This window comes from Adiantum capillus-veneris, chromosome 8, assembly GCF_014529385.1.
Source record: "Adiantum capillus-veneris isolate H3 chromosome 8, ASM1452938v2, whole genome shotgun sequence".
Lineage (NCBI taxonomy): Eukaryota > Viridiplantae > Streptophyta > Polypodiopsida > Polypodiales > Pteridaceae > Adiantum > Adiantum capillus-veneris.
Genome location: NC_140938.1, coordinates 99,871,598 through 99,943,686, shown reverse-complemented (window position 1 = coordinate 99,943,686; position 72,089 = coordinate 99,871,598). Strand labels below are relative to the sequence as shown.

Genomic DNA, 72,089 nt, shown 5'->3' with positions numbered 1-72,089 from the left:
GGCTCCAATGAGCCTAAGGGGAAGGACAATGTCCAAAATTCTCCTAAAGGCAATTCCAATAAAAACAAATCTAAGGAGAAGAGAGTTTACAAAGGCAAAAACAAACTCTCTCTTGAAGATCTTGAGTGTTATCAAAAGGATAACCGTTGTTTCAAATGCAGCGAGCAAGGGCATGCGAACCGTGCTTGCCCCCAAAAGAACACCTGCCATGAGCCTCCTAGAGCTACCTTGGTTGAAATCCAAGAAGAGGAAGCTCACCACAAAGGATCTCCTCTATGCCATGCTTGGGGAAAGGTAAGAGAACATGATGCTTTTATTCTCTTTGACCCTAGTTCTACTCACAATTTCATAACCACAGAGTTGGCCACCAAGCTAAGCATCCAAGCCTATGAGATGGGAGATTTCCTACCCGCAAATGGTGCTTTCAAGGGGCAATAAGCTTCAGTCAACTTAATTGGGAAATTGAGGCTTCATGTCCAAAGCTATGTAGACAAAGAGGACTTCTTTATCTCTCCTCTCAAGGACAAGGATGTAATCCTAGGGGCACCATGGTTTGATCGCATGGCTGCCAATGTTAAATTCCCTGAAAGGAAAATCTACGTTAAGTACAGGGAAAAAGATATGTACATAGATTCCAAAGAAATGGGTAACACCATACCCATTGTACATATGCAAGCTTTCAATAAGTCAATAAAGAGCTCTATTTCCGTGTACATGATTTTTATTAAAGATTCTCAAAATGAACCTAATGCTTTCGCAAAAAAAAAATATAAACAATCACAATGAATTAGAGCTATCCAATTTTCTCACGGTATTTCAAGATGTTTTTATTGATGAGATCCCTTGTGAATTACCTCCCAATAAACCTCCTTATAGAGTTTCTCAAGCTCAACAAGAGGAGATTATGCGGCAAGTGCATGAGCTAGTTGAGAAGGGCATGGTTAGGCCTGGCTAATCTCCATTTTGCTCACCCGTGTTATTAGTGCAAAAGAAAGACGACACATATCGTATGTGTGTAGACTATAGAGCACTAAATAGGATCACTATCAAAAATAGGCTTTCCCGTTTCACGGTAGAAGACCTATTTGATAAGCTACAAGGGTTGACCTACTTCAGTAGAATTGACCTAAAAAGAAGATACCATCAAATAAGGATAGTTGATCAAGATATTGTAAATACGGCATTTCGCACTACGTGTGGTCTTTACGAATACATTGTCATGCCTTTTGGCTTGACCAATGCACCAGCCACATTCAACCGCTTGATGAAGAAGCTATTTAGGCCTCACCGAACCTTTACTGGAGTGTTCTTTGATGATATTATCATCTACTCTAATTCACTAGACGAACACAAGCAACATCTCCAGGTAATATTTCAAGTCTTAAGAGAGAATAAACTTTATATTAATCAAAAGAAAAGTGAATTTTTCTTGGAAGAGATTCAATATTTAGGTCACATTATCTCTCAAGATGGCATCCAAATGGATCCATCAAAGCTATAGGTAATAAAAGGATGGCCTAATCCAAGGAATCTTCATGAACGAAGAAGCTTTATAGGTATGTGTGCATACTATAGACGCTTCATAGAAAATTTCTCACTAGTAGCAAGACCATTACATGACCTAACAAAGAAAAACTTTAGGTATACATGGTCTGCCAAGGAGAACAATGCTTTTGAAAAGCTTAAAGAAAATCTTATCTCTCAACCTGTGCTTACACTGTCGGATCTCTCAAAACCATTTGAGGTCCAATGTGATGCTTGTGGTGATTGCCTTGGAGCTGTTTTTCTCCAAGAAGGTCACACCATAGCCTATGAAAGTCGAAGGCTCAACCCTATTGAGGAAGCTCTAGGCATATATGAAAAGAAACTCCTTGCAGTTCTACATGCTCATGGAAGCACTATTTACTGGGAACTCCTGTCATTCTGTGGATGGATCACCAAAGCCTTAAGTACTTCATGACGCAGACCAAGCTCTCCGACAAACAAATGAGGTGGAAAAATTTTCTTTTGCAATTTCATTTTCATATTGCTCACATTGCTGGCAAGCATAATCAAGTAGCCGATACACTCTCAAGATGGCCAAGAGTGAGTGCGGTTTCCATATCAACTCACAATGATCTATCTTCTATGATAGGTGAGTATGCTATTGATCCTAATTTTAGAGATGTGATTTCAGCCCTTGCACTAGGGAAGAAAGAGGAACCATTTACTTTACAAGATGGTTATGTTCTCTATGGCAATAGACTATGCGTTACTAACTCACTCCGTGAGAAAGTAATGTATGAATCTCATGCTCCTCCTTATGCAGGTCATAGAGGGATTTAGTCTACCCTAAAAGGGATTGAAACATATTTCTATTGGCCTACCATGAAATCAAACATACAAGAGTATGTTTCTAAATGTGTGGTATGCCAAAAGACGAAGTTTGATAGAGGGAAGCAACCTGGTTTGCTTCAACCTTTGTCAATCCCTAATTCACCATAGGAGAGCATATCCATGGATTTTATCTTTGGATTGCCTAAGTTTATCCATGGGAATACGGGAGTATGGACGATAGTAGACAGGTTCAGTAAACAAGCTCATTTTATACCTGTCAAAAAGACTATCAAAGCCCATCAAATGGAAACCCTCTGCCTATCACACATCTTCAAGTGCCATGGCTTGCCGATGTCCATAGTGTTCGATAGAGATCCTAGAATGACCAGTAATTTCTGGAAGGGTCTCTTTGAAAATTTAGGGACAAGGCTAAACTTCTCTTCGGCCTATCACCCGTAAACGGATGGCCAAAATGAAATAGCTAACCTAACAATTCTTGATCTACTACCCCGGGGGCTTCACTCTATAGACAAAATGGAATGCCACCTGCAAGAGGAAAACTTCAATAAAACCCCTATATACGACTTATATTAGGGGATATGACCTCCCTTTCTATGCTTATACAACAATGAATGAAGAAAACTACCATACCCCTATCTTACATATAGAATTTAGGTCTCACATGATCTACCTCAGTAAAACTAGTCAAAGAGTGTGTAACATAGTGACTGGCAACGTACTAAGAAACCAACTCTGTTGATAACTAGATATATACTCATTGTGTCTTAGTTTGACTTTCAAACTATGTGCCCTATCAGCATTTGACCCATCTAAATTACTCAAAAAACATGGTTATAAAGTTGTGTGAGGTTCTCCGTGTAAATTTGCATCTATAAAAACTCTTTATAGCATTCATCCCTCAACAAATGAACTATAATAAAAAAAACAAGCAATTGATACAAAAAACTGTTAGTTCTTGTATCTATCTTTGTAGCTATTGACTCACAAGTTCGAGGGCAGACTCTTTTGGGAAGCCATGATTTTGAAACACAAAAACTTCCTCTCATTTTCCCTTTTCTTACTCCCCCCCTCCCCTAAATATGATACTCCCCTCCCTTATTTTTAAGCTTGGGAGATAAATTATTGGGGGCCTGCCCCTAACTTATACTCTTATGTAACTTGTAAAAAAACCCCCCTCCCCTGCACTTACGTGGTGTGGTAATTATTCCATGGTGCATTCCCCGGGAAGCCTACGTAACGGAAGTAGATTAAAGATCCCAATGGGAGAAGTGCTCACCCTTAGTGGAGTATGCCTACAATAAAATTGTACATACTTCCATGGGAAAAGCACCTTTAGATCTAATTGAGGGAAGATCCAAAAGTCCCTTGCTACTTAAAGTACACGGGAAGATCTTCGCTGCTGCACATGAGTATAGCCGAGACCTACAAGAATCTTTCCAAAAGATTAAGGATGCTAACTCTATCTCACAGTAAAGGCAAAAGGCTGCTTCTGATAAGCACAGAAGAACCCAAGCCTTTAAGAAAATGATTGGGTCTTACTTAAATTTCCCAAGGCTCAATTAAGGCACACGACGGGCAAGAATCCTACGGGACACCAAAAGTACTATGCTAAGCTAGCAAAAAGGTACTATGGTCCCTTATAGATTCTTCGCCCAATCAATGAAATGGCCTATCAACTCAAGTTGCCCAGCCATTGGCTCATACACAATGCTTTCCATGTGAGCCTACTAAAGCCTTACAAAGGAGAGCCACCTCAAGAACCAACTATTGAAGACCCACCGGAGATCAAGGACCAAGAAGAGGTACCCGAGTCCATTCTTCGACATGAAGACAAGGTATTAAGAGGCAATAAGACTATCCGATGATATCTTATTAAGTTTAAGAATCGTCCTTTTGAAGATGCTAGATGAATGCAAGGCATACAATTAAAGGATAACCTAAACCTTGTCAATGCTTACAATGCTTCCCTAGAGTAAGCAAATGTACAAATGTTCAACATGAACAATTATTTTGTCTTATAAGACTCTCTTTTTCTTTATTGTGCACAAATGTTAAGTAGTATGCATGCTTAGAATCAAGTTTGTGGAGACGACATCTTCCAAACACCGAGTAGAGCTGGTCACTCTATTATGGAAGATTGATAGGACTAATGTGCAACATGCTTGTGGCAGCTTAGGCTCTCAAGCGCCAAATGGATTAGTCATCCATTTTGGAACGATGTCGTAGGGTAAGATAGGGATCCTCTACCCGCTAGAAAAGGACTAATGAATAGGCTGTATCTTCTCTACCCCATAGTCGAGGACAACTATGATTTCAAGAGAGAGGTAATGACATAATAACTAATATCTAATTCTCCTAAATGATTTTCTCATGTTAAACTGATCATTTAATATGGGAAAGTAACAAGGGAGAAAAAGCTAGAATATTGGTTAAGCTGGCAAACCAACCACAATAGGGATCCAAAGGGGGGGCCATCTGCAAAAGAGAAATGTGCAGCAATGGGATTTAAAGACCCTAAGGTTCATTCTATTAAGACTTCCAAAATGCTAAGGTTCCAAAATTCAAAGGTTGTGTCCAATTGTCAAGCTTAGTGAAATTGGATGCTTTGTGAATGTGCCAAAAAGTCTTCAAGACTCCTACATAGGAGGGGGCGAGCCCTGTAAGTAGGGGATGAGAGAGAAACACACACACACACACACACACACACACACACACACACACACTCACAGGATCCCTTTACACAAAGGGAATAGGGGACATATGTCAGCTCCCTAGCCCAATTGCCCACAAGGTGCACTAAAATCCTATTGGATGGCCATAGAGGTGGACCAATGAGAATTAGGCTAGAGTAAATCTAGTTTAATTCACTTAAAAACACTTAATAATAGAACCAATAATAATTAAACTCTCTAGAAGACTATTGGCCAGTCTCCCAAGGGGTCCAATGAGCATTCAACAGCGCAATGGCTTGCCTGATTCCTATTAGATAGAAGACAAAGGGGTCCAATGAGAGATTAATTGATTTATTTAATTATCTAAAGCTCTTACAAAAGGGAAAAGGGGGACACATGACACAAGGCTATCACTTATGATTCTCAATTTTCATTGACTAAGCTTGGAGAGGTCCAATGGGACGCCAGCAAGAGGATTTAGCAAGAGGGGTCGACCAAGAGAGAGAGGGGGCTGATTTTTTCAAAGGCATTATCACACACACACTCACATCACACACACACTCTCACACAATCTCATGTGTGAAGCAAGAAGACTCTCTCTGCCTCTCTCCTTCTCAAGCTTTAATGGAAAGCTCATCATCTACTCCAAGCTTGTGAGAAGGGAGGCCTACACCAACAACTCTTGGCCTTGTGATGCAAATCCAACCAAGAGCCAAGCTTCAATGCATGCTAATATCCTCTACAATGCTAATTACTAAGCTATGATAAGATTTTATGAGTGATTATGTGAGGATATATACTTCTTTCACATAAGATACTCCTTCTTCCTCTCAATCTACTCTCATACCCTACTAGCTCTCACCATCTTCGAAGGTGTGTGAGGTCTTGCGTCTGAGACCGTGAGGGAATTGATGTTGAGTTTTATAAGTGTTTGCTTAGTGCTTGAAGCTTCCATCTTCATTGCACTAGCTAGTTATTGTAGGAACACAAAGAATTGTATTGTAAAATGTCTCCCTTGATGGGGGAAACCTATAATACAAAGCCTTTGGGAGGGGGGACCGGCTCCATGTAAATCCGGTCCTCAACTATTGTCAATAAATTAATTTCTCTCTCTTTTGAAGTATTGTTCATGCCTATCTTACTAGGTGTTATACTTTTTGTCGCTCTCTCCATCCAAGCACTCTTGCTATGCTCATTAGGAATCTATTCTATTGAAATGCTAACTATGTTTATGCTATTTTCTGCTACACACAAGCTATTAGGCCATTAAATGTTACAAGACATCTCACTCTAGGCATGGGGGATGATTGTACCCAATGCTCTCTCTCTCTCTCTCTCTCTCTCTCTCTCTCTCTCTCTCTCTCTCTCTCTCTCTCTCTCTCTCTCTCTCCATGGTACCTCGGTCTAGAGGGGCGTGTACACAAGTAGGAGGTGTGTCCTCATCATCACGATTTTCCTTGGTTGCAATAATCCTTTTTTCCTCAAAAATGTGCATGGTATGATTGGAGGTTTCCTTCTTTGCCTAGCACCAATAATGAGGGTCGCCTCTTGCTAGCACCTTTATATTGGAGGCCTTTAGCTTCCCTTGCACCCTCAAGCTCTCTCCTCGATCAATTGGCTTCGTAATATCAATTGGCGACTCTCAAGTGCTTGTGAATCATGCATGTCTTGAACCTTAATAGATCTAGTTGGCAAGCTCAACTAGAACCCTTCGGAGCACTCTAATCTTCATGCATTATTCCTCTTATATATCAACGTTCACATCGCCTTTAACACTCACTCTTTGTGTTCAATACATAGACTAGTATTGTTGTTATTGAGACTATAAGAGTCATAATTGGTTGAAAGGGCTTAACACTAGTTTGGTACCAAAACAGGACACTTTAAGTGTCCTTTTTTAACAAATTTAAATTAAATGCTACTTGCATTAGACAGTTTATTCCCTGGTAGAAAATTTTTGGTGTATCTTCCACAATTTTTCCATAGATAATTGAAAGTTTCATGTGCAAAAAAATTGGCTTTTGGAGTATATTAAATAATGGAAAGTTCCATGTGTTTGATATGGTCATTTCAAGCATATTGCTGTACATATACAAGGAAAAATATGTTTCTGATGTATTTGCGAGTTTTAGAAAGTGAAACATTGCTTGCCCTTTCCATTGAGCACTCAAGGTGGCAAGTAGAAGGGCTTTGGTATGCAACAATTATTGGATCATTTTAAATATTCAAAACTGCATAAGAGAAAGCTTTCATATTTTCATTCTTGAGACATAAGCATTCAAAACATCAAATAATATCAAACTTTCCATGTAGATCAACTAAATGTATCAAAGTACGTGGTACATACACAATTGGGGTGCATAAAACGTTGGTTTCAATGTTATTATGGAGAACTCAAGATTTTCTAGAGTTTTTGCACAATAAAGAATCAAGATACAGTTCAAGCAACGAGGTTTAATTGAGTTAGCGAGCCCAAAAAATACGTAGTTTCTTGGTTTAAACATATAAAGTCATTTGTAGTTGTCAAATTGCACTAGAATAGTACCAATTTCATGAGGGAACCTTTGGAAGACCAAAATTACGTAGTTAGTGTTATAGCAGAAGTGTGTGCAATGATGGGTGTTGTATGTCCTGCATACTAGTATGCCATGCATACATAGCAAAAAATAGAATAATAATCCATTGGCTTCAATGAAAGTCTCGACCATGTGAGCTTCTAGTATACGTGCCTTGCACGATCACATTGACATGGATACGTCACAGTGCCTCATTTCATAAACTATGAGCTTATATCCACGTAGTGCCAAAGATGCGTGCCATTATTGTTGATCTAAAGTCAAACAATAATACCTTTGCACATAAGAGAAACCTTGCTTTACATAAAGTCTAGCAAAGCACTTTGTGTTGCACCATAAAGAAATCTTTTTGAAATGGAAGGTAAATTGCAGACAAAACAAGCATAACTTGAAATTTACTAACCTTGTTGTCCCTCTGAGATGAGTGGTCATTGCGTGAATGTGGCTCATAGCCATGTATGCTGATATATTTAGAGCTATTGGATGTTTCTTGCATGCCCTCTTGGCTTGGTTCGTTCACTGCTTGAGCAAAGCAACATTTGCTTGTCAAGGTGGCATCGTAGAAAATCTTGTAAAAGTGAATAAGCTATAAATGAATTCGACTTCCTTTAGCTTTTCTATCTCTTCTTTGATCTTCCTGGCAAATGTTTCATTATAAGTATATGGCCTCTATCTACTTGGTTTTGCATCATCTCTCATAGGTATAGTATGCTGACAGATTTTTGGATCAACACCCTTGAGATCCTTATAAGACTAAGCAAAGATATCTCGGTATTCTTTCAGTAAGCTTTAAAAAAACTCTTCTTCTTCTTCTGTCAGGTCGTTTGCAATGTAGGCAGGTCTAGGCTCTCCTCTTGGTTTGGCCAGATCTATCTTTTTTGCGTTTTCAGATCCTTCGTAGGACTCGCCCTGTTTTCTTAATTCCCTGACAGGTTGTTCGACTATGATCTTTCAGTCTTGGAGAGTATATTTCAGTCTTGTAATGGGATGGAACACTCATTACATCTTTACCTTCCTCCTCAGTGGTTTCCATTTCAGTGGTATACATCTCCTTTAAATATTTCTTCAACTCTTGATACTTCTTTTTTTTGTTCAACTCGTGTCATGGTTGAATCCTTGTCCTAGTATTTAGGTTTTTCATGAATTTTCTTTCTTCTTTTTCTCAATGTTTTTGATATTTCTTGCTTTTCTTCTGAAGGATATCTACCCGTGATTTTGTCTTTGCCACAATCATGTGCATCTATCTGCATCAAAAACTGTGTTCTACTAGAGACGGATGGCATGGGTTTAGGTTTTAAGTTCCTGGTGTCTCTTTTTCTTCTAAACCATTTTTGTCTTCTCGGTTAGCTCTCACATGTTCTTTTTTCGACCCCGAATCATTTGAGGTGGCTGAATGTTCTTCTAACTTGTCTGTTGCATCATAGTAGTGTTCTGAAAAGACTTGTTGAACTTTCATTAAGTCCTTGGATTCTTGAATTGCATCTTCAATGTGAAAGATTGAGATCATTTTTATGCGAATTATGTCATAGCCTTCCTCATTGTAAAATCGAGTAGGCATAGACGTATTCACACATACATCCATTGTTGCTAAAATTTGATTCCACTCAAATGGCTCAAACAAATGCTCCGAAAAGGGTTCAGGTACATAAGCTTCATCTGTGCAATCCCTTTCTAAGATACATTCTTCTCATTTTAAGCTCCCATTTTCTGAAGCTCCACACATCTTTGTTCAACCAAGATGGAAGTTTAGTTTCAACCAAAGAGACTGAGTCAAATTCTTGTATGGGCGTTTTCATGACATCTCTATAAGTGTGATCTTTTAGATTAACCCTTGTTATTGATCCCACTTGCTTCAAGTACCGATAATTGTTTTCCCAATTCTGGATGAGTTGTACTTGTCACATGAAAGGTCTTCCCAGGATGATTTCATCATTGAGTTTCTTCCCAAAGTCCACTATTGCAAAAGTATGTTGACAATCAATTCCACAAGAGCTCACTATCACTTTTTCAAGCAGTCCTAAGGGTTTTTTGATGTGTCTATTAGCCAATTGCAATTTCATTTGAGTTTGTCTAATGGCTGGTTTCTCCATGATTCCCATACTGCTTTCGTGGCTATGGCTATGCCTGCCCTACTATCCAGTATTGCCATGGTTTCTATATCATTATATCTCACTGGAAGAATTGTGTTTCTTTCTTTCCCTTCGTAGTATTCTCCAACTTTGTTCATTGGAACGGATATTATCTCTTTGTTATCCAATTTGTGTTTCAATTTTTCCAAAAATTTTACCATTAGCCTTGTTATCCCCACCTTCTCTAGAGTTTTCTGCAGATCATTCCATAAATATGGTCTAATTTTTAACAGTTCTCCTAAAGTAAGAGTGCATTCAATGGGTGTAGACATGATTGAATGGATGTTGTCTACCTCTAGGGTCTGTTCCGCTCTTTTTATCTAAGTGGTTTTACACACTATGGATTCATCTTCGTTATCTCCCAAGTGTAAGAGGGTAGTGTTTTCAAAGTCATTGGTTTAGATAGTCATGAAGCTTCAAAGCTGCAATCCCCATACAAGGATTGTACATCCATGTCCATATCAAGAGGCAGATTGTCTAACCAAACTTCCTCTATAGGAGCTGACTTCGAAGTTATGCTCCCATCATTAATCTCTCTAACTTTTTCCCATGAGTGTCTTGGCCAGTCTTCTTCTACGAATAGAATTCCAACTAAGGCATATTCACTATCCAGCACTATGAGTTCTGGCTCTTTAGTTTCAAGGTGGAGTTCTACCACCACTTTGGATTTCTCTTTACTGATTCCTACCACAAGCTCCTCAGGTTTTGCTATACTCTCGAGCTTGGGTTTTTGTTTTTCGAGCATCTCTTGAGTAATTTTTACCAGATTTTGATAAGCTTCAAGCTTAGGTGCTTCCATATTTGGAAAAGGATAGTTTTTCCACTTATTGTCGATGTTTTGGCCTACCTTAAGTCCCGCTTGGTAAGCTTCCAAGGCTGCATTGATTGGCTCAAAAATTTTCTCTACCAAAATTGATCCTCCAGATTTCACTGTGGTTTCCTTGATTTCACTTCCAATTTCTTTCACTTTTTCTTGGAATAGTTGCTTGGCTGTCTCCTCGATTTCAGCCCTTTGTTTCTGTTTTCTTATCCCATACCTTTGGCTTCTGCTTCTTTTGGTCTTTTGAAAGGAAACTTTGGAATTCTCCAAATCATTAGAGGAGTTATGTTTCTTTTTCTTAGCCTGGGCTCTGGTGATTACCTTGATTGGAACAATAGGTTCACTCTTTGATGAGCTACTATGTTTCACTTGGACTACGTTCACTACTGTTTTACCCTTGTTTAAAGGATTTTTTGGACAATCTTCAGGGAAGTATCCTCCCTTTTTGCAACATTGTATACAGAAAGCTTCAATTGGCTTAATGTTCTTGTCAGGCTCTGGGCATTCATTTTTCCAATGATCATCTGCACCACAGTTATGACAGTTTCCAGTCCTTGGCTTAATCATGGGTCTTACCATCGGAGGTCTAACACCTTGATTAGCTACATAGTACATCGATGCAAGCTCTGGTGTAGTATAATTCAGGTTCTTCCATTGGTGGTGGATGTGAATTATTCTAATCTCCTTCTACCATTACTGTAGATGGACTAAGCTCAACATAGGGTGTAACAGGCACAAGTGCTTGTTCATCTATGAGTTCATCTGAATGCATATACTTTATAGGCACTGTATGATGTCCAGGATATGGAGGTTGTTGGCCCAACATGGGTTGAGGGTCTTTCCATACCCATCGGTGGTCTTTGAGCTGGGGCCATATTAGGCTGATATTTGTACATGGGTTGTCCTTGTGGCCTCATAGGCACATATTGAACATTCCCATCATACGTTGGTCGGTAATAGCACTCATTGGTCTCATGATTGGTCCATTTACCCTCGATTTCACACCATTTTTGCGGCCTAATTCGTTGTCCCTATTGAGGTATCGCTTGCCCTGGTCCCCTCATAGGTGTTTTTTGCATGTTATTCATCATTTTGAGCATGTCTTCTATGGCTGTAAGAGGTGTTGCAGTAGCCGTTCCCACTTGTGTTGGTTTGGTGGATGTCATTTTCTCACTTTGATTATCCTTAGGGACATCTTCTTCATTGAAAATATCACAATTGTCTCCCAAGTCAATAGCATCTGACACACACTCTTTTAGGGTTATATGTTTCTTGCTATACAATATAGCATGACGTTCTTTGTTTAGCACTCCCTCTAGAATCAATAATACTAATATTCCTTCTGTAGGTATTTCTAGTTCTGGGCATCTTGCAATGTATTGCTTTATCCTAGTTGCACAATCCCTAACAGACTCACCTTGCTTCTGCTTGAAGCTATAGATTTGAGCTACCGTGTTATGTTTGATCTCTATTTTGGAACATGCAGCTACAAATCCTTGAGCTAATGTATTTAAGTCCATGATCGACCTTGGAGGAATGTTTTGGAACCATGTAAGGGCCGTTTCTTCTAATGTCATTCCAAATCTCTCAAATTGAGTATAAAAATCAAATATGTGCTCTACTCTTAGCAGTTGCTTAAAGCTTGCTAAGTGGTCATATGGATCCCCATATCCACTATATTTTCTGACCCATTTTTTAAAATCCACGATCTTACACGTCTATTTGGTTCAACCCCTGGTCTTCTGGGAGTTGGTCCTGTCCCGAGTCCTTCAAACCAGTCTATTGAAAATAGTGACTCATGTAGCCCTGGACTGGCTTTAGTGTCACCCGGTTTTCTTTGTGATGAGGTAGTTTTGAGTTTTTTAACATTGCTCCCAAAAGATCTCTCGCGGAGTTCCTCTCTTGGAATAGTGTCTAGTCCTTAACCCAATATCCAATCTCTTATGGAGTACCCTTGGTATTTGGTTTGTTCTACCTCCTCAGGACTCATCATAGCAAATTTATTGTTATAACAATCCCTAAATAGGTAGGTTGGTAGATTTGTTGAACCCTTGTCTTTGATTTTGAAGTTATAGATGATCTTCATGGGTGTTAATTGTCGTGATTTGGCATGGGAATTCCATAGAAGATCTTTGACGTTTCTATCCTCCCAACAATAAACTCCGATCCTAGGATTATTCGTGCTAAGCCGTTTCAAAGGCTTCAAATCAACTTGATCGTATCCCTCAAATTCTAAAGTGGGTGTTCCTTCCTTTGCGGCCATATCTGGAATTATGGTATTTACTTCTAACCCCCATTTGTTTATAACGTCAGGGTTTTCAACTTGCAAATATTGACTTCCGATTTATCCATATATATTTTTCCTTGTTTGTTTGCCCTGATTTCCTCTTCAAACTCTATGTCATGGTCATCAATGCGAATGGTATAATCTTCATTAGGATCCAGGTAAACCTGAGCTCCGTGGCCATTAGTTTTATAAAATGTGAGTATATGCTTATACCGCACTGTCGTTCCGGTTCCTGAATGAGTCGAATAGGAAGACATTTCAGATGTTGATTCTGAAAAAGTGTATGAGACTTCTTCAAAGATAGTGTCCAAGTGATCGCTTTGATTCACACACTCTTCGGTAGATACTCTACTAGCGGTCTCTCCAAATATGCCTTGGTTTGCTAGTATACGACCAAAATTAAGGTTCATGTAGACTTGTGAAGCCGTGGATAGAGTACTTACCGTCGGATTGACTTGTTATCAGTTTCTTCCACTTGACTTGATTGCAACTCCTGTCAAGCTTTTAATTCCTTGTCTGCAACCTCATTGCTATATGATTGTTAATAAAGTAGCTATTCTTTCACAACTTCTGTATAATTTTTTGCTAACTATTGTGACCGGTCTATGTATATCACTTCAATTTGAGCTAAGTGAGTCAGCAATTGAGACTTTCAGATTCTACTTTTGCAAAAAGCAAGAGGACTATCTGCAACCTAGAAATTGATTGAACATGTATTAATTTGGATCCGATTGAACCCAAAATTGAATGGTGGTCTTGTATTATATTGTTCTAACATTGTACAAGCTCAAAAGTCCAAAATTATGTCTCTGTGTATCATAAGTAAATAATCGCGATTATTTACTTTTCTCAAATTTTTACACTTTTTAGCTTGTTTTGTCAAGTATTCAACTTGTTGAGGTCTCTAGACAAGTTCCACTGAGGTTGAACAAAATTTGTCCAAGTTATCAAGTGTTTTATGTCTGTAGACTCGATTTTCGAGAACGTGGCTTAAGTCTCACTTTTGTGATCCAAATTTCACAAAATTTGATTTGTGGGGTTACTATAACATGCTAAAACTAGTGGTATATTGAATTGATGAAAAAAGTTGAAAAATGGGACAAAAGTAAATAACCACGATTATTTACTCCTGATAAATTTTTGCATCTTTTTGGTCAACTGAGCATGTACACTTGTTTAACACTTCAATATAAGCCTCTGAGTCAAGTTTCACTAAGTTTAAACAAGATTTTTCCAACTCCCAATCAAGTTCTCCACAATCAGTACAGATTTCAGTTTTTACCAAGGTTTTTGTCAGTTTGGTGATACAAATTCTATGGCCTTTACAAAAGATGTTTTTACACATGCATAGAGTCTCTGGTATCAACTTTGGCCACTTTTGAGCTGAAAGTAAATAATCGCGATTATTTGCTTTTGGCCCAAAATGAGCACTTTTTTCAACTTTTTCAGTGGATAGTCTTTTTATGATCTATTTTAAACCTCTGTGATCAATAAAAGTAAATAATCAGAGTTTTTGCAAACTCTTAAAAATTTACCTTAATTACGTCCTTAAGCTTACCCACTGGTTCATACAACTTTTAAAGCATAATCTCTAGCTGGGTTCAGTGGTTGACAGTCTTTTGGTGCTGTTTCTAGCTGTAGACTTGAAATTCTACAACTTCACATAAATAACTCACAATTGATTCTTCTGGAGTGAGTAATGTTTTGAGATCCACCTCGGATTCTACTTACTCTACTCCTAGATTCTACTGCAATGGGGTTGTGGAAAGTGTCCACAAACACTCCTTTTTTTGTTTCTTATGGTTTTTTGAGCCTTGATCTTAAAACTTGTCTCGTCCATCAATCATTCTCAAAATCCTAATCTAATCCTGCAATCCTGAAAGGTACTTAGCAAGTACACTTACTTCCAAGCTACCTCTACATAGCAAAAGACGAAAATCTTAAGCTATGCGATCTTAAAAAGAAAGTTTTGACTCTAAGTGGTCCTTAATGAAGTTAAAGGACAACTACACAAGACACTCGTGTTTTTCCTTAGTTTAGGTCTCTTTGATCTCCGGTAGCGACGCCAAATATGGGGCGGGTTTCTAATCTCACTCCTATCTTATTGCAGACATAGCGAGAACCACGAATATAATTGTCAATCCATGGAACGAAGCTGACTCGACTAGTACAAAGAGGCTAGAAGAGGTTGTCAATCTCTTGGAAAACAATAGACAACTCGCATCTAACTCAAGCTACACTCAAATGACAGAAATCACAAAGAACTAGTCGCTAATCGGTAAACAAATCATAATTGTTACAGCATCAAATAACATTCGTTACAAAAATTCTAGAACATATTTATAGGACCTAAGCACACATGCTTATGGTCTCAAATCTCACTGTAGGTCAAGTATAAAAATCGCGATTATTAACAACAATGAGTTTTTGACCTCGTCGTTTTTGACCCAGAATTCATCTGAATGCTTAGCAATGATGCCCCAATATCTCGTCTATACTTATTTTGTGATTTTTATGCTTAAATTCCTACTTATGATGAAATTAGGCCACGGGTCGACGATGCCAAAATCTACGGATTACCATGAAATGCTTACGTCAATGAATAGAGCTCTTACATGCAGTTGCAACGCAACAAACGGCACTACAATGTGACAATCGGGAAGGGAGTAAGAAGTGCGAGAAGGAGAGAAGTGAGCGTCGTTAGCTCACGTTGTGTTTCATTATCCAAAAACTTGCAAAATAACTTGGCTTTTATACCTTAGCGAAGGTTTCTGTGGTCAAAACTAATAATCTAGGAGCTCTAACTAAAGATAGGTTGATATAATCTAGAATCTTGTAGCTCTCGCTCATCAATTACACTATTTATCTGGAAGGTAGGAGCTACAACATTCCCGATTCATCAAAATAATAAGTGTGTTTACAATAAAGGCTCCCAAAAATGTTATCCAAATTAGCTTGCTGCTAACAGAGGGTCAGTCCACCCTCCTCCTTTGCTACAAGCGGCCTTGTCCACAACACAAGCCGACATTGTTATCCTCATCCTCGGGGTAGGACCGCATGTCCACGCCATGCCTCGTGACTCCTTGAAACGCCATAGCCTTCATGGGTAGAGAGAGAGAGAGAGAGAGAGAGAGAGAGAGAGAGAGAGAGAGACTTCGTGCATGGCCATGCAAAACAGCCAAGGCAGTTTTTCCCCTCCTCCATAGCTACTCCTTCCTTGATCTCTAATACTAGTATAAGGCAAAGGGGATTAGAACATGCTAATCTCCACCCAGCCATGCTCTATATAGTTCCTTGGCCTGCTAAACATAGAGACCCCCTTGATTGTATGTCCATCCTGGCCCTTGGCCCTACCCGGTCCTACCCTTGGCATGACAAGGATAAAGGATTTTCCTTGTGCTAGAAAACGGTTATGCAAAGGAGAACGTTAGGCTACAATATATAAGATGCATTGCCAAACAAGAACGTACGTAGATTGACATCAACCACCTAGGAATAAACTAAACATTTATTAAGTGCATTGAGTACTGTAATACATGACTTGAATTGCCAAACTGTGAGAAAAGAAGTACATATCTATTTGAAATATAAATTCAATGATTGAGATTGAGCATGCATTAGTGACAAAAACATGTGACTAAACTAAACTTAAGGAAGAATTAACAAACTCAAAAATACAGAAAGCATCAATAGACTAAAAATTGAAATGCATTACTGACCGTCGTGCAATTGTGCAAGCTGGAGGACAATGTTTGAATCAAGCTACATAAAAGCAATGTGAATAGTTAAACATTTTGTTTGCAGTTAGGTACAAAGTGAAAGTGCCATACAAAAGTATGGTGGAGAGTTGGCACTGTGGTGGAATTGGAGCTGATCTCTTGAGACAGCTAATTCCAGTATTGAAGGATTTCAGCTACTAGTGTGGAAAGATTTCAGACTGCAGACTAGACAGAAATTAGAGACTAGACTGAAATGTGGATACTGAAATAAGAATCAGACTTATAGACTGTAGTAAGGTTCAGATTCACATTCACAAGACTGGTCGAGAAGTAAGTATCACTGAAATATATACCATGATTGAGATTACGACGAATATGATTACAGAGAGAAAGTATAGCCGACAATACTACCACTGATGCTCAAGTACAATTATAGCCCAAAGCGCTAATACAAGTGATAACAATTGCCAACCCGATAATAATGTAATGGGCCCTATTTATACACTTTGGTTTTACTGTAGTAATTACTATAGTAATTACTAAGTAATTCACTGCCCATCTTCTAAGAACACGTTCCCACATGGTGATTACCCAGCCGTCTACATCCTTCCCTTCTTTCTTGAATTTTGGCAAGATTCCAAAAATTTTGAAAAATTCCCATCAAATGCTGATGCGAGATTGAAAAAATCCATCGTCTGGTTCTGGTGTGGAAATGAAAAATCCATTGTCTGGTTCTGATGTTGGGATGCAGGAGTTCAAGAAGGACCAAGGATTGCGGAAGGCAGCGGAAAAGGCCAAGGTGGAGCTCTCACCAGGCCAAGGTGGAGCTGTCATCAGGCCAAGGTAGAACTGTCATCTCTCCCTGCCTGTCTGCTGAGAAGAAAAGTCGCCACTGAATTCTGAGATGGAACTACCCAGTATCCTTCCATTGGACCGTCTTCCTTTTGCCTTTGCTCTTTGATCGGGATGGTTCCTGAGAAGTCCCAGCACCAGCATTCTCCTTCTGAATCAGTCGGTAAATGGCCTCCTGCTCAAGCTGATCCCGCCGGTCTGTGGTCATCTCTACCTCATAAGGTGTGAGAGAATGATAGGTTTTGGTGTCAGGATCATAGAGTGTACGCCTGCCCTTGGTCAGTCTGGTTCGGCCAGCTTATGACAATGCGAAGCAGTATGGATTGATCCTTCTGGAAGAGGCTGATTTGTTTTGATGCGAGCTTTGAAAAGAATCTCAGCCATCTCTCGGTACTACGGTGCTAGACCAGGCTTTGCTACAATGTCTTTCTCAGGCAGTTTGGAAGATTCGACCGTAAGCTGTAGCAACTGATTAGTAATCCTAGTCAATCCTTTGACCTGAATCTTCCACTGGCCCATACACAATTGAATCCTATGTAGCTCTTCTTTCATTGCCTGAATGTCCTTGATTTGAAGAGCATCATTGAGTAATGTCTGCCAAGTCTTCCATTCCACAGTTGATCGCTCATACCAATCCTGAAGCTCATCAACTATTTTGAAATATGTGAGTCGATCAACTGGTTCTTGATGTTGAGGATACAACGCTGGAAAGAATCTTGGCAGCTCAGTTTCTCTTGCTGGAACAGCATACAAGAGAACTGGAGAATCAGGCACAAATTCCAGGAAATTGAGAACAGCCTGGTTCTCTTGTTGCATCATCTTTCCAGTGATTCTCACTAGCTGGAATAGGGTTCGGAGAGCAGTTTCCTGTGCTCCTACTGACATTCGCGTTTGGGGTCCTCTGCTAGTGGTTGTCTGGTCCTCAAGACTGGTTTTCACTCTCTGATCCAAGACACCTCTGGCAGCTTGCAGTTGTACCAGAACTTCCTTGAGTTGGACCCTAATATCCTTCATGCAGCGATAAGTTGGTTTGTTACCCAGCAGAAGTTCCAGTTCTAGAGCTAAAGACCGACAATCTGCAGTAGACTGTCTTTTCCAGTGCGGGTTTTCCACTTTCTCATCAGCATTGAGTATCCATTCCAGAACTCGTTCCAACAACTGAACTATACTGGGATGCGCAGGTAGTCTACAAGCTTCTTTATCATGGAAAGCAACGGATTTCCAATGTTCTACCATTTCTCTGGCTCCCACATATAGTCTTTGAAATCTTTCTAAATCAGTCCAGAGAGCATCATCCTCCAGATACTTTCTGTTGATGGAGGCCTGTTGATGTCTCAGCTGCTTATTCAAAGTAATGAGCTGCAGTGAATGCTGATGATCAGTCACTGGTCCCTCATCCTGAACCTTCATTTTCCCTTTAGCCTCTCTGTTGTGATGGGACTGATCAGTTGGTTGATTCCCAGTGTTATTGGGCTGTTGCTCTGCCTCTCTGCTGTGATGGGACTAATCAGTTGGCTGATTCCCAGTGTTATTGGGCTGCTGCTCTTCAGTCTGCTGATGACCCGACTGGTGCTCGTTATCTTGTCCTTCCTGCTGACCCTCATTCTGGTCTGGCTGGTTTGGTTGTGATGACTGGCCTCCTTCATCTGGCCCTGTCCCACCAGTACCAGGTCTTGGAGGTGGAGATGGTGGTGGGGCATCATCATCATCCTTTGTATGCCCTGTTTCTTGATCCTCCTCCTCTTGATCAGCTTCATCTTCTTTATCTTCTCCATCCTCATCTGGGGAAGTCTGTTGCTCAATATAATCCATTATAGCTTGGTTCATTAGAGCATTATTGAACTCACCCATCTTGTCCTGCAAATCGCTCTGCATACTTTCCATCAAGGACTTTAAATTTTCTAAGTCAAAAACAGCATTGCCTGCGGGGTTTAAAATTTCAGACAAGCTATTGTAGATGTATCTGTCAGTCAGCGAACGCTTCAGAGCTGTATGGTGCAATAACAGCTTTTTGAATTCTGCTCGCTTCATCCTGAGCATTGTTTCAGCTCGCTCGACAGCTCTCAGTGCTTCATTCTGTTGACTTTTCATGATCATAATTTCAGACTCAGCTTTAGCTAACTTTTTGTTCAACAACTCCTGAGCCCTTTCTGATTGAGCTTCCAGTACCCTGTGTTGTATGTTCTGCACTTCCTGGGTTTTCTGGAGTGTTTCAATCTGATGTTGTGCTTCTGCCAAGTCAGCTTTAAGCTTTTTGACTTCGTCTTTGGATCCAGCATCCTCCACCAATTGTCCCATACAACTGACAATGGTATTCCAAGAAGACTGTATCACTACTAAACATCTGTCTTTGACCGTGGTTGGATCAGAATCAACAGGTTCATATATTGCTACAGGATCCATGTAGGGTAAAGTTGCATAATTTGTTTTGCTAAGCAAAAGATGCCCTCTCAATTTCTGAGTTTGCATTTGCTGTAACTAATCCTTTTTAACCAGTTGCAGAGGGTTTCCAGAAATGGCAGGAACTTCTCCAGAGAAATTCGAGGATGCTAGACCTTTCCCTTTGTCCAGTTGACTCTTGCCTTTGTCCCCTGACTGGTCTAGTATCTTCTCCTCAGTGACTGGCTTTACATGATCTTTCCCAGAGCCAGTAGCAACTGTATGTTTGACAACTGACTAATCAGGCACAATTTTCTGAGCAAATTGCTGCTCAGTTTTACTTTTCTCGGCTTTCTCAGTGCTCATTGCCTTAACCTGGCTTTCTATTTGCTTCAAGAACTCACTGCTTTTTGTCAGTGTAATTCTTGGCTTCTTTGAACTACCAGCTTCCTCTGCAGTGGCTTTCCTTTTCAGGTCATTGGAAATCGTTTGACTGTCTGTTTCCTCGTCGTCTGAGGACAGTTCAATCTTCTTTGGTTCATAAATGGGCTACTCACTCCAAGCCTGCTTTACCTGCGCATTAACATCTGCAGCAGTAGCCCAATACAGGAATTGCCAGACATACCATGCCTTGAAAACAGTTTGAGATTTCAGCTTGGCAGTCTGTTGGAGCACATTATGCGAGAGTATTTGACAAAGTTTGATATGGACTTGTGGATCCAGTATCTTGGCCAACGGCATAGCAAATAATTTCTCTGACACATACGTTGGGTTATTCTTATGACTGACTGCTTCAGCTACAAACCTGTAAGCAGTGGAGGCTTCCAGTCCTACTACTGGAACTCCTTGAGCACTTGCCTTGCGCTTCTTTCTAGTTGTTTCATCCTCCTTTAGAGAAATACTTATTTGCTGCGCAGTCGCCACAGACGGTTTGGGCTCATTAGGCATCCGAAATGCAAATGCAATAGCTTCTGGTGTCACTGACACCTTCTTATTATTTATCATAGCACTGCTAGTTTCAGCATCAAAGGAATCAAGAACTTGCTTGATGATATCTGCATCAAAAGCAATCCTTGTAGCTTGCAACACAACTCGCAAATCCCAGAGTTGTAGCATAGTCATTGCGTGATCAGTAAAGACATATTGCTGGATTTTACTCTATGGAATAACAGGAAGGCTTGCCTTTGCCTCAGCAACTATAGCCTGGGTTTCTTCAAGATTTTCCTGCATCTTCTTTGAGCGTTTCCTTCTACCCATACACTGTGAGGTCGACGACGATGAAACAGGCGAAGGCGAAGAGGACTTACTTGTGCCAAAGCCGTTTCCTAGTGTCGCTGGTAAGGCTGTCTGACAGTCATCTGTCTCGTCAGAGGTTGAAGTTCACGGCTGTAGTGAGGAAACCTCGGAGCTTGGCGATGGCGAATGGTTGACAGGAGGAAAGCGTCGCGCAGGAGATTTATGAGGAAAAATGCTAACTCTCCTTACTGTTATACGTGTTCGCGCCATAAAAGCTCCACCACTCACCGCTCCTAGACTTGTGTGCGCCGTTGTTGTCGTGGAAAACATGCATTGGACAAGACTGCAACCCATCCTTATAATAATTACCACTGGCATACCACTTGACCGTTGGCCACTTAAAATTTGGAAAGTGTGTCCATACTGGTTCTGAACTGACTCCCACTCTTGTTGGACCATACTGGTACTTGTTCTCAGGTCAGCCTGATCTAGTTCTTCTGGTACTGGTTCTGAAGTTGAAACTGGTTGCACATGGAAAAGACCAAAAATGTCTGATTCTGGTATCTCTTGATCAACAACCTCCAGTTCCTTAGTACCTTGTTCCAACCCAGTTTCTCTGGTCTCTGAATTATAAAGTTTGATCTTTGCTCCATTATATACTCCCGGCAACATCAGTCCAGATAAATCTTTCAATCTGACTGTGCCATTGGAGAAGACCCAATCGACCTCAAAAGGTCCTGCCCAGGCAATCTTCAAATTCGGCTTCTTTGGACCTAATTTAGACTGATATAGAAGCACTAAGTCTCCTTTCTGGAATTCTCGGACTTTAATTTGGCGATCATGCCAGTGCTTCCTTCTTTGTTGAACAATCTCCTGCTCCAACATAGCTCTTTGCCTAAGTTCATCTAATTGCATCAGTTCATTCAGTCTTTTCTTAAGATTATGGTTGAAGTCTAATCCATACTTCACAGCCATTCTTAGACTGGGGATTACAAACTCCATAGGAACCACAGCTTCAGTACCATACACCATTCTGAATGGTGTCATTCCAGTAGTTACCTTATAAGATGTCCTATAAGCCCATAGAGCAGTCTGAAGCTTCAAATCCCACTGGTCTGGTTTCTTTTGCACCACCTTAGTGAGAATAGTCTTAATTGTCTTATTGCTACTTTCAGCCTGTCCATTGCATCTGGGATAGTAAGTAGTAGATTTCCGATGCTTGATTGAAAGCATATCCAATAGGATTTCCATAGTATCGTTGATAAAATGTGTCCCTTGATCGGTCACAATTTCTATTGAACATCCATATCGGCATACAATATTCTTAAACAGAAACCTTGCAGTTGACTTGGATGTGTTTTCAGGAAGAGTCTTAGCTTCAACCCACTTGGTAACATAACAAGTAGCCATCACGATGTACTTGTTCTTCCTGGGATTCACCTTATTAAAAGGTCCCATAAAATCCAGTCCCCATTTCATGAATACTCCCAATGGTTGTATTGGCATTAAGGGAGTCATGTCTGCAGCTGTTGGTTGGCCCATTCTTTGGCATATGTCATAAGTTTTACAAAAGCTTCTGACATCAGCAATCATTGTTTGCCACCACAGACCTGCTTGCAGAATCTTCTTGTAGGTCACTTCGTTGGAAAAGTGTCCACCAGACTCGCCATTATGCGCTTCTGAAATAACTTGCATTCTTCCTTCCATAGGGACACATCTTCGAAGTATACCATCCACGCCTAATCGATAAAGTACTCCTCCGGTAAATTTCAGGCTTTTTATGATCAGAGCTTTCTTCTGATTCTGTTTCCAATCCTCTGGAAAATCACCTTGGGAAAGGAATTGATAAATATCATACCATTCAGGATCCACTGATTCTTCTGCTTCTAACTGAAATAAATCAGCATCCACTGGCTCATCTCTCAGAGGTGATTCTGAATATCCTTCTGTACTTCTAGAAAGAAAGTCAGCTCCACAGTGGTTTCGGCCAGGCTTATGGAAAATTCTGATTTCAAATTCCATAAGGAACATCATCCATCTTATCAGCCTGCCTTGAATAATAACTTTGTTAATCAGAAACATAAGAGCTTGATGATCCACATAAAAATGGAATAACTTCCCCAATAGGTAATGCATGAACTTCGTAGCACTAAAAACCATTCCGAGGGCTTCTCTTTCAGTAGTCGTATAGCCTTGTTCAGCCTGACTGAATCTCCGACTAGCAAAATAGACCGGATAGTCTGTTCTGAGCTAATATTGCCCCCATTGCCAATCCTGAAGCATCTATATGTACATGAAAAATAATATCCCAATTCGGCTGCCTGAGGACTGGTTTACTGGTAATGGCTTTTTTCAAATTCTAGAAACTCTCCTCACACTCAACAGTCCAATTGAACTTACTAGTCTTCTTTGTAAGCTCATATAGTGGTACTGCTTGAGAAGCAAACTTGTGTACAAATCTTCTATAGAAATTCACATACCCCAAGAAAGAACTCAACTCAGAAGCAATTCTGGGTGCTTTAGCTTGCTGGACACACTGTATCTTTTCATTGGCCATTTCTATTCCATCGCGGGAAACCACATGCCCCAGTAGCTGTCCCTTCCAAACCAGAAATACATATTTGAATGGATTCAAACAAATCCTTTTCTCCTAACAGCGTTTAAAAACAATCTCTAGGAATAGAAGGTGTTGTTCCTCATCTGAATAGACAGTGAAGTCATCCATGAAAATGGCGAGGAACAGATGAAGAAATTCATTAAACATCTCCATCATACACCGTTGAAAAGTGGCTGGTGCATTGCACAGGCCAAAAGGCATCACCAGATACATGAATACTCCCCACTCAGTGATGAAAGTGGTCTTAGCCCTATCTTCAGGAGAAATCTGTAACTGGTTATAGCCGCTATAACCATCCATGAAGCTATACATCTCATATCGTGCGATCTCATCAAGCAACATATCAGTAAAAGGTAACGGAAATGGATCCTTAATGGTCTGGGCATTTAGTTTCCTATAGTCGACACAAACTCTTAATTTCCCATTCTTCTTAGGAACAACAACTATGGGAAATAACCAATCACTGCTTGCTACTTCCGTAATGAACCCAACCTTGAGAAGATTATCAATCTCCTCCTTGACCTTCTTTGCATAGTTAGGGTTCATCCGGTATCTTTGTAATCTGACTGGCCTAGCATCCGGTTTCAGTGGTATTCAGTGCTGACAGACTTCAGGATCTACTCCCTTCAAATCTGTATGTTCCCAAGAAAATACATCTTTATAGTTCTGGAACATTTTCCGTGCCTTTTCCTTCATTGCCGGTTTCAGGTGCTTGTTTACTTTGATCATTCTGGGATTTTCCTCTGATCCCACGTTCCACTCCTCTACTTCCTGATCATCTGGAAGCAACCAATTTGGTCCGCCTCCTTTTTGTTTGGTCTATTCTTCAGCGTAGTCCCAAGAAGGTCCATTCATTTCTGATTCAGTTGGGTACTCGTCAATACATACTGGTTCTTCCATTATACCAGTATCAGCTGATTCCTCCATTCTTCCAGTTAGCTGAACTGTTCTTTCCCCAGTATTGACTCCAGTAAACTGATCAGGGAATTGTCTCTTTTGCTTGTCAGCTTGCTCTTTGTTCAGCAGAACTGCATTCAAATCAATTTCTGCCAAAGGAAATATGTTCATAGCTGCTAGCATTCGCTCAATTTTCTTAGCTCGGTATTTCTGACACAACTCCTTCGGCCTCAGTTCCTTTTTCCAGCTCCTGGTGTTGTTGGTCTGGATTTTGATTCTACCACTGGCCCCTTCTATGGTTGAAGTTTGGTTTGCGTAGTCATGAACAGCATGTGTTGTTCTTAACCATGGGCGGCCTAGTAGCATTCCATATGCTCCCTGCACATCCAAGACTAGGAAACTGGTTTTGAATTTCTCCCTCCCAACTCTTATCTACATGTTTTCAATCATACCCGTCGCTTGTACACGGCTCCCATTATGTTGACTCCTGCTCCTCCATCCCGTATGACGCTTGAGAGAGGTTCCCACTGCTTCCTGACCTTGTAGTCTACCTGAATAAGTGGAACTTCATCATCCCGGACAGCCGTCAGGTCCACTGTTCTGGCCTCTACCTCAGTCTTCCTACGTTGTCTGATAAAGTTGGCCACCTCAGGTAAGGTCTTTCTTATATCCTCCAGCTCTACAGTCAGCTTCTAGATTATATCACAAATTTTCACCTAAATTTCCTCTCGCTCTTGGTCAGACTGATTGTTAGAGCTTGAAGAACTAGTGTCTTCACACTGCCATTCTTCTTTAGCAGTACTTTTAAGCTTTCCATCCACTCCCATTTCATCAGCTAGTCCATGTAGTACAGCTAGCATGGTCTCTGTCATGGCCGGTACTGATTGATCTTTATCAGTCGATTGGGCTGGTATCTTCTGAATGAATCTAGCTTCTGAACTCTCTGGCTGCTCTGGCAACTTCTTAGCTAAATCCTCTGTGATTTTAGCTGCTAGTTCCCGCTGCTCTTGCCACTCATCTACCACCTTTTCTTTACCTTTGGCCTTCCAAACATCCCTTTGTTGGGCCCGCTTGCTGCTGTTAGGATTGACTGGTACTTCTGAAATGTCTGGAATTTCTTCAATGATCACTCCCTTGCTCCTGGTAACTACTCTGACTGGGACTGGCTCTGGTGCCTTAGCCTCAGTAGCAGTCGTTACCGGTGCATCTGGACATTGGGCTGCAAAATGACCATACTTCCCATAGGTATAGCAATTCATGCTCCTGGTCTGGAAGTTGCCTCTTCCTCTTCCTCTACCCATTCCTAGTTGGTATCCGCCTCGTCCTTGACCAGTACCTTTGGTACCTGGTCTCTCTCTTGAGCTACTTTGATTGGTTCTTCCTTCACTGGTTCAGTGTAGGCAACCACTTATAGATCCTTTCCTTTCTTAAAATGGTGAATTATGATGCCACAATTATTCCATAGGTGACCAAAGGCCTTGCAGTAGGTGTTGTGTGCGTGTAGCACGTACGGAGTGTGTGCAAGAGAGGGGAAGAAGAGAAATGGGGAAGGGGGAGATGCACAGGCAGCCACTGTGTGGGTTAGTGGAGACGAAAGAGAAGAGTCAACCCTTCCTCTTTTTCTCCCTATATTGGTTAGGAGAAACAAAGTGTACAAGGGTGGTTTCCCACGGCCACCAGGCCTACACCCCAACAACCTCCCACTTGAAGGTCATGGTGGCCAATAGTGGCATTAGTATAGTTAGTCTATACAAAATTGATGAAGCATTGCCGAGGCTTCATCCTACACCCATAAGTTCTATACAATGTGTAAATCGCTCCGAGGCTAGGCTCTTTGTGAGAGCATCTGCGGGGTTGTCATCAGTGTGAACCTTGACAAGCTCGATACGCTTGCCAGCCAATGCATCTCGTATGACATGGTATTTGACCTCTATGTGTTTCGACTTTGAGTGAAACACTGGATTCTTTGCCAAAGCAATGGAACTCTGACTATCACATGTAGTACTGGAACCTCGTTAATGCCCAAATCTCCCACTAGACGAGCCAACCATATGGCTTCCTTGCTGGCGTCAGACGCAGCAACATATTCTGCATCAGTGGTAGATGAAGACGTGCAATCTTGGAGACACGATCTCCAAGAGATAGCTGCTCCAGCAAACATGAACACATAGCCAGATGTGGATCTTCTACGATCCACGCAACCCGCATAATCCGCATCCGTGTAACCTACAATAGATGCATCACTGTTTCCGAAGCGTAAACACTTGCTGGCTGTACATTTCCAATATCTGAGGATTTTCTTCACTGCTTCCCAATGCTTCTTTCCAGGATTTGCCATGTACCTACTAACCACTCCCACTGCATGTGCAATGTCTGGTCTTGTGGCTACCATCGCGTACATCAAACTGCCAACTGCTGAAGAATATGGTACTTTCGCCATTTCCTCTTTCTCAGCCACTGTCTTGGGAGAGTCTTCTTTGCTAAGTTTGGAGTATGCTTGCATTGGGGTACTCAATGACTTCCCCCCCTGCATACTAAAACGTTGCAAGACTTTGTGAATGTACTTTTCTTGAGATAATTCAAGAATTCCACGTTGCCTGTCTCTCTTGATGTGCATACCAAGAAAGTGATTGGCATCTCCCAAATCCTTCATGGAAAACTGAGTGCTTAGCATCTTTTTCAACTGATTGATTTCATCAATTGATTTGCATGTGATAAACATATCATCTACATACAAGATCAAGGTGATTAAAGAACCATCGTTCAACCTTTTTGTGTATAAGCAGTGATCCTCTTGACTTCTAATGTAACCCTGAGACTGCATGAATTTGTCGAATTTTTGATACCATTGCCTTGAACCTTGCTTGAGGCCATAGAGTGCCTTTTTCAGTCTACAAACCAATTTTGTTCTCGTTGGTTTTTGGGTTTCACATACGAATCCCTCTGGTTGTTTCATGTAGACATCTTCATCTAGATCCCCGTGAAGAAATGTTGTGTTCACATCCATTTGGACAAGTTCCATGTCTTGGATAGCAACCAAGCCAAGCACGGTGCGAAGTGTAGTCATCTTGACTACTGGAGAGAAAATCTCATCAAAATACACACCTTTTTGCTGCTTGAAACCCTTGGCAACTAGACGAGCCTTGTATCTAGGCTCGGGATCTTCCGCTGTATACTTCTTCTTGTATACCCACTTGCAAGGTAAAGCATTTTTTCCCTTTGGTAATTCAACCAAATCCCATGTCTCATTAGCCACAATCGAATTGTATTCTGATTGCATAGCCTGCTCCCACTTAATGCTATCCTCCATTTGTATAACTTCTTTGTAGCAGGTTGGCTCTCCACTGTCAATGACCAAAATGTGGTGTACACCCGGCTCAAACCGCTCGACGCACGTGATACTCTCTCAGAGGGTCTCAGTGTCTGATTGCTGGACTCTGCTCTCTCCGGAGCAATAGTAGTATCTTGCACTTGAGGAGTAGGTGCAACACTACTGAACTGAGTTGGTTTGGAGACTACATCCTCAAAACGAACACGTCTGTACTCAACATCTTTGATGGGCTTCTTGTGCATTTTTGATTCATTGAAAATCACATGTGAGCTACGAATGACTTTGTTTGATTCTGGGTGCCAGAGACGATATCCCATCTCTCCGTTTGCACCATAGCGAATAAAGATGCATTTGTGTGATCTGGGATCTAACTTCCGACGAAGTTCTTTGGGCACATGTGCATATGCTTCACATCCAAATACACGTAAATGCTCATAGCTTGGCCTTTTGCTAGTCCATAATTCCTCTGGAATTTTGAAATTCAAAGGAGAACTAAGTGACTTGTTGATGATGTGCACTGCTGTCAGAACAGCTTCCCCCCAAAATTCGGGAGTAAGCTTCGCCATAGACATCATAGAGACAACTCGCTCATGAATCGTACGATTCATTCTTTCAGCTATCCCATTTTGTGCAGGTGTGTATGGAGCAATAAACTGCCGTCGAATGCCTCTTCTATTGCAAAAATCCTTGAACTCTGTGGAGACGTATTCTCCACCATTGTCCGTGCGAAAAGCTTTGAGCTTTGTTCCTGATTGGTTCTCAACCATGGCGAGGAATTTTTGGAATGTCGAAAAAACTTATTCCTTACGCTTAAGGAGATACACCCGCACCTTTCTGGTAGAATCATCTATGAACGTGAGAAAGTAGTTCGCCCCCCCTAGAGTTTTATGTGGCATTGGACCACACAAATCACTGTGCACCAAGTCTAGAGGTTCGCCTAGTTTCTTATTCAATGGCGAAGATGTCAATCTAGTCTGTTTTCCATACAGACAATGCTCACAAAATGGAAAGTCCGTGTAATCTAACACAGGTAAGTAGCCAAAACGCTGAAGTGTTTTCATTCCCTTTTGGCTAATATGCCGTAGCCGGCTATGCCACAACTCAGGAGACGGCAACTCGGCAACATAGATAGAGTGTTCGTCGACACTCAAAACAAACAAAGAGTACAGGGATCCGTTTTTATTGCCTTTCATCATGATAAGGTTGTTCTTGCGGATCATCCAAGAACGATTACCAAAAACTGTAGTGTAGCCAAGATCATCCAATTTCCCTATAGAAAGCAAGCTTTTCGTAAGCTTGGGCACATGTCTGACATTCTGCAGCACAAAAGTAGTGCCATTATGCATCTGAAGTTTCACATCACCAATGCCAATAATGTCAAGCTCATAGGAATCACCAAGCTTGACTATTCCATGCATGGATGCATAAGAGGAAAACCACTCTCTATGCGGTGTGACATGAAAACTTGCACCAGAATCAAGGATCCAATTCTGTGCATAACCCGCATCCTGTGCAACCAAAGCATCTGGAGTGAGATCTGAAGTGAAAATGAGAACATTTGAGGCATCTGTTGTCACCTCGGGATGAATCTTTGTGGGCATAATGAGCATCACTGGAGGAGGAGCATCCTCTACTGCAGTGATAGGTATGGGAGACTCAACAATATTGAGCTCCTCAATCTTTACTGTACTTTTGCCTTTGCCAGAATTATCCTTTTGCATGTTTTCCTGATCTCTTAGGAAACTACGACAATCCTTTTTGTAATGACCCTTCTTGTGGCAATAGTAACACTCGACATTTCTGGCATTGCGGTCTCTACTTTGGTTCCTGTGTCTGCTAGGACTACGAGGATTTCGCTCTCTACTTTTGCTTTTGTATTTGTTCCTGTCACGGCCTCTTGCCTTTGTTGAACTGCCAGCCATATATGCATCTCCATGACTAGCATTATCGCAAGATTTACGACGAATCTCTTCAGTGAGAAACGCATCTGTGACAGCATTGAACTCTAACTTGCCATTCGGAGCTGAATTGCTAATGGCTGTGCAAAAGATATCCCATGAACTGGGTAGAGAGCATAACAAGAAGATAGATTTGAGTTCATCATCAAACTCCTTAAAGACCTGAGATGTCAGCTGACTGAACAAGGAGTTGAACTCATTTCAATGGCTGGAAACTGTGCTACCTTCTTTCATGTTGAGCTTCATAAGCTTTTTCATGAGAAACGCTTTGTTGGATGCACTTTTGCTCTCCCATGTTGAACATAAGCTATCCCATAGTTCCTTGGTTGTTTTCTTCCCTATGATAGTGAAGAAGACTGACTCGGCTAGATGTAGACGTATCGTAGCCATGGCTTTTGCATCCAAAAGCTCCCATTGAGCTTGTGTATAATCATCATCCTCTGCGCGCTCTTTCAACGGTTCTGGGAGGCCTTTGTTTATCAAAACATCTTTCATGCGCTCTTTCCACATGGTGAAGTTGCTGCCATCGAACTTCCGAATGAAATACTCCTCCTTTTCTGAAGAAGAATCCATCGCTGATAAGAGGGTTTGAGAGGTGCCAAACTATGGCGAGACGCTGTAGAAATTTGGGCAGAGTAACCTTTGTATCGGGAGTAAAATCTCAACCGAAATAGAATCAAAAGTGCCAACTATGGAAGGCACGACTCGCGGGAATTAAATGCGGCAGAGTCTCCTTTGTATGAGGAGTCAAAACTCAACTCAAAATGCATATAAATGTGCCAACTGCAATAATTGGGCATCTGCTGCACAAAACAACTGCTATGTGAGTGCCAACTTGACGTCAAAAGCATAAATAACCGTCCAGATACATATCCTATGGCGAGGGTACCGAAAAAGGGGAACTCCGGCTACCTGTATCACCGAAGGTGTCTCAACATTCGAGCACACCCCAGCTCAAAGAAAACCTCACGCTATCGACCCTCCAAAGGCTAATGCAGACACAAATGGACTAGCCACAGTCTCAGAAAGGGCTCTTCCGGTCCGAGTCTCAGAAACGGCCGAGAAAAACTGCCAAAATAGCCAAAAATGGCTCCACACGTAGTACAGTGGGCAGTGTCCGCAACTCAACGTACATGAGTAAAATCGCGCTCAAACAAGCGCCAAGAATTGCTGCATGCAGTGAAAGTGATCCCTGCGGGGATATCTGCTCTCAAAAGAGCTCAGTAGCACTATGTGTGCTCATAACAAAATGCATCGGTCAACGCATGTGTCCGCAGAGAATCTGCTGTCGAAATGACTGCCAAATCGCCAAAGCGCTCTGTCTGGTAACCTGGAGAATCTGTGAGTGAATAGGCTGAAAAACCCCCCTGTAGCCTGTAACCTACGTGTCGGTGTCGCTATGTGCCGATTTCTGTCGCCGGACAGAAATATGCTAGTCGAATAGCCGCCAAAGGTGTCGTATCCATAAACTGTGTAGTACAGGGCGCTCGGTGTGCTCGGTGCCGATGACGGGTGTCACTCCTCCATGATAGAGGTACCTCACTCGTGCATGTCGCAAGCACGGTCGTCGATCGCGGGAACGCACTCGTGTGGGAAAGCGCCCGGTGCCTGGGTCGGATGTCGGAGATCCGCCGCAATGAGGAGTGTCGAGCCGGTGCGCATGAGCGGTGTCGATGTCGATGTCGCCTTCTGCCGCTGGGCGGAAGTGGCTGGCCGGGTAGCCGCGGATGCCTATGCTCGAAGACGGTATCTGGTTGTCAAGGTCGAGTCGGACGGGTGTCGAAAATCGATGTGCTAAGCTCTCATGACTCAAAGCCAAAGCACATGTCAGCGTCGATGTCGAAGTTGGTAAATCCTATTCTCTCTCTCGCGCGCACTCAATCTCGGGGTTAGATGTCCAGGATGTTGAAAGGGTAGTCGGGGCTGTCAAAGGCTTTTGGTGGTCTCATGGGAGCGATCCCATGCACACACTTAAGTGTGCAAGTAAAGCAACAAAAAAAAAAAAACAATTGCAATCTCTGTCGTTTTCTGCAGGTACTGACGAGCAGAGGCTGTGTGCAAGTGTGCTCGACCTACTTCTGCAAGGCAGCAAGGCTTGAGATTGTGTGTGTGTGTGTGTTGCTTTGCTTGCTCCTCTCTTGCTTAGCGCTGCTCAGTTCTCCTCGATCCACGTCACTTGGCTCGCTACACACAGAGTGTGTGTGTGTGTGTGTGTGTGTGTGTGTGTGTGTGTGTGTGTGTCTTCCGGACCGGCTATCTTGTGTGGCTAATTTCTGCAATCTTCCTAGCAATTTCTTCAATTTTCTTGGTCCATGATCCCTTCTTTGATTTCTCCTTTGTCCGTTCATTGGAGCTGCTCTCGGAGCTGCTGGACGTTGCACTGGAATCAGAAGCTTCAGTAGTCGAACTACTGCTACTGGTCCTTCGCTTCTTGTGGCTCTTTTCTTTCTTAGCCTGTTGTTCCAGTTTTAATGCTCTTTGGACTAGATCATTGAATTTCTTTGTAGGGACTAGTACTTCTTGTTATCTAAGCTTTTTGCTTCTGAACCCATTCAAAAACCATGCCCTCAATCTCTTCTCAGACGGCGGTTCTTGCAACTGCCTGGTCAGTTCTTTTATCTTTTCGACATAGCTGCGGACTGACAAATTCCTCTGTTTGATCTGATCCAATTCACAGAGAATATCCTCGTTCCCTCGATTGTCAGAATATTCCAACCTGAAGACCTTAAGTAATTTGTTATATGATCTCAGCTGGCATGTAGGATAATGGTAATACCATTTCCTCGCTGCTTCCTTCAAGGTTTGTGGAAAATACTCCCCCCAATCATCTTCATCAATGTTTTTTAGTTCAGCATACTGCTCGAAAGCTTGTATGTGAACATCTGGATCATTCTTTTTTTTCTCCTTTGAATATGGGAAAGGAAATCTTTAGGGAAGCGGTGTAATCATTTCGATTACTGCTGATCCCACCACTTCTCTTCTTGGCTTCAGAATGACGCTTGGGAGCCTTCTTGCAATTGTCAGTGTCAGCATCCCAATCAATCTCTGTCTCTGTCTCAGTATCAGTATCTTCTCTGTTTTGCCTGCTAGAAGTACGGTGACTTCCCTTTTTGCCCTTGACATTCTCATCTCTCTGGCGAGACTGAGAACTCTTGGAACTCTTTGCCTTTCGTGCTTCCCGTTCTGCCCGTCTGCATCGAGAATGACTGGAGTGCTGTGAGTCATGCGTCTTCTCAGCCTGACTATGCTCCTCCTGAGCCTCAGTGTCAGTCATTTTCTCTTGCTTGGGGTCAGACTCTCTTCCTGACTCTTCAGGAATGGGGTCCACACAATTGGTAGATTTTCGGCCACGATTGGACTTTGGTGCCATTGCTGAAAACTTCAACTGGGAGAAGAGTCTTTCAGTCAACGAGCTTTAGCTCGAGCCACCGTGATCGCCAAAATGGAATTGGAGCTCATCTCTTGAGACAGCTAATTCCAATGTTGAAGGATTTCAGCTACTAGTGTGGAAAGATTTCAGACAACAGACTAAACAGAAAACAGAGACTATACTGAAATGTGGATACTGAAATAAAAATCAGACTTATAGACTGTAGTAAGGTTCAGATTCAGATTTAGAAGACTGATCGAGAAGTAAGTATCACTGAAATATATACCATGATTCAGATTACGACGAATATGATTACAGAGAGAAAGTATAGCCGACAATACTGCCACTGATGCTCAAGTACAATTATAGCCCAAAGCGCTAATACAAGTGATAACAATTGCCAACCCGATAATAATGTAATGGGCCCTATTTATACACTTTGGTTTTACTGTAGTAATTACTAAGTAATTTGCTGCCCATCTTCTAAGAACACGTTCCCACATGGTGATTACCCAGCCGTCTACATGTGGTCTCTCCAAAAATTATAAGAAACATGCCCCGCCTCATATCATTTATGAGTTGCACTAAGCAAACGTATAGAGTAGGAGATTGGATACAGATGACGGACCTTGCAATGTTGTTGAGTTGGAGTTGTGCTTGTGCAGTCGAAACATCTACTGTTATGAATACATGTTCTCTCTTTTAGACACAAAACATGAGTCCAAACAAATACAAAAGATACAAGTTATTGATTAAGATTAAAGAGAATCATAAGTAACTTTATATTGTACGTCATAGACGGTGTATGGTTCATTGTAGTGATGAGTTCTCAATTCAAAACCCCCACTGGAACCTAATGAAGCATGTTGCTACCATGAGCCATCTTATAAATTGCAAAGTTTACATAACTTGATCATTAGCAACTACCTTCATCGGGAATGTCATGCGTGAAAGGATTGGAGATACATGAGGTGAATGGCATTATTAGCACAAACGACTAAATGTGCATGACATTGAAAACATTGTACTAAAACAAGCACTGTGAAATTCTAAAACAAAAAATAAATAAAGCATCGATGGATTGTAATAAGAAATGAAGTGCTTTATTGGCCTAATAATCTTGTATAGGTATTTTTTATTGTCCAAGCTAGAGGCTGATGTTTATGTCAAGCTACTGAAAACCAATGTGAATAGTTAAACATTTCGTCCTACATTTGGGTGCAAAGTTAAAATGTTGAATATATAGTGCACGTCATGCAAAAGTGCCATACAAAAGTATCATGGAAAGTTGGCATTTTGGTCTCTCTAGAAATTATAATAAACAGAAACATCTGCATCCAATTCCCCATGCCTATCTGTTTTCTTGGCTCCCCAAAGGATTTACGTGTTGGACCAAGAAAATGGATAATGTCAAAAGTCACGGTTGTGCAGTCAAAACGTCCACTATTGTGAATATATGTCCTTTCTATGACACACAAAACAGAAGCTAACATAAACACACAAGATAGAGGAGATAAATTCAACTTAACAAGAAGCAGAGATAAGTCTATGTTCTATGTCATAGATGGTGTAGGATTTATTGTAGTAATGAGTTGTCAGTTCATAAGTTTCGGTGCAATCATTACAATAGAATGGTTGAACTGTAGGCTATGCATATTGAGGTAGGGGGTGACTCATTCTGTTGGGGATCGTGTGTGCCATCTCTACCTCCATGGGCCCCATTCACTGCCAGTGTCAATCCTCTACACCACTTGTGCTATTGTGATGCATCCACCCAAGCAATCGATTGCCAACATCTACTGCAATTGTTGCCAATGTCAACTACTTGATGCTAGTGGCTACTATATGTAGTTTCTCTAGGTTGCGTGTTGTTCTTCTTTGCTTTTGGTGTCTGGGTGGCTACTTATTCATAGCTACTTTCAACGCTAGTTTTAACCTCAAAAAGCAATGAGCTTCTTTTCGCCATGATTACATGCGAATTAAAAGCATGCACGTGAGCTACTGACCGAGGGGTAAGGGCAATGGTCTAGATCATGCCAAGTGGCCACATGTAGGCTCACCAAGTAACGTCAAAATGAATAGTCCAACTACCAAACTACTCCTCCCATACATGAGCGACTTGGACCACCTGGGTTCTTCAACTTCTGTTGAATTTGATAAATGGAAAGCCTTAGCACTAGTCCTGTAAAAAGATAGCCACTTTTGTGGCTTTAAGAGGCTTTCGTAAAAAAATAATTCAATAGCTATTTTGATGTCTAAACAAAAAACCCTCCCAAGGAAATACGCCCAACACATGGCATCACCCATGGTATCATAGACACTCTTTGAGACAGCATGTTTCATACACCAAATTAGAGGTAAAAGATCAAGCATGCGCTCTTGTGGCTAGCATGTGAGGCCACTTGAGAGTTAACGGAGTGCCACATTTGGCATACATGTCGACCAATGCAGTGCCAAGCAAAACGTTTTTTTTCGACAGCCCTGGACTAGCATTGTCATCATGAAATGTTTTGCCCATCTCAGCGTTTTTCGAATCACCACATGCCTGCAAGATGCAAACATAGGTGATTGCATTTAAGATGGCTTCAAGATGCAAGCATAGGTGATTGCATCTAGAGAAATGTGCTCGCTTCGCATTTGCTGAAAAGAGTCCAAACCTTTCTGGTCCTGCCGCTGTTGAGCATATCCCGTAGTGACACGTGTTCCAAGGAATGACATTCCAGACAGAAAGCTCTGCATTTGCTGAAAACATCCTAGGGCTTGCTTTGCATTACCTTGTCAACCAAGGCAGTGCCAAGCATAACGTTATTTTTTGAAAGCCCCTGACTAGCACTAAAGCATAGGTGGTTGCATCTGGAGATATGCCCTCGCTTTGCATCTGTTTTGAGAACAACCCAGGGCTCCCTGGCCCTGCCACATTTGGCATACATGTGAACCAAGGCAGTGTCAAGCACGATTGATTATATGTTTGCCAATCTCTATGTTCTGCATAATACCACATGCCTTCAAGATGCAAGCATAGGTCTTCTCCAAAGTCTCTGCTGCATTCCATCATTCAATTCTCCATTCCCCTTCTCTGATTGCCTTCTTCATCATCAAATATGGCCCCTTAGAGAGCATTCATGGCACTATGCAAAAACCCAATATGGTCTTGCACACATTCTTCCTTGTTAAGCCAAAAGGGCAATCTCATCAGCAGTCAGGCAGAAGAAGAGATTAATGGTGCATTAGCACCCCCTCTTGCAGCCATAAGAAGAGCAGCTTCCGGCTCTGCTGGTCATCAAGCAACAAAGAAATCACGCACTTCTTTGGATTCCAAATCACAGATCTAACAATTAGCTCTCTCTTACTTAGCTCTCTCTCTCTCTCTCTCTCTCTCTCTCTCTCTATTCGATTGTAATGCAATGACATCTCTCCCCCACAGCATGCCTTTATCGAGAGTTGTCAGTCCCGTAGGTGCCATGCTCCGTAACTATTGCTGAAGCATGGCACCTGCAGGACGGACGGATGTAGTGTGGCTGTCAGGGCACGGTACAAGGTGGCCGTCGCAGATTTGAGTGTGTGTGTGTGTGTGTGTGTGTGTGTGAGAGAGAGAGAGAGAGAGAGAGAGAGAGAGACTTACCTCGTGCTTGCTGTAGGAAGAATGGCTCCGTAGCAGAACAGAGAGCTAATGTTGCTAGGCAGAGGAGGTTGAGAACCATGTGTTCTGCAAGGAGGTTATCATGGTTGCTGGATGCATAGCACCGTTTATAGAGGGTTAGTGAGGAAAAGTTTGCGAGCGTCAAAAAGCACAGATTTTCATATGCTGAATAATAGAGCAATCGTCGTCGAAGCGTTGAAGAATCTGGGCCGTGCAAACCAGGCTAGGGCAACAACTTACATCATGCCATGTGATCTTCTGTAGACTCCAGAAAGCTCAAGAACACCTAGGCTCACCAGGTAATTATTTTTTGCTTGCTTTTTACCTAGTGCCTGTAAATTAAAGGCTATAGGAATGATGTGGCACAACTGTTTCTGACAGATCATAGCAAAGTCAACTAAAACAGAGCAGAGTACGATTGACTTGAGCAAGGTAGAGCAGAGGAGACCTAGACCTGGAAAACCCAGCAGAATTTCCACCGCAAAAAGCAAGTCCATACAGCCGTAAAACAGGCTTTTCTTTGCGCCAATTGCTCATAAAATAGATAACTTATTATCTGCTTTTAAGCAAAGTTGTTTATTTGTTTAGTGGAAATTATTTTCTATTGCTTGAGAATGTTGAAGAGTCAGCTGCTGCTTGAGCAACATACAATCAGCTTCAAATGACAATGAAAGTAGTGACAAACCATTGTCTGCAACTCAAATTTCCATAAATGACTACGCAACGTCAATCCCCACAAAACTGCATATTCTTTGTTATGTCTCCTTCAGCAGAACTGATGAGAGCACACGATCCAAGGCCCGACTTCTCATGATGATAAATAAGTACAGTTTTTGCAGAAGATAATGTGTTTTGTGACACCCAATGCACAGCTGAAGTTGGTCTAGAGACCTGAATGCTTCTAGCTACAAGGGAGGGCTAGTGAGGGCCGTTTTTGAGAACCTTTGCAGTAACATCTGGAAATATTTTCTAGCAATGCATTGCTTCGAGCACTCTGCGCATGCCACAACACCAACTATAAAATCATAAATCATGTTGCATGAGGCGATCCACCACGTACTCCCTTTGACTTCTTTCTTTGGAGTAGTATACTGTGTACGTGTAGACCTCTAGGGACAATGTTGCATGAGGTGATCCGTCAACTACTCCCTCGCTTCTTCTATGCCTTTGTCCTGATTCTCATGGCTTCAACCCTTCTTGCCTTCTCTTCCATGCCAGCTGCACCATAGATATTTGCCATGAGAACATAAGCTGGCCCATAACTTTTATCCAACTTCATTGCCTGTTCAAAGGCCCACTCTCCCACAATGACATCCGCCCATTTCCAGCAAGCACTCAACAATGCATGCCAAATAGCAGTGTAATCAGATGATGGCATCTCTTGGATCAACTTTACTGCCTTTTCTAGGTGTCCTGCACGCCCAAAAAGGTCAATCATGCAAGCGTAACACTCTAGACTTGGCTTCACACTGAACGTGGTGCTCATATTTGCGAAGAGAGCTTGGCCCTCTTCTACTAGCCCTATGTGACTGCAAAGATTTAGCACACAAGCACAGGTCACTGCATTCGGCAGAATGCCTTCACACTGCATCCGCTCAAGAGCATCCAATGCTTGCTCAGATTCACCTTCCTGTGCATATCCTGCAATCAAGGCATTCCAAGACACGACATCCCGAGAAGGAAGTTCCTTGAGCACCCGTCGCGCCTCTGAAAAGTCACCACACTTGGCATACATGTCCACAAGAGCATTACCCAGCACAACATCATTTTTTAATAACCCTTGTCTTGCAATCTCATTGTGAATTTGTTTTCCTCGGGCAGCATCCTTGATCATGGCACAAGCTTTTAAGGCATACGCATACATCACTGCATCTGGAAGGATGCCCTCTTGCTTCATCTGCTGAAGGCAGTTCACTGCTTGCTCTGGTTCGCCTTCCTGTTCATATCCTGCAACCAACGCACTCCAGGAGACAACATCCCGAGCAGGAAGGTCTTCATGCACACGTCGTGCCTCTGAGACATCACCGCATTTGGCATACATGTCTACGAGTGCACCACCCAACACAATGTGGTTCTGCAGCAACCCCTGGCTCACAATTTTGTCATGAATTTGTTTTCCCCTATCAGCAGCTCCAATTGACGTACAAGCTTTTAAGGCACAGACATATGTCACAGCATCTGGCTCTATGCCCTCGCACTGCATCTGCTCAAGGCAGTTCAATGCTTCCTCAGCTTCACCTTCTTGTGCATACCCTGCAATCAATGCATTCCAAGAGACAACATCTCGAGAAGGGAGTTCTTTGAGGACTCGATGAGCCTCTGAGAGGTTACCACACTTGCCATACATGTCCACCAGGGCATTACCCAGAGCAATCTTGTTCTGCAATAATCCCTGCCTGGCAATAATGTCATCATGGATTTGTTTCCCCCTGTCAGCCGCTCTAATTGCGGCGCAAGCTTTCAAGGCGCAGATATATGTCACTTCATTTGGCAAGATACCCTCATGATGCATCTTTTCAAGACAATCGAGAGCATTTTGCCCTTGCCCCTCTCGGGCGTAGCCTGAAATCAATGCCGTCCATGCGAATACATCCTTGCTCTTATGCATGTAAAGGAGCTCTTGTGCCTTCCCAAGCTCACCACAGTTTGCATACATGGCCACTAGAGCATTTGAGCATCTGCTGAGCAAACCCCTTTGAATGAGATCATGATGTAAGCCAGCACCTTTAACCAGATCTTTGTTTCGGGTACAAGCCCTGAGCGAGGCAACAAAAGTGTTAATTTGTGAGGAGGAAAGAGTGCGAGGGAATGGCTCTGTCACTCCATTCGTGAGCTCTCCATGGACCCAAGATGATTCTCCCCAGCTACTCCTCCACAAAGGCTCCTTAGTAACTTCATGCCCGAAATCTAAGTGCCCGCGGCTTGGCTTGCTGTGGCTGTTAACACTCCATTTTGAGGAATCTCTACAAAAGTTCTTGCTGTCAGACGAAGTCTTGCAGTCCTCTTCCGCCACCGCACAATTAGGTGACTGATGGAATGTAGCAGCCATGCGCAGGGCATTTCAATATGCATGGACGTTGCCGGAGTTGCTCCTGAAGATTATAGCCTTTTCACTTCGATTGTAGAGAGAGAGAGAGAGAGAGAGAGAGGAGGAGGAGGATTTTAACGTCGTATCCCGACTCAACTTGCAGGCCGTAAATTTGGAGGCCATTTCGGGCGTCATTGGCATGTTGGGCATCCCATGAAGCTTAAAATAGTTCAAATAGGCGTCAACATGAAGCTTTTGTGCTAGGGACAAGGTGTCATTAGACACCCAAGTCTACGGAGTAAGGTGTCATACATATACATACATACATATATATATATATATATATATGTGTGTGTGTGTGAGAGAGAGAGAGAGAGAGATTGATTAGTTATATGTATGTATGCATATGCATAACGATTGAGACTAACTCCGCCTCCGGCGTAGTGGGCAACAGAAAGAAATCATTGATAGGATATGGAGCTAGCGGTGGGCTTTGGGGCACAACCGAGCCAAACTCGAGGGTGCATAATGGAATGCCAAGCGATGTGCACATCGTTGGTGACATCAGTGGGGACACATCATTCACACCCCTTCGACTATTATCTCCTCCGAAGTTCCAACTCGAAGCGATCAAGTTCCTCCTTCCATCGGCCAGGGCTTACATGTTAGAGCTGCCATGGCTCGCAACTTCCAGCATGAATCTTTTTAGTCCATCTCTCTCTCTCTCTCTCTCTCTCTCTCTCTCTCTTTGAAGCAAATGTTGTTTCTATATTACCCTTTGGATAAAAATACATGTAACTACTAAGCTCGTCTCATCAACCAAGACATCAAACATGCTTGAATGCTAGCACCTATTGTCAAACAAGTCATTGAATGCCTGTTAGAAAACTCGTACCAAGGAATCGGAATCCAAAGGGTAAGGAAAATAACCGATAGACAGACACATCCACTCCAGTAATGCATTTGTGTAGCTCCTAGTTAGGGCAGCCCATAACTACCATATGTGCTTCTCATGCATTCTGCTTTGAACTCCCTTGTGTTTAAACTTACCAGCACTTTTATAGGACATTCAACACTTTGATTGAATATATGCTTCAGTCCTCGTCCTTTTTTGAAATAATATCACAGGAGGGAGGCGTCTGGCAACCGTAGATACTCCTCTCTGTCAACTTAGCAGCTCGGCTACAGATGCCAAGCATCTCGAACAATTGGGCATCTTGTGTATTGCGGGGAGGAAGAGAGAGGGATTGGGGGCTGCGTTATGTGCCCGAGAGAGAGAGAGAGAGAGAGAGAGAGAGAGAGAGAGAGAGAGAGAGAGAGAGAGAGAGAGAGAAAGAGAGAGAGAGAGAGAGAGAGAGTACCACGCAAACACTAACACAGAACTCAAAGAAGACACTAAATAAATGAACTTCCCATATAGACAATGTGAATGAAGGGCAAGGCACACCACCTTCAATTAATATCAACCACAACCTTGCTGGATAAATTGAACGATTAGAAAGAGCAGCACTGATCGCAACTTTATAAACTACATATCCTAGCCCTGCAACATTTAATCTAATTGCAAGACCATTAAAGCCTTAACATTTCTTTCATGTCTTCATCTCAAGACAGGAAAAGCAAACATACCTACCTTCGCCAATGCAGCTCCAAATTCCACTTTACATGACTATACAACCAGGGATATGCAAAGCAATGGTTTAGATAAAGCCGTATTACCACATGTAAAGGTATGCAAGGTCAAGTGACCAGAGAGAGAATACTACATGATAGATCTACGGAAGAAGAGGGAGGGATTAGGGGTTGCAATATGAGCCCGTGAAAGATTAACACGCAGCTGGCTTTACCTTTAGTTTTTGGAGCTGAGACTGGAGCCGAGCCACTTCTTTGGGGATGTGAATGTGCACGACGAAGCAAGATGCTTCTTTGTAGTTGGAGGAGAGAGACGGGATACAGTAGTGAAATTACGAAGTAGTCAAACAAAGGAGAGCTGGAAGAGCTCAATCGTCCTATGAAGGCTCTCGTCTGTATGCATCCCGCGAGGAATCAAAGGCTTCTGGGCACGGCGCCTTGACGTTATTAGAGCCTTGAGTAAGAGAACCCACAGCTCGAGGTGCTTATCCGCAAGTCGATGCATATTAGGGGAAGCTTGCCAGCATTCAAATTTTGGTGAGCACTGACCTGTGCCACTGCCACATTGGTCAAAAGGAAGAGGAAGGGTAACAGGCTAATAGAAAAGGAGCCGGCATGCGCAGCCACTTGGAGGTTGACCCTCTCATTTTAATATAGGTATAAGATGTATTTAATTAAGTTATAAGTTATAACGTATGCATATTTCTAGAATAGAAATTTAGCAAAACGCAATGTAGGAGCATTGAAGGTGTCTCATAATTTTGCATGTATCTTTGTAGAGAGTCCTGTCACTCACATCTCGCGAGGCCCGACTCCCTCCCCCTCTTTCAACTGAGCTCTCGACTCGAAGTCTCAGCTCGTTCACCTTAGTCTAATCTCAGCAGCTCAACTCGTCAGGTCGTTGGTCGGCAATCCCTAGCCGGAATCTATCTGCTAGTGCGCAATAGCCTAAGGAGCAGTGGCAAGCACAAATTACGTGAGAGTTGGATGCGACAAACAAAAAGCAAGGCTGAGGAAGAAAGGCAGTAAGATGCGGATTCTCTTGATTGCATCACCAAAAGTCAGGACTCATTCATTAGTAACGAGGCGCAGGCAGGTAGTTTTCTGTTTGCCTGAGTAATATTCACTCCTGTGAACTTAGTTAAAATTTTAGTTTGCATGCTTGGGATCTTTGATGAAGCTTCTAACTTAGCCTTAAGGGAGATCCTTGAAGTTTGAACACATGTCAACTCTGAAGCTTCTAATTTGAAAATTTAAGCATCAAGGGATACTTAGGCCTCAAGGGATACTTTTTCTGGATAAAGCCAACCTTTAAGGTTGTTGGCATCTAAAGTTCTCATTGTAAACACACAGAGTGCATTTTTTTTCTAAATTAATTGTATGTTGCAACTTGCTAATGTTGTGAACCTTGGATAACTAGAACCAAACACATCTAGCACTCGAGTTTGGGGTAGGCAAACACCTTGCCCCGTGTTCTATGAGATATAATGCCTCTTCCATTGTCTATTCAAAGAGGGTTTTGGACCACTTTCTAGAGTCATGAGGCAGTGAGGACCAGAGGTGTCTCGGATTTTTTTTACTCGAGCTACATGGATATAGAGAGAGCTTGTTGAGGACATCTAATCAGATCCAGGCTCAGAGGTAGATCACATATTTCTTCATATTAGTCAGTGAATAGCTAGAGGAGAAACCGTCACAGTAGATTTTGGATCCCATCCACACCAGAGGTATGTTTATTGATCAAGTAATTGAGTTAGGAACATCTAGGTGCTCATGACCATGGGTGGCCTCATAGCATTGACAAAGGTTGTAGTATAGGATCCGGATCACTCTAGCTTCACATGCGAGATGCCCAGTCAGAGTACTAACCATGGAGGATATTAGTCACTTTCTACAGTGAGTGATGAGGGATCTCCTCTGAGTTTGATCCCCCACCTCTGTTGATTTGTATCACTCATTGTATCAGATCCACCCCCCCCCCCCCCATTTCAGCTCTTTGTACTCTTTTTATTGTACTCAGATATTGTATCAGATTCACCACTTGTAACTTTTTGGTGTCATAGGTCATTTTGGCCTTTTGAAGATGTTAATATAACATTTTATTTCATTTCATTTCTGTGTGTGTGTGTGTGCGCGCGCGTGCGTGTTATGCTATTTTCCTCTTGAATAACATGTCTCCAGATAGATCTTTGAGGTCTCTTGGGATAGATTTCTACAATGTTAAAATCCCGGGGCAGTCACTTTTTAGAATGTGTATGCTATCACGTGAGTTAATCGGAGAGGATTATTAAAAGATCAAAATGTATCAAAATGTATACATACAGAGGGGGGTGGGTGGGGGTTTTTTAAATAGGCACGTAGTGTAAATATAGTATGTATATTGAGGTATTATTAATAACCTCTTGAACGCACGTGATATAGGAAGCTTTTGATAAGTGACCGCCCCGGGGTTAAAATCCTCTTGTTCTCCCCTCCCCCCCATATATCTATATGTATGTGTGTGTGTGCGTGCACGCATGGATTTCCTTATGTCCTTCTCTAAGGAGTATGAGATGCTATTTTTTACTTGGTATGATTATGGGCTTATAGATTTGTTGTGTTTATGTCATTGAAGGAAATGAAGACTTTGGTGCTCTTTCCAAAATGAGATGCAACGGTGCACTTCAACACATGCATTAGTGACATTCCCATTACACTAGCGGTGAGGGCTCGTTCCTCACTCAGGCTTTGGATTTCATTACTATAAATGGTACCTATTAACACTTATTTCTTAATATTTCAATAATCAATTGCTTTTTTAACTTCAATTTTTGTGGTGAAACTCAAAAAAATAGTAATTACAATTTATAGTGTAGAGCATCTTGAACTATTTGATGAAATAACACATTATCGCTAAAGAATCAGGTGATTGTTCTACTCATGGATCACATTTATGTTGTGAGGGTATCGCTGTTACAATGGGACAATGGGTCTATCAACTATTGTGAGTGTATTGTTCTATGGTTGAATGGGTCATTTATTGACTAGCTTGGATGAGTGAAAAGTTGTGCATCTCAACATTTTGAAAGTCAATCTTTTGAAATTGTTAGTATAATGTTTGTTTAAATAAGGTGTGCTTGCATGAATGGTGATAAAGATGCTCATTTGCAATTTTCATTGCCAATTGAGGTGGGAAATTCTTCTTTCAGGCAATAAGAATAAGATTGATATATGGATTTAAAGAAGCACATTTTTTGGATGCTAATGAAGCTTGAAATTACCTCTTGCTAGGCTATTTACTTCTTTAGAGATAATTTGTTGAATAAGGAGTGCTTGCATGAATGAGGATAAAGATGCTCATGTGAAATTTCCATTGCCAGCAATTGAGGTGGGAAATTCTTCTTTCATGCAATAAGATCGATAGATGGGTGTGGTGATTTAAAGAAGCACATGTTTTGGATCTTGTTGAAGGTTGAAATTACCTTTTGCTAGGCCATTTATTTGTTTTTAGAGATATTTTGTTGAATAAGGTTTGTTTGCATGAATGATGATAAAGATGATCATGTGCAATTTCCATTGCTAAATGAGACGGGAAATTCTTTTTTCAGATAAGATTGATAAATGGGTGTGGTGATTTAAAGAAGCACATGTTTTGGATCTTGTTGAAGGTTGAAATTACGTTTTGCTAGGCCATTTACTTGTTTTTAGAGTTATTTTGTTGAATAAGGTTTGCTTTCATGAATGATGATAAAGATGATCATGTGCAATTTCCATTGCTAAACGAGACGCGAAATTCTTCTTTCAGATAATATTGATAAATGGGTTTGGTGATTTAAAGAAGCATGTTTTGGATCTTGTTGAAGCTTGAAATTATATTTTGCTCCTAAGATGTTTGGGTTTTTTCAAGAGCTATTTTGTTGGTTTTTAATGGATGACAATGTGAGACACTTTTTAAGAAATAACATAATTCGGAAATACATTCATTAAAGTTTAACATGAGGGCTTGTTTGTCGAGACTCTTGATTGCAAGGTTGGGCATCCCTATAGATTGTAAGGTTTGGGAAGAGAGAGAGAGAGAGAGAGAGAGAGAGAGAGAGAGAGAGAGAGAGAGTTGGGTCTTTGCATGCGTTGTACATGTGTATTAAAGTAGACGAGGGACTTGAGAGTATCTCATAAGGATGTGATTTATGTAAATTTATGTGCTTGATAATTTTGGCTTGCAAGGCATACAGATTCCATCAAAGATGTGTCAAAGTAATTTGCTTCAATTCTTCGGAAGGGGACAAAAGACCTCAGCTTCAGATGACAAAGCTCGTGCATCAGATAACAAAAATGAAAAGCAATCTATGCGAGAGTTTTTGAAAGATATCTTTAGCTCAGATAGCGAGATGGAAGACATTGTGGAGATAGAGGATACTCTCGAGGTTGGCGTGGAGAGTTTGAATGCCCATACTATAGAAGAGATCAAAGGTGTAAGGCAATCAACTGATGGCTCACACAATGGTGTCTCTACAACTACAGAAGTGATTGCACCAACAAAGGCTAAAAAGGTAACCGTGAGGAAGTTTCGTCAAGAATGGACAATTACATATCCCTTTGTTTTCCAGGTCATTCATAAGGAGAAGGAGTTTATGAAATGTGCTTGGTGTACAAAGCATAAAGTTAAGGGACCTTGGGGCAAAGGAAATGGTTGTAAAACAATCGTGAAGAGTGCCATAAGAAAACATCGTTAGTCCAAGGAGCATGTTTGGGCTGCAACAAAGCACTATAACGAAGGTGGAAAACGGATGAAGACTCATGCGAAGGAATTCATTAGCAGAAATAGGCATAGGGTCATTACCGTCATGAAACTTGCATATTTCAATGCAAAAGAGGACCTGGCTATCCGTAAGTATGAGGGATTGTGTGGTTTGTCCTATTCTTTGAATGTAGAAGAAATGCCCATTCAGCATGACTACTCCTCATATACTAATATGATGGCCGAGAAGGAGTTCATCTTTTGCATATCAAAGTATTTGGATGATTTGCAAAAGCAAAAGTTGTTGCAAAGCCCCTATTATGCATTGATGGTAGATGAGACTACGGATAGGTCTTTAGAGAAGCATCTCATCATTTATTTCTCTTTTCTGGCACCTAAATGTTCAGGCTGCTCCTCTGCTGAAATTACATTTGCAAAGCTACTCACAGTACCTGATGGGTGTGCCTAGACAAAGTTTGATGCAATCATGAAAATGATGAAAGAAGTTGGACTTAACAAGCAGCAATTGGTTGGAATAGCAACAGTTGGAGATAGCTCAATGCTTGGTTGCCACGATGGATTGGTTGCAAAAATGAAAAGAGAGATGCCACATCTCATGAGTGTTCATTGTATTGCACATAGAGAGGCTCTTGCTGTACTTGATGCAGTTAAATGCTTTCCTTGTTTACCTTATATTGATAAACTTGATAACAAAGTCTATTCATAAATTTATGGTTCTAGTGTAAGGCACATAGGTTTCCAAAGTTTGTTGAAGGAGATGCACTTACAAGTCTTAGAAGTTTTAAACATTCATGAGGTTCGATGGCTCGCACGAGGTAATGTGATGGAGAGGTTGACGCAACTCATGCCTGCAATTCTCAGCTTTTGGAAAGACAATGCGAAGAGTTGGTATGAGAAACTTCGCGTTTATAAAGTCCTCTTTTGTATATACATGCTGGCAGATGTGCTGAGGGATCTTAATGCGTTGAATACTCATTTCCAGAAGGAGAATGTGGATATTCCTTCTATAAGTGCTGAAATAGAGGTAACTATTGCTTCTTTGAAACGAAAATTTCTTCAGCAGGAGTTTGGAAAAGGCACTCACTTCCTGAAGAATTTCATGGATGCCACAAAGGACTGTGTTTTTGTGTATGCTAGTGATGATGGAAGGGAGATTTCGCATCAGCTCTTGTATGCTAAAATGGGTTGCCATTGGATAAGGAAGGGGGCGACGTTCAAAGTTGCATGAATTTTGCAAAGAGGTTTGTCTTGAAAGTGATAGAATGTGTGAATGATCGATTTCCATATGTTTATTTCTTCAATGCAGCTAGACTTTTCAGCCCGCATTACTATCCTCGCAGAACAAAGATTGCAGCGGAGATAAAATCCAGAGAGAAAAAGTTCTCAGAATGGCTTGAGAAATTTCTTGAGAAGTTTGGAAGTCTGGTTGACATTGACAATTGCAAGGCAGAGTTGCTATCATTTACAAATACATTGTATTATGGCTGCGAGGGGATGAATATGTCAGATGCATGGTGTGTTTTTTGTTCTAATAAGAACTGGATGCAAACGTATGTGAATCTGACAAAGTTGTGGTAGGTCATGATGGTTCTTCCTGTGTCATCTGCGTCATGTGAAAGAGGTTTCTCAAAACAAAATCTCATCAAGATGCATGCTCGGGAGTGCTTGAATGTGGAAACTCTTGAAGCATTAATGTGTGTTTCATTGCTTGGACCTAGCATTGAGAATGTAGAATGGCAAAAGGTTTATGATATTTGGAATCTTGCAAAACCAAGGAGGACATCGTCCGAATATGAATTTGTGATGTGATTCATCTTTCAGTATTTTGATGGAATTCGCTACTGGAATATATTCGATCACTTAAATGGATTCCATGTACTTTTGAAGGGACTTTGCTAATATGGTCTATTAGCTTTTTGGACAATGCGCTCAGAGTTGCATCAAAAAATCCAATGCCCATGCAATTTCTTAGTTGTTGATACAACATGCACTGGCTGGTTGCAACAAAGCTGATTTCTCTCCAGTCAGCAGCACGTTTTACCTCCTGTATATTTATTGAAGATGCAAAATGAGACAGATTTTCCTATATGATAGCTGAGCTTTTACATCATCTTGTTTCGTTAGTTTTGCGAAAAGAAAATTCTTACTCTTTATATTTATTGAAGATGCAAAATGAGACAGTTTTGCATATCTGATAGCTGAACTGTTATATCACCTGGTTTTGTTGGTTTTGCATTTTGCAGGAATCTGGCTCGACTGGCACGTAAGCCACTCCTTGAAAGTTTTTTCACAAGTGTGCAAAATCTTCTATAGTCAAAAATAACTAATGATTGTCAAAAAAGGATTTAGCTACCTCATGATGTCCTGACTCCTAAGAAAAGGGCAGGAGTTACATTCTCATGACAATTCTGTGAACGATGTGCTCTCTATTGGTGTATTCGAGTTTCTACTAAGGACTCATATGTATGTATTCTCTACAGCTCAAAATGTTGGTCCAAACAACCATCTTAAAGGTGTTGTAACTTGTAAGCATTTTAGTACACAGCCAATGACCTGGTTTGAAGGTGGCAGCCAAGAAAGACAAGCTTATCTCAAAGTGTAATCCTTTATTTGGAAGGTAGTTTTATTTCAGTCCTATTTTGCTCTCGGTACTTGGGGCTACGACATCAATTCTCTCTCGCTTGGTTTTAGAGGGAATCCCCTTGTATCAATGTCCGAATCTTGTTCGTCTTTTGCTTTGTTGCTTGTTTTTTGTGATTACTTGTCCATTGATCTCGGTTGTTGATTGTGTAGATCTAAGGGCGATGCGGTGCCATCATTTGTTGAAAGTTGAGGGAGAGGATCTACTGCTGCTGCAAGTTTTCATGTGCCTAGGGCTAAGACATTGACACTCTCTTGCTAGTTGTTGAGGGGATTCTCTCAGATTAGGGTCTATACTTGCTCTTTTGCTTTGCTGGTTCTTTTTGTGACTGCATGTGAATGCTGTTGAGGATACCCTTCTATTTGTTGATTTTACAGTGTAAGGATTGCATGGTGTGTAGTAGTGGTCAATGCTTACTGGTTATTGAGGATTCCGGAGATGGGGACTACCATGCAATAGCTACAACACGTATGGTGGCAGTATGCTCTTGGGGGAGAGACCAAGCGGCGAGCTCCAGTGCAATGCGGAGCAGACACTAAGAAATGAGAAGTTGGAGGGTTTCTTTAGAGATTAGTGCAATATCATCCTGAGAGCGTTCTCCCTCTCCATTGCATTGTAGTAGGCGATTCGTGCCTGGATGTGCTTGCATGATGCATTCAGCATATTTCAAGCTGCTAAATATATAGTTATTCAAGCTCAAGTTTTTTGCAAGGGCCGTGATTCTAGATGCAAGGTGTCATAAAATGAAAGTCTCTTTTGGGGTTTACTTTGTCCCTAATTCTGTAGGAGTAAGTAATGTCTGGTTGTAGACTGCAGTGAAAATTCCTTGGTGTACACATTTTGTATTCGCGATGAGAAGTGAGTTATGCTCTTTTGGAGAGGGATTTTCTCATCTAAGTTGGGTTATGGCACTTGAGAAGTTTTTAGTTGAGGTTGGCTAAACCATGGAGCTTCTTTGCTGGATGATATCAAGGCTAACACTTTGTCTTCTATGTCTTTTCAATTCGACCTTTAGTCGTGACTTGTCGAGGCTTCAATTTGAGAGTTAACTTCTCGCAACTTTCTGTGATGATGGAAGGACTCTTCATATTTTTGTGTCAATCCTTATGACTTTCCGATGTGTTTTTTCTTATGCAAATCATTGAAGGGCAGGCCCTGTGATTTTATCACTTGTTGTATTTGTAGCATGTGAATTAAAGAACAGGCTTTTCTTCATTTTAAAAGTGATTTCTCCATTTTAAAAGTTTAAAAGCCAAACGTGAAATAATATTTTTTTTGTTATAGATTAGCAGCAAAAGGTGATTCAGATTTCGTTCAAGCAACCGGAGATAGTTTGCTTGCAGAGGTGAAATACTTGAAGAAAAATTGATGGCTTAAAACAACGTAGATGCATGAGTAATCAGAGCAATTACCAAGTCTTACAAGCTCCTTTGGTTCGTTTTCCAGGTACATTGTGTTTTTTTCGTATGTGTTCATCCCATCATGACCTATGCAAGTGGTTTTGGTGTTGTATTTTTATTGTTGACATTGGTTTTCTATGTGGTTTCATGACAATCTCTCAAGCTTACGTGTGGATGTGACCGTGGTCTGCAACTATTCAAAGGTTTCACTTACAAGTTACGAACTATTCTTATTATCTCCAGGTTAGATACATCAAAATGCTATGAAATTTTGAATCTAATCTTCTTCTTGTTCCAAATGTGTATGATGAAATTATGAATGTATTCATTTATAGAGGTGTCACTTGTTATATTCTAGCAACATAGTATCGTATAGAGTGAATCGACGATGTTTACACAATGAAGCTTAGCTATACGATGTTAAGCGTCATTTGAACTACGGAACCTAAGAACCTACCGACGCTCATCTTCTACACGTTGAGAGTCATTTGAAGCTCAAAAAATGTAAACTAAGAGTCACGTATTCTTAATCAAAATTTAGGGGAGGGAGTCAACTTTAAGGCCTGATCCCGAGAGACCTCAAGACGGACGAGAGAGAGAGAGAGAGAGAGAGAGAGAGAGAGAGAGAGAGAGAGAGAGAGAGATGTAGCGCGCACATGAGACGGTCGAAAGTGCGTTCGGTGGTGTACGAACGCTTGCATGCGCACATGTGCTACCGAACGCTGCGATCGTTAATTCCCTGCTAACAAATTGCGTGCAGGTTAAGAGTGATGCAGTGAGCGCCACCTCAGCCCGCTGCAGCTTTTGCAGACCTGTGCGCAGTGCAGTGTTCTTCCTGCCACATGAATGTCCCTACGTTCGAGTGACGGGGGGGGGGGGGGGGGGGGGTTCATTACGTTGAAGCCGGTGGGGGAGCCGTTTGGTTGATATAGGGGCATGGCGGGCATGGCTTGCGTGGCTGCCCCTTTTTGATCGGACGAATGGCTGAATGGCTCCATGTGCGCACCATGAGAGAGAGAGAGAGAGAGAGAGAGAGAGAGAGAGAGAGAGAGAGAGAGAGAGAGAGAGAGAGAGAGAGAGAGAGAGAGAGAGAGAGAGAGAGAGAGAGAGAGAGAGAGAGAGAGAGAGAGAAGAGAGAGAGAGAGAGAGAGAGAGAGAGAGAGAGAGAGAGAGAGAGAGAGAGAGAGAGAGAGAGAGAGAGAGAGAATAGAAGAAAAGAGAATTTTTAACGTCATGGGAGACCTCAAAGAGAGAAGGAAACGAAGAAGAGAGGAGAAAAATAAAACATACCTTCCAAAATTTGAAGTGTTGTACATACGACGTTGAAACTCCCTCAACATTTACCCTCCCTTTCTGCCAAAAGGAAGTGCCAACGAATTGGTTTTGTCCAAGGGAAGTATGGTATACCCAACTTAGAAAATTCTTTGTATAGAAATCTTCAAAAGATGCCATTCAACTATTAGACGACTCGAAGCCAAGCGACAGAAAGGAATTGTATCTACCATTAAGAGCTGGCCGACGGGCTTGAATATGAGAGAGTTACGACCAATTGTGTAAGCTAATCTAATTAACGAGAAATTCATGAGTGAGAAAGAGAGAGAGAGAGAGAGAGAGAGAGAGAGAGAGAGAGAGAGAGAGAGAGAGAGAGAGGTTGTCAAACAAGGTTGCAAGCTCTAATGGTCGACATCAAATGCTTTAAATATTCGAGATCGAGTGTGGGGTGACTTCAATTCCTCAATGTTCTTTTGTGTGAAGACTGCATTCCATTCCAAAACCTAATCTAGAGGGAATCTAGATGAAATTTCGAAGCCTACCTGAGGGAAGAACGTGGTCTCAATCTCCAAATGACACTCGATGCATTCTGCCTCAGCACTATTGAACACCTCATTTTTGAAGGAGATCTTGGGTCCAAGATCATCAATCATTTTCAACCGTCCAACTCTTTTCTTTTCTTGGAGGGGGATCCTGGTTAAGATCTTGACAATTTTTTCTTTGATATTGGATTAAACATGCTCTATAACATTTAGAGCATTGTTTTAACTAGGATCATTATTCCTAGTACTTGCTTTGAGAAGGTTGTTGTGAGCACCATGACCATACCGCTCCATGTGTGAAGCTAATAAATGTGTGAGCCCTATCACAATAGACGAGTCAAAATACCATGGCTTTAGGTGCCAAGGTATACATGTCATAGTTGCATCTTCTAATTTTGTCATGCACAATTTGAGTCGGCTCCCCTCTAAGGCGCTCGTTGCTAGAGTTTTAGGCATGATGCCAATGGTAACCTTTCCTTTGCTCGATGAACAAGTGGTAGACTTTAGTGAGTAGTGGTCTTTAACACTAGTGCTGTAGCTGGACTCTTAAGTGTCCTGTTCTCTACCAAGTTTTGGCAATTTATATGTCAAGCTAGAAAGAAGTTTTTAACGCCTTGCTTCTACCATAGATTGGTTATGAGGGAAAGAAAACACTGGATTTTTCTCCATATCAAAATACAATTTGTATGGAGAGAATTTTGGTAAGTTCTAAGACATAAATTTTAGTGAAATTTCAAGCTGGTTTGCCAAAAAAATCATAAAATGGTTATATGTTTTTGTAGAGATGGCCTTTTTTATGTTTATGAAAGCCAAGTGTTAGCACTTTGCGTTACAAAACAATGGAATGCACTTCAAAGATAAGTTGACAAGTACCACATGCAAGCTATAGACATAATTTGCATGTGTACTCTGTCAAGGACAAGGTAAGTGATTGATATCTTAAAACAAATTTTTATGTTTATTCACAAGCCCAATGTCATATTAAAGTCACCTTGATACAGTCACGCTCACATCCAAGGTAGATGGGCAAGAAGTGACTTGTGTTTCCTCTCTCTACGAGCGAGTTGTACAAGTACACTGTTGTACGCTTATAGGATAAGCTATGACATAGACATAGTCTACACTAGAGCATATGCAAGGGACATACACCACATTAGAATAAGGGGTTTTCCTTAGTCAAACATTCTCTCTCTCTCTCTCTCTCTCTCTCTCTCTCTCTCTCTCTCTCTCTTTTCAACTTCTATGCACGAAAGTTAAAACTTGGAATGATTTTGTTGAAATCTTTCTATGTCAATATGGTAACCTTCCAAGTAGGATGTGAGTTTGCTTTTCCAAGTAGGATGCATAACCTTCTATGTTTTCATCCATTTTTTCTTTTATGCAAAATAACAAGGTCATGTAAGAGCCAAGAAATTTGGGCTGTAGTGTCCAAAATAAGTTTCTACATTACCCACTTATGGACCCATTTGAAGGGTTTGATTTGGCACATGTTGTCACATGGGATACAACATGGTCTAGGAACTCAAGGAGTTTGGTTTAGCCAGTGTGGAGCATGGATAATGAGGGTCCCTCTCATGCATGTCTCATGCGTGTTTACACATACCTCCACACCCAAGTACATCTCGTATTTGAAAGATGTTCTTTTTTTAGAGATCCGTACCTGAGACATATTCCACATGTGGAGAATATGAGTCTATGGGACTGACACTGGCCCATGTTATTTCAATTATGTGTCACGACAAAGTCCCTAGGTGTTGGTCAAATTCGTGTTTAAGACCATTTACGAACCACATATCAGGAACAATTTTAGTGGCAAAAAATTATCGGATACCTAGTCAGACTTGTTAAGGTACAAGTGTTAGAAAACAACTCTAACGGAAGGTTGTTTATATATGTAGCAAGGCTCCGTTCTATTGATGAACATATTTCATTGGTACCTAGGTGTGATTGATTTTCATATCCTATTATGGGCCAACGTTGGAAGGCTATGGATATGCGGGTTCAAATTTCTTTCTGCTAAATGCATGCACACTAGGTGTTATGGGCCCTAGTGTTTAGCAAGAGCTGATTTGGAATGGCATGTACATTCATGACATAGATCTAACAATCACAAATGGAGGTCATGGATTGGTTTAAGTGCTTGTGGATCTTTCAAGTTAACCACGATAGTTATTCATACCATTGTTGATTTCTCAACAATGCTGTAAGGAATGGCGATCCCTAGTTACCGGTCATTTAGAAAGATTGTTTGTCAACCATGGAAAAACACACCTCAATAATGTCAGTACCCAAGGGTATAGGTAGATTACAAAACCTCAGTACTATCAGTATCCAAGGGGATAGGCAGATTACAAAGTGTAATCTTGTGCTAAAGGATCTGCAAAGTGCGTATGTTAGCACCAAGAAATCCAATTAGTGAGTATTTATTGCTCTAGTTGGAGTTTGCTTACCATAAGTTAAAGCATGTTTGCGACTAGGTTTAGTCTCTTCATGTATAATTTAGGTTCTTAACCTTGAAAACTAGTTATGGTGGGGTTGTTCACTAATGAAAATTGAGAATAAGTCAAGGACTTATATTTTGCTGATATGTTACGTTAGCCAGTTACTTTCATGGAAAGTGAAAAGAGATACTCTTTCAGGTACATCTTTGTTGTGATATCTCGTTTAGCATGCTCATGTGTGTTCTAAATGGAGTCTACACACTATGTTGGATAGGAGCCGGTAACACAAGTTGGTTGCAAATGGACAACAATGAGAAAAATCAAGATGCTACTCTTGGTTTCATTGAACCTCCTACTGAACCATGTTCCAGTCAAGCAAACAGGTGGATCCATGAAGGATTCCACTGTGGAAAACGTTAGTGTATTGCCACTCTTGTTTTCGAGGACGAAAACACTTGTCCAAGCCTAGGGGGGAGTAATGTCATGCCAAGGGTAGGACCGGGTAGGGCCAAGGGCCAGGATTGTAAGACCTAGGGAACTCATTGAGAAACTTTTGAACTCATTTTTGGGCCTTTTAAGAGTGCCACATCATCAAAGTTGTACAAAAGAAAGCAACCCGGTAGACCCCTCTAAATATTGCTTAGAACCCCATGATATGACCTATCATTGGAAAGTTCTTGAAAAATGGCTTCTAAAGAGCCAAGGTCCGAAAAGTTTGGATGACTTCTATGAAATTTATGCCATTTTCTTTTCAATCAGCCAGGTTTTGTTACCGTTACGGTAATCTAAAATCACCTTTTTCTATATCTACATGAAGGCAATGTCCGATACATGCATGCTATCTATCAATAGATAGCATTTGAAGAGTAGATTCTAAATATCAACCTCCGACAAGTTTAGATCTTATTTGCAAAAAAATTACCGATCCCCACTTTTTGAAAGCTATGCCACATCAACAATTCTTACAAGGCCCATTTTTGAGTCCAAACTTTTCCTAATGAAGACCTGGGATCCTCCTCCCTACCGCCCCTTATATAGGCCTAGCTCCTAGCTCTTGCCCTAAGCGGATCCCCAGTCCACACTGGTCCAGTCCAGGCCCTTGGCCTAGGTCCCTGACCCCCTAGGTTGGGCCTTGCCCCCTACGACCCTTGTCCTGACATTACTCCCCCCTTAAGAACGAGTTTTCATCCTCGAAAACACAAGTAGTAATATCTTCTTAAGAATACTGATGTTTTCTTTATTGATGTCCCATACGTGAGGCAGTTGTCTGCATGATCGATAATTGGTGCAATGAGGAGTCCAATGAAACCAAGAGCAACATCTTGATTTTGAACATTGTTGTCCTTTTGCAACCACTTGGGTCTAAATGGTAACTCCATTTATAACTCACTTGAGTACTGTAAAGGAGTAACCACAACTAAGAGTTGTCCAAAATCATAACCAGTTTTCAGATCTTCTGAAGGTACTGGAACAATGTAAGGAAACCTTAGCGTAACTTTCCATGCAGTTGTGAGCCAAATTTCCTACTCGCCTGAGTATCTTGAAAAGTTCATAGATAGGGAGTGTCCTCCTATTAGAATTCTAAATAGTTTGGAACACAAAGAACTACATGTTCATCCCTAATGAAGGTTACTTGCCAACATACTTTGTCAGCACACTTGGTAAGGCCTTGACGTATGAAATTATTGACACAATCTCCAACCCCACCACAACAGGTTCAAAGTCGAAAACCGTACTTAAGAAAATTCTAGAATAGGGAGAAAATCATCTATTCAAAAATGCGTTGTGCTAAGGTATGCTCTTAGCAGATCCTTTAGCACAAGATTGCTCTTTGTAATCTGCCTATCCCCTTGGATAACTGACAGTACTATGGTGTGTTTTCCTAACGGTTTATAGACAGTCGTCCCAGAGGACTGGTAAACGGGGAATCATAGTAGTGTATAACATTGGTGAGGAATCAACAATGTTCGAAATAACATTGTGGTTAACTTGAAAAAATCCACAAACGTCCAAACCGATCCATGACCTCTGTTGGTGATTAGTGGACCCAAAAGTAATCTCATAGAGATAGTGCACATAGAGTGCAAAATGCTTCATAAGCAACAACCTGAGGAATATGCATGCCGTTCCAAATCAACCTTTGCTAAACACTAGGGCCCATAACACCTAGTGTGCATGAATTTAGCAAAAACTAACTCGAACCTGTATATACATAATGATCCTTGCCAATACTTATGGCAAATGTGATGCGCCTAGCACTCATTAAAAGGAATGTAAATAGTTCTGAAGAGAAACTAAATACTTTTAGTTGAAATCTTTTGCAAGCCTTGCTGAAACTTCTGAATCACAATAGAAGGTGAAACATTGATCACTTCTAGGTACAGACAATGAAAATTTTTCATTAACAACTTATAGCCTTGCTATATGTATAAATAACTATCTGTAATGTTGTTTAGCAGTACTTGTACCTTAACAAGTCATTCTAAGTATCCGACAATTTCTGGCCACGAAATTGCTCCTCATACGTCGTGCTAAAAATGGTTTAGAAAACAGATGTGACTAGCACCTAGGGACTTTGTCGTGACACATAATTGAAATAATTGAAACAGTGTCAGTCCAGAGACTCATATTCTCCACATGTGGAATATGTCTTATGTAAGGATGTGTAAAAAAGAACATCCTTCAAGTACAAGATGTACTTGTGTGTGGAGATAACTGCAAACACTCTACGACGAGAGTGAGAGGGACCCTCATTAGCCTTGCTCCACACTGGCTAAACCAAACTCCTTGAGTTCCGAGACCATGTTGTATCCCATGTGACAACATGTGCCAAATTGACCCTACAAGTAGGTTCGTAACAGCATAAGGCAGAAAGATAGATTGGACACTTGGCCCAAAATACTTTGTGCCGACATGCTCTTGGCATGCCTCTGTAACATTCAAGCTACTTATACGTCTTGAAAAACCAAACAAAGCATACTAAAAATGGAATAACCCCAAATCAATAGATGCGTACTTGGAGATTTGAATGTAATGTTCAGTTATCCACATTCAAATGGAGAGGAGCACGTCCCCTACCTGAAAAAACAAATAGCATTGCACTGGGAACCCTGGGTGTTGCCTTTGCAATACAAGCCTTTGGATTTTGAATCTACGTAGTCAAACCCCTTGGTAAGATGCCTTGTAGAAACTGCGCAACTAGCAAATAACGGTAACCAACATAGTCAACCGTGTACAGAATGATTGGAATCAACTTGAAAAGTGTGTTTGGTCGCTACCGCGTGGTAGATTGCAGAAGTCTTTTCTTGAAAGTATAACTGGGAGAGATCAACTGTGATCCTCAATGCAAATCAAACTGTGATCCTTAATGCCTATGGGGTGATGTAGCAATCACCCGCCGGGTCTTACCCCCAAATCAGTATGTCCATAGACACTCCGTAGTGCTATAGAGAGAGCAGGAGACCAAGACAAGTGAACTGCTGAGCTCTTATGGACAACCATGCTGTCACAACTGATTGTTGCATCTATACTTTCTTGTAGAGATCAGCTGCGAGTTGAAGATTAGCAAAAACTCAACTTGAGTGTTGCACTGAAAACATGTAGTGCAAAAATGATACCCTAAACATCCGTAATGACAAGACTCTTCCTTGTCAGTTAATGTCAATGTTTACTCCACTGGGTAGAGCTGTTCGATCGTGAGAACAATCATCCAAGGAATACCAATCGGTGGGTCTTACCCTTGGCTTGACAACGGCTCTTAGCCTGTTTGGCTATAGTCCGTATGCAAAATAGTATTCAATCGACGAACCGATGAAGACTAAGTTGAGTAGCATCTTAGCCACGTGCTAGCTGTGAGTTAGAGCACCTTGGCTCAAGCTGACTCACGAGCAAAACATGTATCAAAAGATTCTTAGAAGATTTTCCTTTTTTTTTGAGAGAGAGAGATAGAGAACGAAAAGAAGGGCATGCTGGACTAAGGAACTTTCCTTAACTTTCTAGTGTGTGTGTGCCCAACATGTGTGATCTTAGACATCTTATGCCTGACTGGCAGCTTATCCTACAAGCATGCAACAAGCTGGTTGTATAATGCTGTCATCGAGAGAGGAAAGGGAAAAAACAAGCCACAGCTTGCCCCAGTTACCATGTATGGGGTCGTGACTTTACAAAAATGACGTGATATGGCACGTTGCTTGTGAAATAGGTCCTAGATTTAGGTTTCCATTGAGTGGTAGTGTGCCTTGATAGCAACCATAAATTTAAACCATGCAGAACTTAGTTTGTCTGCGAGACAGAGTGGCTAGTGTGATAGTGGAAGCGTAATCTCAAATGCGGTGGAATTCATGCCATCTGGCTAGCATGCCGTGCATACATAAACAGAAGCCCTTGGCAAAAGTGATGGCCTCAAACGTGAGAGCCAAAACCATAAGTGCCTTGCACAGTTTAGACTGGTAGGGATTCGGTGAGCTGATAGTTCCCGATTTTTGCGAGTTATTACTAAAAGCCCTGCTTCCTATAAAATTGCCAAAGCACTGGTTGTTGCTGTTACCAGTTGACCCGATATTCCATGAAAGAAAACTTGCTTAGAAAATGGTGCATAGCCATACCTATTGCATGAGTGGGGTCTGTTGTATGTACAGATATGTCCCTTGTATCAGATATGACATCTGTTTCATGAAATAACTTGCTGGCATATTGTCAAGTCCGTCCCAAGTTTGTATGCTCATAGCAGATGCCAAACATGGAAGTCTTGGCGTTGCATGATACTTTTCAGTAGACCCAATTTGGATGCTACCATGCCTCAGAGCTACAGATACTCTTGCTCATAGACAAATGTCCTATTGAAAGAAAGTCGATCTTGTCGGGAAATCACAAACAATTGACCTTGTTGAATTGTACAATGTATTGAAAAAAAGGAAATTAAAATTTTTGGCAAAAGATGTACCTCGTACCTGCTTGGCTTGATTACGGAGACAAGCCCTAACAATTTTCTTGACAGCTTCTTGAAATGGTCGTGAATGGTTGGTCCTGTCGAGCACCTTTTGCTTCCTTCATCAAGATTAGCAACATGCCGTGCCGATCTCCCTAAGATTCTCAAGCACGACCATGCGTTGACCTTTGCTATGCGCGAATGAGAACATTGATCACTGAAGCCGTGCTTCAATGTGAGTTTATGTTGCTCATCGTGTTTGCAGAAAAACAAAAAAAACATGCTTTTGGGAATGCCCATGAGCCTTGCCCATGACCCTAAAGCCGATGCCGATGCCGATGCCGTTGGCAAACACAATCGAAAGTTATTTCGTACCTCATATTGTACATTTATCAACGTGCCATCTGGATACCTTCGCTCGAATGTTAATGAACCTCGAACCGAGTGTTGACATCATTGTTGCCTCGCCGCCTTGCTCGAAACCGTGTCGAACACAATTGGTAAAATTTTCCATTGAAGAGCCATATGGTAACCACAATTTCAGACCCACTAGCCAAACTAACAGCAAGCTTCGCCGTTGCAGTAAAAAATAACTTCTGGAAACCTATCCGTAGAGTGCTGCAAAAATTCTTCACATATGGATTAAGAAAAACATTGGGAATTCGAAAATGGCAAACCTGATGATCATGGCGTGTGTGCATGTTTTCTCAAGCATATATGCATATTACGTCTACTGTCTTGCATTCGAGAATTCCGTGCTTCGTCCCCACACGGTGGCTTGGTATGGTGCCGTGAAGCATAAAAGAAGAGGTTAAAATTGGGGGGGTGAGCCCGTGGGCACCCTCCCCTAGTTTTTTTTTAAAGTGCCAGGGCATTTCTGTGTGAAACCCAAAAAGCATACAAGCCATGGCTTTCTCTGTCGCCTGCGCAGACAAGAAGGCATGCGAGGATGCGCCGCAGAGTGAGAAAACGGGGTTGCCGTAGAGTCGAACAAGGTCCAGCAGGGCCAGGCTAACCTAGAGAGCCCATCTCCGGTGCTTTTGGAGGCGACCGACTTGCCCCGCTTCCCTCTACTAGGGGTGCTTGCACACGGCTCCCGTCGGCTCGACCCTTCCTAAGCTGGCCTGCACACGCCGGGCTTCTCTTCCCACCTGCCCTCCTATTGAACACTCCTTCCCACGGCATGCCCCGTCGGCTTGTCTACTAACGGAGAGCGAGAGAGAGTGCCCTTGAGAGGCCATGCCTCATGTTGAAGTTGATCAAGAGAGAAAGAGATCGAGAGAGAGAACGGAAGAGAAGGCCATGCTTCATCCCCTCCTCCATGGTTTCTCCCTCCCTGAGCTCTGATACCAATGTAGGACCTAGGGAACTAAGACCTAGGATCCTCCTCCCTACCGCCCCTTATATAGGCCTAGCTCCTAGCTCTTGCCCTAAGCGGATCCCCAGTCCACACTGGTCCAGTCCAGGCCCTTGGCCTAGGTCCCTGACCCCCTAGGTTGGGCCTTGCCCCGTAGGACCCTTGTCCTGACAAGGACAGACATGCAGTCAAGGGGCTCTCTATGTTTAGCAGGCGAAGGGCCTATATAGATCATGGTTGGGTGGAGATTAGCATGTTCTAGTCTCCTCTGCCTTATAATCCTAGAGTTTTCCTCCTCAAATATGTTTTGCATTGGATTGTGTGATCGACAACCAAAACTCCGTGCTCCCTCCAACTGCGACAATACGTAACTCTCTCTCTCTCTCTCTCTCTCTCTCTCTCTCTCTCTCTCTCTCTCTCTCTCTCTCTCTCTCTCTCTCTCTCTCTCTCTCTCAAGTTCTATGAGAAATAAGAGAAAATCAATTACGTTTGATTTGGAGAAAGAATGCAAATTTATTTCATTTTTAAAAGTTCGTCGACACCGTGAAATTGGACCATTTTACAGACAGCTAAACAGGTAATTGGTCATTATATACGCTATTCTTTCTAAAAACATTCATCAATGCGCTTTGTAATCTAGTGCTAGATGCTTGATGTTAATTTGCGTATGTCCTATTAGGTTCTATATCAATGCCCACCTAGCAAGACTAGTGTGCTAAACACATGAAAAACTTTTCTAAAAACAAGAAAATAAATAATCTATTTTATTGGTAACTTGCACCCACAAAACGTTTTTTGTAGGCTGCCACATCAGCGTGTTGTAAGGCCTGCCACATACGCAATTGTATGGGCATTGAATTTTCTTGGTCTAGGTCTCCTTTGCTCTATTTTAGTCAACTATGAGTTCAAACAATGTCAAAGATATTCATCCAAATTCCATCACATTCAAACAAGTTCGATCATCACACAAGTTTAGAGAATTGAAAACAAAATTCGCAGACAAGATATATTTCAAATAGAGAATTTTTTAACAAAAAAGTATCAAAAACAGGTTTATAAGTATGGATCATCCTATCCACAAGGTGACTGGTTTGTCTCATAATATTGAATGGTAATGATCCTTTGTTGAATAGCAATGCTAGTGTCATTAGTGCCAAAGCATTCTCAATAAGGTGTCAACAATTTTCCAACATCATTATGTGAAAGTTAACCTCACCTTGGTATCTTGAAATAATATCGAGAGGGTCAATAAGCGGGCTTACCTTGCTACTATCTCCAATAGCAAGCTCGACCTCAATTTAAGAAACAACACATTTCCCTCATGAGAAGCATGTAAGCAATAACGTGTTGGAGTAGGTTTGCTCTAATGTATGGGGTCTGACAAAGGTTGCATCTATAGATGGGCACAAAATTTATGTCAAGTGCTTGGATAATCATACAAGAAAAGAATGGGTGTACTTTATGGCGGAGAATCTGAAGTGTACTCTCTCTTTCAAAATTTAAGGGCTATGGCTAAAAATAGACGAGCATGGGTGTGCTATGCCTGAGGTGAGATATGGAGAGTCAATTTTTCTTTAATAAGAATTTCCTTGTATGTATAGACTACAGCAAAATGGGGTTGATGAGCGGTAAAGTACGCAATTAAAAAAGTGGCAAAAGTGTTGACGACAAAAAGAATATGCCTCATTGTTATTAGACTAAGATAGTTTCTACGAATGTCTACAATGTAAACAAGCTCCCTACTTCCACAATGCATAACGTGATGCCTAAAGAGAATATTAGTAGCAAAAAGGTTGAAATATCACAATTTGAAAGTTTTGTGTCACAGGATGAATTGCAATCAAATGTTTGACAATTATGTGCTTGCCATTCTGCCTAATGGCAAAGATTGGGTGGGATGGAGAACTCTTTTGTTTCAAGGACAAAATTGCAAGTTCCCAAATTGGGAGTAGGCCATGATTATGGAGATGGATACCCTTGAAGTGCCATTACCACAAGGCAAAATAATAATTGGCTATAAGTGGGCCTTTAAAAAAAAGTGAAGCATAATGCAGATGGTATAGTGAGCTTGTACAAAGCTAGATTGGTAGCAAAAAGTTATGCGTACTTATGTGCATGACTAAGCTCACACTTTGAGACCCAAAGCTAAGATGACCATTATGTCAAAAAGGTTGCATTCCACAAAAGAGCACTAACTTGGAGGAAGATGCGTATTTGGAGTGGCTAGACTGGGATGTGAGGCTGTCAAACATCCTAACTAAGCTTGTAAGCTAAAGAAATAAATGTATGGATTGAAGAAAACACCTAGAGCATGGCATGAAAAGATTGCAACATATTTGGTTTTACCGTTGGTTTTCATATGGTTGATGTAGATCACCCTGAAGATCACTCATTGTATGTGCCAGAGATGAGACAAATATCGTGAGAGTTTGCATCCATATGGAGGATGTGATTGTTAGAGGTAATGATGAGAGGGAAATGGATAATAGAAAGACTCTCTAATGCAAGCATGTGACATGCAACATTTGGGCCAACTACGGTATTTTTTGGGCATTGAGACTATATGCACGGAGGAGGGATATATGGTTGTCACCAAGGTAATATGCATTAGCTATGTTGCCAAAGTATGGTATGATTGCTTGTACGAATATTGCTATACCCTTATATGAAAATCTATGGATTAGAGTTTATGTATGTATAGTTCTTGGAAAAAAGTTCTGGTAAGGATACGTAGCTTCACTGCTTGTTGACAATCTCTTGATCAGATTTAAGTTACATACTAGACATTGAAATGCTGTCCGTGGTTTAAGCCAGTAAGTTTCTAGCACGAGCATGGATAGGCATGAGTTCAATTCCTCGATTGAAATGCTTTCTTTATTTATGTAGTAAAACATATGAAGAGCTTCATGGAACCAACTATCTCAAGTTCAATAAAGAGTTGCCCCCCCCCCCCCCCCCCCCCCCCCCCCCAACCCCCCTTCTTTTTTCTTTTGGCTAATTATAGCTCGATTAAGCCAAAATGAAAAACATTAAATTCGATGTTGTCTAGAGCCCATCTCAACGAGTTAGACGAGTCTAGGTGAATTGATTTTGGGAGACCAATCCAAAGTCTCCATTCATCTTTGGGATGAGTATTCAAAATATGCTTGCAAGAACGACCGCTTTTTTTGGGTAGTGTGTGTTTTAAGCACTTTCCTAGCCAAGATGTCATTGGTGACAATCCACCGAGAGGGAGACCAAGTGAATCGAATAGTGATGAGTGGGGCAGTCCGCCAAGAGGGATAAATGCTTTTTGGTGTGGTCGGTAAATCAATAGAGAGGAAGCAAGAATTAGAAGGCTAGTGAGTGGTCTTGGGATTTTGGACAAATGAGACCAGGATTGGTGACCTAATCTGCTCATGATGGGGGGCCAATTAAATGAAGAAAATTTAGTTATTTTCTTCTTGTGTTCGGCAGTCGACCAAGAAATTGAAGTAATTGGGGGGTGACTGCACCCTTGAGGACTAAAAGTCCTTGATAATGAATGGGTGGCCAAGGATATTTGGCATGCAGTTGACGGCCAGCCAATAAAGTAAGACCACACTTTGAGTTAAAAGGTGTTAACAAGAACAAAAAAATTTGCATGATAGTGAGGTCGTTTTCTGTAGACTCTGCGCGATGGGGAAAGGGAATGATGGCGAGCAACATGAAGGGATTTAGCAGACGTGCGCGAACCAATGGTCCAAGGCAACCATGTTGTAGGTTTTAGAACGCAGATTGAGAACGGTCGACCATGCAGGTGTCGAGCATGTAGGGGTCGATTCACACGGTAGCCCCTTATCCATTCACATGGCAACCCCTTGTCGGGTATCTCCAATAGTCTTCTTTATGGTACTACCATCTTTGACTTGGGTATGTGCCCACGATTCAGGAAAAAGGAAGTCGTGGCAAATCTTGGCAGATGTGGGCGGAATAAAGCCAGACTAGAAGTCTCGACTGCAGTGCGCAGAAGAGGAAGAGAGAGAGAGAGAGAGAGAGGGAGAGGGAGAGGGAGATGGGGGCTATGGGCGTAGAGTAGGTAAAACCTTTTTTTTAAAAGTTTGTGGATCGCTTGAGACATCAGCAACGGCTAGATGTCGGGTTGGCTAAGTGAGTTGCACTTCAGGCGTTCATGCGGATGTCGGAGTTCGAATCCCTCATCCACCTTTTACTAGAGATGATATAGATCAGTCCTAGCATTGGAACTTGAGGATGGGATCGGAGGAGGTATCACATGAAGTAATAAATATAATAAAGGCTATACCAATATGTACCAGTGTACAACGGAGCACCTTTTAAGTAAGAGGAGCATGGGCCAACTTCCTTGCAACTCTATTTGAAATCCTTCGAATTTCTTTTCTCTTCCCGGTCCAAGATTGGTTCTCCCAATACTCATTCAAAATTTGATGCTTCTTATTTTATTTACCTATGTCATTCAAAGGGCCTCAAAACTTGCTATTATAAAAAAATAATCTTTGCTCTTACTCTCTTGGATACCTTTCTTAACATAGCTTCAATCAGCTTCTCTTGAGCCACTTCTCAGACTTCAAAAATTGTCGACTCGCTTCTTCTTAATTGATCTTTGCTTCATCTTGTTCACATGCTTGATAAGTTAGCAAAGGGTGCGTTTATTTAACGAGCCAAGAGCAGCGAGCACAAAGCAGTGAGCTGAAATAAAGTCCTTGTGAAAGTGAGCAAGTAGGGGCATGGTATAATGTTAAGCGAGCATGTAATGTTAAAGAGAAGAGTGAAAGCACAGTGTAACTCTATAATGAACAAAACAAATAAGACTAAAAAAGCTCAAAAATGACTGTTGCAAATAAAGAATTTTCAAACCAATGGTGCGGATATAAAAAATCACTACAAAACTCATACTACTTGTCTCATTAAAAAGACGTTGAATTGGTCATCGAGCTGCTAATAGAAACAAACTATTGTTGCAACCAAATGGAAACCATAGTGAGAGAGCATAGAAATCAAGCCATTGAAATGCACACCAATTTTAATAGCCATACCACTGACATGATAATATAATACTCTTTAGAAACCATAATCATAAGAAATTTTATAATCATTAGGTACGACCTTAGTCTGGACGTCTATATTTTATAAAAAACAATCACAAGGATATCATCCATCAAAACATTACTTCCAATAGTCCCAAAAAAATGATTGTCTCAAATTAAAAAAAGACTGTCTCTAATGGCATTTTGATGTAGACATGTGATCCTCATAACTGCAGGAGACACAAAGAAAAGAAAATAACCTTTATCAATACAAAATTATTCTCTACTAACATACTTATCTTTTCAACATGCATACCTTTGTTGAGTATGGTTTCAACAGGTGATCATAGATCCGCTCGTCCTTCTCTAATATTATGACATTGCGATCCATAAATGCTGCCACTAGCCCAAGAGTTCCAATGGTGCCCCCACGGAGGAACCAACTTGTGTATGTTTTTGTGTAGGATCAATCTTTAGAATAGTCAAGCAGTTTGCATGAATCACGAGAATTTGTATGATCCTTTCATTCCGATTGCAAGGCAAAAGGTACACATAATTGTTAGTACTAAGTTGCAATTTCAACGCGTAATTCGTAGAATTTTAGGTTCTCTTAGGTTAGCCGAGATAAACGTTTCAGTAAATCCTTTTATTTTGCTTCTCATTAGGTACGACCTTCTGGACGTCTATATTTTTGTTTTGTTTTAAAAATTAGGGCATGCATAGACCATGGACAATGGCCCAGGAATAGAGGTTTTCCCCTTCCATTTCACTCCACACATTAGAGTAAACATCGCAATTAGTAGAAAAATCCATTTTCAACAACGTATGGTGTTCATGTTTGGTGCCCAAAGAGTAGGAGAAATTCTCACGTCACCAAACCCTATCATCCTACCTCTTATTGATTATCATAGGTCATTTGATGTGAATATTTTTATTTTGTTGTAGAATAGATTGCAATTTAGAAACTGTTATTGTGTAAATCTTTTAAAGAAAGAAAAAACAAAAACGTGCGTCACTTTGATATCAGTTCAATGGAGATCCAACGCCAAATGTCTAGATATCCTCTTTTCTTTGGAGAGCCTGGAGAGGATGCAAAATTATTTTTAGTGAATTTCAAGATGTCTTGCCGTATCAAGAGGATAGTAACTGATCAAGAACGTGTAGAAATGTTTGAGGTGGTCCTTAGGAAAGATGCTAGCACTTGGTTTGACTCTTTGCCTGAGGAAGTTAAGGGGAATTACACAGAAGTTTTGAATCGTTTCAAGAAATACTTCTTTGATCCCCAAAACACTCAAAAACTATGGCAAGACATTGTTTCTCATAAGCAAGAAGACTTAGATGACTAGTACTTGTACAAGCAAGAGTTTCTATGTCTTTGGGCTCTATGGATACGAAATGTTGCTAACCCTGGTGATGGTGCAGAATTTCTAAAGAAGGAGAGATTCATATCCGGACTCTTTCCTAACCTTAAGGTAAAAGTTGAGGCCGATGCACCTACTATCTTTGATGCAGCTGAAACTAGGGCTTCTGAGAAATATAGGAAACTCAAGTGCCTAAGGGGAGAGGTTCCAATAGAAGGTATTAGACCCAAAGGTAAGTCACAAGCATCGACATCTAGGGAGCTTCCTGAGGTAACAGCTAAAGTAATCGAGAAGTAAATGAATCTTTAAGTAGCCTGTCAATTCACCTTGCACAAGCTGTAGGTCCAAAAAGACAAGCAAAGAAGTCTGAAGAGCGAGATCCACGACCTAGGAGAGTCTTACAATGTTGGAATTGCAGTGAGTCTGGACATGGGATGTATAATTGTCCTTGGCCCCGTGGCGAGCCAGGGAGACCTAACTTGAATTACCTAGTAATGAATGCAGGTGAAGGAATGGGTCAACAAACAAGGCTTCTACAAAGGCCAAATGGAACAAGACCACCTCCACAAGGGATAGAAGGAGTTCCACCCTTGCCAGATCGAAATGTGCATGTGGTAGAGGTGACAAATTCAAATGAGGTTGACATGGAAGCAAATGGCATTAAGCGTGGTCGAGGAAAAGGTAAAGAGAAAGAAGGAGTCACATCACAGAGTGACCATGGACAAGTCAAGAAGGCGAAGGAGACCAAGGAAGCTAAGAGGACTCGACGCGTATCAATCTCCAAGACTTCCCTCTTGGATATGGTATGGCTCCATACAACTTGTTGGAAGACATGAGAGGTAAGGGTCCTGATATCTCATGGCCTCAATTTCTTGCATTATGCCCACAAGTTAGGAGGGATTTAACAAAGGCAGTTAGCACTAGGAGAAAGTTAAAAGAGAGTGTGCCTGTTGTAAAAATTTCACAAGTTGAAATGAATGAGGATATTACACCTGTGCTAGATTGTTACATCAAAGGAAGATTGGTTAGGAAAGGTCTAGTGGATGGGGGTGCACAAATTTGCATCATGACTAGGCATGCACATCCATGAGACACTTGAAATTAAAGTCAAGATGGCAAAAAATAGCAAGGCTAGGTGCGTAGGCATTTGTAAAAATGTTTTTGTGGAGGCGTTTGGCATTAAGAAGGTAGTGGATTTCTATGTCATGTCTACCAAAGGAAATGGTTACCCATTTATCCTAGGAAGACCATGGCTAATGAAAATGCGAGCTTTGCAGGATTGGGAGAGTGGAAAGCTAATTTGCAGGAATGACAATCATAAGAAGGTTGTCTTTGACATGAAGGAGCAACGCCAAGAGGAGCTCCATGAAGAATCATCTCAAAGTGAGACGGAGGAAGGCTGGACCGATAGCACTTCAGAAGGAGAAAGTAGTGGCAGCATTACTGAAGAGGAGTCTTCCATTGAAGTCATGGGGGTAAGGTTTAAGCCAAACAACCAAGAGACCTCTTGCCCAGGTTTCGAAGAGGTAGGTTCCCAAGAGAACCAAAAAGTGCAAGATGAAATAATGCTAGAAGGTATGGTATCTACAACACTTACAAATGATGAAAGAGAGAAGCTCAAAGGTGTGTTAAGGAAATTTCCTAAGCTTTTTGCTAAAGACTACACCGATGTGCGTGGAGTAGATGCTGTTCAACACAAAATTGAGTTGAAGCCAGAGGCCACACCCAAGGCTCAGAAGCTACGAAGGCTAGGAGTCATCAAGGAGCAGGCTTTACTCAAGGAGGTAAGAAATCTTCTAGCAGCAGGTTTCATTTATCCAATGGAGAATTCAGAGTGGGTCTCTCCCGTTGTTGTCACTCCTAAGAAAAACGGCAAGTGGAGGGTGTGTGTGGATTATCGTCCACTCAATGAGGCAACAAAAAGAGATCACTTTCCCCTCCCATTTTAGGATGAGATACTAAATGAGGTAGCTGGTCATGAGAAGTACACAGTGTGTGATGGCTACTCGAGTTACTTTCAAATAGGTATCGCATTGGAAGATCAGTTGAAAATAACCTTCATCACCCCTTGGGGTTGTTATGCTTTTAGAGTCATGCCATTTGGTCTGACAAATGCTCCTGCAACTTTCCAATGCTTCATGAACATGGTGTTTCAAGAATTCTTTGGAAAGTCCATTAGGGTTTTTATTGATGATTTTTGTATTTATAGCTCAAAATCATTGCATCTACAAAAGGTAGAAGAAGGTTTAAAAAAACTCTATGACATGGGAGGTCAACTCAACCCCGACAAGTGTCACATAGGTGAGGATGAAGTGATCTTGCTTGGTCACAAGGTTTCCTATAAAGGCATTGAGGTGGATCCTTCAAAGGCAAAGGATCTTATTGAGCTCCCATCACCCAAGAATCTCAAAGAGGTCATCTCATTCATTCAAAAGGTGAAGTATATGTCACGCTTTATTCACTTAGCTTCGGAGTTGCTTCATCCTTTGCAAAAGTTGACACAACAAGTAGAATTTGCATGGTTTGATGAGCTTGAAGAGTACTTTTGTAACATTAAAGTCATTTTGTCAAAGCTACCAACACTCATGCCTCCTTGTTGGGAGTACACATTCTTTGTTAGCTCTAGTGTTGGGAAGGAAACAATTGGTGCAGTTTCATTACAACAAGATCCCCACAGTAATAGGATGCGACCCATCTACTTTGCTAGTAGGGTCATGAATGTTTTGGAGAGAGGCTACACAGAAGAAGAACTCATGATGCTTTCTCTCATGTTTGCGGTGAGAAAGTTTAGACCCTACCTGCTACCAAAACCTTTTGTAATTCTCACTCTGTAGAAAAATTGTTCCCTTGGGTGTCATCTCAAATGAATCTTAGTACTAGGATCTCAAAGTGGATTATGGAGTTTCAAGAGTTCCAATACTCTTCCAAGGTGGAAGATAGTGTGCGTGCACAATTGGGAGGGATCCTTACTTATAGGGTACATGAGAAGGAGATTAAGGTGCCTGAAATAAAGACCCTACCATTGCCACCACCAAAAAATATTCCTAATGCTTTTACCTTGTTCTTTGATGGAATTTTCGACGAGCCGCAGGAAAAGCAGGGGGAGGGCTAGTATTGCTCAACCCAAGTGGAGAAGTGGTCATGAAAGAGAAGGTCAATCTACCAGGTTCAACTAGCAACAATGAAGCATAATAAGGGTATACAACGTCTCATGGTAAAGGGGGATGCACTTCTCATTGTTAAACAGATTTTAGGCATTTGGGCATGCAAGAATGAAAGCTTAAGGACAAAAGGTCATGCCATTCGTAGGATGTTTAATCAGTTTGAAGAAGTGCAACTATATCATATTCCTAGGAAACAGAATGAAGATGCCGATTTACTTGCACAGCAAGTAGTTACATGTGTTGAGAAAGAAGTGCAGGTCATCATGGTGGCAGCAACTGTCAAGCAACCGAGATACCAGGGATTGGAGTCATTGACTCCCATTATTAGCTACATTTTGGAGGGTGAGTTTCCACAAGACTTCACGAAGGCTCAGAAGAGGAGACTCACGAAGAAGGCAAGCACGTATCTCTTCCTAGAAGGATCCGTCTATCAAAGAGGGAAGGATCAAGTGTGCAAAAGAGTACTAACTACCAAGGAAATTCCAACCATTCTAAAAGGTTTACATGAAGAGGCATGTGGTGTTCATTTTGCCCAAGAGTTAACTGTGAAGAAGATTTTGCTTGCAGGATATGTTTGGCCAAGTCTGCATGTGGATGTCCAACATTGGTGTAAAAGTTGTCACAATTGTCAGGTAAATGGGAATAGAAGATTGGTTTATGGTCCAAGGCAAATCATTCTTGCAAATGGACCCTTTGAAAAGTGGGGCATTGATGCTATGGGTTCTCTGCTTAGGACAAAAAATGGTAAACTCTACATTTTAGTGGCTATAGACTATATGACTAGGTGGGTGGAAGCACAAAGTGTGGCAACGGTAAATGAGAGGACAGTGAGCAAATTTGTCTACACTCACATTTGTTGTAGATTTGGCACACCTTTGGAGATTGTTTCTGATAATGGTCCAGGGTTTAGAAAGGGCTTTCTCAAAAAAGTCTGTGAAGAACTTCACATTCTACATCGTCACAGTACACCCTACTATCCCCAGTCAAATGGTCTGGTAGAAAAAGCTAATGGTGTCATTGCAGGCATCATTAGAAAGATGGTGAAAAACAAGACAAAGTTGTGGGATGACTTCTTGGATGGTGCCTTGTGGGCATATCGAACCACGTATAGGGAAGCCACGGAGTTCACACCATTTCACTTGGTCTATGGTCAAGAGGCTTTACAACCAATTGAGCTCAACATTCCAACAATGCGACTTCATGGCAAAGCAGCACAAGATGATCAAGAAGCATGGATGGATTGACTTCTTACCTTAGCTGAACTTGAGTGGAAAAGAGAAGCAGCATACGAGTGCTACAAGTGAAAATCTACGCAGGCGAAGGAGAAGCTTGACAAGAAACTAAAGGACAAAGGCATCAATGAAGGAGATCTTGTGCTAAGGTATGACAATCGACTCGATAATCGTTTTGATGCCAAATTTGAAACTAGATGGCAGGGGCCATACATAGTTAAGAAGGCTTTTAATTCAAGTTACTATCAACTTATGGAATTGAATGGGAAAGAGCACTCTAGGAAGGTAAATGGTTATCGCTTGAAGCCCTATTTGAGTCGCCTTCTACCAAAGGATCTACCAAAGATCTGTCAAAAGGCAGCTATCTCATGTAAGTATTGTTCCATGAAGCATGAGTGAAACTCAAACCAAAATTCCAAGGGGCCAAACAATGAAGAGCTTGTCAAGGACTTTGAAGCACTCTCTTGAGAAAAGATGCTTTATGATGGTACATGAATATACCATCATCCT

The 72,089-nt window shown here is 41.4% G+C and overlaps 1 protein-coding gene and 1 pseudogene across 1 annotated transcript; one reads left to right on the top strand and one right to left on the bottom strand.

Moving 5' to 3' along the window:
• Nucleotides 1-35,461: 35,461 nt before the first annotated feature.
• On the bottom strand, nucleotides 35,462-40,008 carry LOC147452634 (pentatricopeptide repeat-containing protein At2g13600-like). Its single transcript, XM_086518269.1, has 2 exons — nucleotides 36,803-40,008; nucleotides 35,462-36,450 (listed from the first exon to the last, which is right to left on the bottom strand). Exon 1 carries the CDS (start codon nucleotides 39,867-39,869, stop codon nucleotides 37,980-37,982), a length of 1,890 nt encoding a protein of 629 aa, XP_086374395.1. The 5' UTR covers nucleotides 39,870-40,008; the 3' UTR covers nucleotides 35,462-36,450; nucleotides 36,803-37,979.
• Nucleotides 40,009-45,703: 5,695 nt separating this feature from the next.
• LOC147452633 (uncharacterized) lies at nucleotides 45,704-48,027 on the top strand (annotated as a pseudogene).
• The last annotated feature ends 24,062 nt before the right edge of the window (nucleotides 48,028-72,089 follow it).

Bases quoted from the DNA above. Each gene is read 5' to 3' on its own strand.
- LOC147452634 (XM_086518269.1), bottom strand. From the start codon at position 39,869: ATGGCTGCTACATTCCATCAGTCACCTAATTGTGCGGTGGCGGAAGAG.